This window comes from Pteronotus mesoamericanus, unplaced genomic scaffold, assembly GCF_021234165.1.
Source record: "Pteronotus mesoamericanus isolate MK-2021 breed Mesoamerican mustached bat unplaced genomic scaffold, CSHL_Meso_final contig_214, whole genome shotgun sequence".
Classification (NCBI taxonomy): Eukaryota; Metazoa; Chordata; class Mammalia; order Chiroptera; family Mormoopidae; genus Pteronotus; species Pteronotus mesoamericanus.
This window is the reverse complement of record NW_026555089.1, coordinates 1,379,890-1,446,979: the sequence shown is the minus strand read 5'-3', so window position 1 is coordinate 1,446,979 and position 67,090 is coordinate 1,379,890. Positions and strand designations below refer to the sequence as shown.

At 65.5% G+C, this 67,090-nt stretch overlaps 2 protein-coding genes across 2 annotated transcripts; both read left to right on the top strand.

The window, feature by feature from the left end:
- Positions 1–16,367: 16,367 nt before the first annotated feature.
- Positions 16,368–39,584, top strand: OSBPL5 (oxysterol binding protein like 5). The gene is made up of 22 exons (XM_054570753.1): positions 16,368–16,427; positions 17,319–17,475; positions 19,323–19,405; positions 21,926–22,006; positions 22,264–22,365; positions 23,742–23,945; positions 24,725–24,809; positions 26,069–26,240; positions 26,574–26,769; positions 28,560–28,744; positions 29,224–29,305; positions 30,525–30,623; positions 30,864–30,960; positions 31,939–32,037; positions 33,786–33,883; positions 34,381–34,470; positions 34,553–34,689; positions 35,132–35,317; positions 35,601–35,727; positions 36,136–36,274; positions 36,896–36,998; positions 38,454–39,584. The coding sequence occupies exons 2-22, from the start codon at positions 17,340–17,342 to the stop codon at positions 38,590–38,592; spliced, it is 2,640 nt and encodes an 879-aa protein (XP_054426728.1). The 5' UTR covers positions 16,368–16,427; positions 17,319–17,339; the 3' UTR covers positions 38,593–39,584.
- An 11,513-nt stretch (positions 39,585–51,097) lies between these two features.
- LOC129068452 (tumor necrosis factor receptor superfamily member 1A-like) lies at positions 51,098–65,397 on the top strand. The gene is made up of 11 exons (XM_054570674.1): positions 51,098–51,180; positions 54,603–54,684; positions 55,736–55,843; positions 57,214–57,328; positions 58,500–58,576; positions 60,187–60,306; positions 60,637–60,675; positions 61,346–61,371; positions 62,238–62,528; positions 63,850–63,892; positions 64,616–65,397. The coding sequence occupies exons 1-11, from the start codon at positions 51,142–51,144 to the stop codon at positions 64,921–64,923; spliced, it is 1,248 nt and encodes a 415-aa protein (XP_054426649.1). The 5' UTR covers positions 51,098–51,141; the 3' UTR covers positions 64,924–65,397.
- The last annotated feature ends 1,693 nt before the right edge of the window (positions 65,398–67,090 follow it).

Here is a 67,090-nt window from a genome sequence, read left to right as displayed (position 1 = left end):
AGGAGAGCCCCAGGTCCCCACCGGCGGGGCCTGGCCTGAGCTGGGTGCCGAGGGGGCTGACACAGGCCCCCAGGGCCCTGGGACAGAGCTGGTGGGGGCGGAAGAGGCCGGGCCAGCGTCCGAGGGGGTGATGGTGCTGGGGTCCCCGTGGACCGCGAGGCCTGGCCCACGAAGGCAGCTCAGGGATCTTAGCCCTGGGCGCTGGGACCCGCTGTCTCCGCTTCCCGGTCTGTGATTCCCACGCAGCCGTCCCGTGAGAAGTCACGGGCTGGTCTCTGACACGTGCGTTGGGGGAGCAGGTTGGTGATGCCAACAGAGCCCCTCCTGGGTTAGGAACCAGAGGCACACAGTAGGGCCTCAGGGATGCTGGGGAGCAGAGGGCACCCGGGACTTGCATGAAAGCCCGAACATGAGCCACACATGCAATGGGGGCTCCCGCACCTCGGCTCTGGGACCGAGACTCCAGGCCGGGCCTGGCCGACCCCGACTCTCGGCCTGAGGCTGGGGCTCTGCAGAAGGCTCAGTGCCCAGCCCCTGAAGGCACACATCCCGTTTCATATGGAAAACAGTTCTCACTAATTTTCAAAAGTGTGAGGGTGACTGGACATCTGTGTGTGCCCCCCACTGCCCCATCTCTCTGGCTCCCCCACCAGACCTAGCCCCGCCTGCGCGCCTGCCACCAGCAGCTGCGGGTCCCCTCGCCCTGACTTCCTGGGGACTCAGGACCCCAAAGTGGGCCGCCCTCCTACGGGAGCCCAGCAGAAGCCCCTGGCACCTTGTGGGGCCGCGTGCCGCCTCGTGGCATCCTTGACCCCGCCGTCCTCGAGCAGAGGGGAGAGCGGCCCACTTCGAAGGGGGCCAGCCGGGCCGGGCCTCCACCCCAGGCGCCTGCCCAGGAGCACAGCCCGTGCCCAGGCCTGAGGCCGGGCAACCGCTGGCACCCCCGCGGCCAGCTTAGTTTCCAACACAGATTCCGCTGGGCAGGGGTGCCCGGCCGCACGGCCAACGCATGGCCTGCAGGCGGACCTTTGGCTGCCGCCGGCCAGCTGCGGGCTGGGCCAGTTTTTCCTTCCGCTGACCAGAGGGGAGCGAGTCCCTCCGTCCCGGGCCAGGGGGCGCACGCTCTGCTCCTGACTCTCGGCTGCAAAGGGTGGAGCCACCCACCCTGGCCTGGCCCGCACCTATCTGCCTTCGCACATGCGGTTCCCTTGCCTGCAATGCCCTTCCTCTGGGGCGGTGGGGCGCGCCGCTGACTCGGTAGCACGCAGCGGTGTGCAGGGAGCGTCGGTCCCTGGGGAGCTCCGTCCTGGCTTGGCACCCGCTCTGTGCAGCCTGTCTCTTTGGGGTGACCTCGCATGAACCCGCCTCAGCCCTCTGTGCGCCTTCCCTTGTGGGTGGGGTCTCCTGCCACTGACCCCTCCTCGTCTTCCCCACTTGCTGGGGACGTGCCGCTGGTCTGTCCTGGCCAGTCATGAGCCGCCGCCGCAGCTGCTGGGTTGGTTGGAGTGCTCCGTGTATGCAGCAGGCGCTTGCCGGGGCCCCTGAGCACATGCCCTGGCCTGGAAACAGGGCCCTGTCAAAGGCCCTGCTGACTTCTGGGGGGTCCCACGCAGAGCATGTCTAACCCCATGGGCACCACGCGGCGGTGGTTAGACCGTGGGCTCAGTAGTCTGCAGACCAGACGGGAGTCCCCTGCCCCCAACTCCAACACCTCGCTAGCCAAGGGGCCCTGGGCAGGTCCCTTAGGCTCCAGGCCTCAGTTTTCTAACCTGGGAAATGGGCCCTCGCCGGGCCGGCCCAGGGCGCGTGCTGGAGCCCCCTGGCCCGTGGCCTGGGTGAGGCTCTGCCAGGCCGCTGGGCTCTTGGAGCGGGGAGGGGCCGTCTCTTTATCACTAACGAAGCTTTATCAATGATGAGTGGCTGTGGGAGGTTGAACACAGGCAGCACACAGAGGACTGGAGCCAGTCCCGCTGCCTCGGGTCCTAAAGGCCTGGCTGCGCCCGCCCAGCGCTCCAGCCCCGCCTCCCACCCCACCCGGGCCCGCCAGCCCTGGGAACACCCAGCCAGCCTTCCCAGGCGTGTCTGTGTGGTTTTACTATATATGGACGGAGCCACAAACAAACACAGGCTCCTCGGCTTCGTTAGGGGTTAGGGACGGGACGGGGCTGCCGATGGCCTTCCTGTTGCTTCTCGCGTCTGTCGTTTCGGAGCTGCCGAGATGTCCCAGCCACTTGCCACTGTTTTTGAGCCATGCGGTTCTGCGTGCCTATTCCTCATGCGTGGCCCTTGCTTTATGTAAATAAGTCACGGTTTTACGTCCCTTCTCCTGTAGGGACATTCGGGCTGTTTCTCTTTCATCCCCGGAGCACGTTTGTGCCCAGGAACTGCTCTGGGGCGTCGGCCCGGAGTGGGGTGCTGGGGTCCAGGGCGCACAGCGACAGGGCCAGCGGCTGCCGTTGACACCTGGCACACACAGGGCGGGGGAGTTGGCCTTTCCCTGAGCAAATAGGGAAAAAGGACACACAGCAAATCCGGAGCTTAAACGGCAAAGCTTCATGCACAGGGGTTTCTTTCCAGGACGCGGGTCCAGGGTGGCGGGCAGGGCCGAGCCCCCAGGCCAGGCGCTCTCTGGGGCCAAAGCGCGCGCCCGCGGCAAGGGCCCTCACTTTCCCGGCCTCAGGCCGTCTGTCCTCCGGGAGGGTCTCAGCTGCCCCCTGCCCCCCAGGGAGAGATCTCAGGGCTGCAGGGTCCCCAAGGGCCTTTTAGGGACCCGCACACCCTGTGAATCACGAAGGGAACGTGCACACAACATGGGGCTACAGTTGGTAACACTGTATCATGTCGTTGGAATGCACTAGGAGGCAGGCCAGTAAGAGCAAAAAGGGGGCCGGGAGGTGACGGGGTCTTAGTTACCCAGACAGGGCGGCGCCCTTCCACGGGGCTGTGCGCCCAATCCTCGCCTTGCACCCACCTCAGCTCCCCTACAGTGGCCTTGTCAAGCACACCCCGATCAGCCCGAGACAAGGTCGGCCGCACCGAGGTGGCGGGGGCCCCGGGCCGGCTCTGCTGCCGCTTCCGCAGCCTCCGCCGGCAGCTATTGCTTGGCCTAAACGTTCCGTTTTTCTGGTACGATGGCTCTAGTAGCGCTTGGTTGTCTTTAACTTCACTCGAAACATTTTTGTTAGATTGGATTGTGACAGCTTCCTATCAGCGTGCATTTAAAAAAAAAAAAATCAACGTTGGTGAATGGATAGCCATTTTAATATTGAAGATGGGAGAAAATACACAACCTTTTCGCGTATTATGCTTTGTTATTCCAAGAAAGGTAACAACGCAACTGAAATGCCAAAAAAAAGGTGTGTGCAGCGTACGGAGAAGGAGTCAGGCATGGTTAGCGAAGCTTCATCCTGGAGATTCCTCATGGATGATGCTCCCCCGTCAGGGAGGGGAGTTAAAGTTGATAGTGATCAAATTAATTGAGAACGATCAATGTTATACCACATGAGAGAGAGCCGACATACTCGGAATACCCAAATCAATAAAGCTATCGGCGAAAATGAAAAATGTTTGATTGGATGTGGCAGCGTTTCTATCTCTCATGGAAAAAGCCATACAGATGTTTTGGCCAACTCAGCAGTCACAACGCAGAGGACCCGGGTTGAAAACACACACTGCCCCTCGGCCAGGGACAGGCCCAGGGCCCCAGGCAGGACGCGAGCCCCTGTGCTGGCCGTCTGTCCTGGCAGAGGGACCGCGCCCCCGCTCCTCCGAGTGGGACCAGGGAGATGTCCCCTTCTGCCAAGTGCACTCAGGGCCACCCCGCCTATCTTGGGGAGGCCGGCTTGCGTGGGTGCACCTGTCAGCGGCTGTGACACAGTCCCTCCGGCAGCCGCTTCAACCACAGACCCTCACGGTCCCCGTTCTGGAGGCTGGAGTCTGAGATGCAGGCGTCACAGGGCTGGCTCCCCCGAGGCCTCTCTCCTGGGCCTGCAGACGGCCGTCCCCTCCCCGTGTCCCCACCTGGCCCCTCTGTGTGTGTCTGTGTCTGATCTCCTTATAAGGACACCAGTCACGTTGGATGAAGGCCCAGCCAGGTGCACGGACTGGCTCAGCCAGCGTTTCCTACGCCAGGACCTGGGGTGGAGGCGGGAGGCCCCCCCAGCCGGGCTTCCCGGGGCTTCTGCCGCCGGGCCCTGCTGCTCCCGGCCCCCGCGCCTAGGGCCACCCCGTCCCAGCGCAGCGCCCAGGCCCAGGCCTGCTTCCCTGTCACCGCTGGGCTCGGTCCGGTTTAGCGAGTGGCCCCTCCGCAGTGGCTCCTTGGAGACCTCCAGGCTGGCGGACAGAACGGACGCCCCCCAGGTGCTGTTGGCCCCCTGCCCCCAGCCCTCTCTGCCCCGGCAGCTGCGTGCAGACCCTCCCTGCCTGCCCCCAGCTCCAGAATGCCGGCGGGGGGCTTCTCCAGGGGTCCCGGCCCCTCCCGGTCTGCAGACCCGTGGGTGCCCACTGTGGGGCGGCTTGGGGCACGGGCGGACGTCCGCCTCGTGTCCTGTCCCTGGTTGAGGGGCGGCGGAGGAGGTGTTTCATCTACGCGGGTTGCACTGTAGGGAGAGGCAGGCCCCAGGCTACCAGGCCGCCTGATGTATATGTGGGTTTGTACACCGAGCCTCCACTATCCCGCGCACCCCTGAGAACTCGAACTGCAGCAAAAATGGGGGTTCAGACTTCACCCATGCAAAGCGGACATCTGTCCCTCACGCTCGGCGCGGCCCACAGGGTCCCGCGGGAGCGCCCCCTTTCGGGCCCCGCAGCCCCGCCGGGGCCCCCGCCGCTCCAGGCTGCCGTCCCCCGGAGTCGAAACCGCGGTCTCACCGATGATGGGATGGAGGCACACAGGCAAGTGACTGTCCTCCTGCCCAGCTTGTTATTTTTAAACTGTGTCTACTTTTCTGTTTATTTTTAAATCTCGAAAGCACAAGGAGCACGCTGTTTATCCCGGGTGTGCCTGTCTCCCCGACGCGGCCATTCGCCGCTTCCTGGCCCGGCCTGGAGCCTCAAGCCACTGGCCTGGCCCCCGCCGGCCTGCCGGGGGGGAGCAACCCTGCGGGGCACGTGGCCCTGGGGATGGCCCAGCAGGGCCGCGTACCCCGCGAAGCACCAGACCCCTGAGGACTTGACCGCGTTCTGCAGAAATCTTTCTAAAGGGCATTACACGCAGGATGCCTGCCAACCTTAAGTATCAATGATAAATAATTTAACCTTTTTCCTGGGGACTTGGGCCATTACAATTAATTTTCATAATGATTAACATTTTAGTAAGGTTTTACTAAAATGACTTATTTCCTTGACATAAAATGAGGCATAAAATGACTTATTTTCTTGGGTCCGTAAAGCAGCCAGGCCCTGGCCCGGTGGCTCAGCGGGTTAGAGTGTCGTCCTGTTCTGCCCGGGCTGCAGGTTCCGCCCGCCGTCTGGGCGCAGGCAGGAAGCAACCGGTGAGTGCGCAAGCGAGCGGGACACCAAATCGCACACGCGCTCTCTGCAACCAAGGAACAGCATTTAAAAACAGCCTCATGCAGTAAGGTCTGCGTCACCCCGTCACAGATGGGGACCCTGAGGCCCAGCGAGGTGACATAACCTGCCTGAGGCCACCCACCAGCACGCGACAGGGCTCGCCACTGCCCTCGCGTGCCGCCCCCCACCCCCCCGCGACGCTGCACTGACATGCCCTGGAGGGACGCTGCCCTCGTGGGGCTGTGTGTCCTGGTACTAAGACCTCATTCCGTAAACGTCTTGTGGACGGCGGGTCAGTCATTCCTCTCTCAAAAAAAAAAAAAAGTGTTTCTGCTCCTGGCCCACGTTCATTTAGAAACCAGGTGGAGGAGCCGGTCAGAAATGCGCGCAAACCGAGCGTGAGCCGGTGCAGAGGCACACCCCGCTCTGGCGGGCGGGCGCGGGTGGGCGCGGGCGGAGGTGTCGCAGGTGCCTGGCTCCACTGCGTCAGGGCTCTGTCCTTCCTGGCTCCTGGCCGTGGGCTGCGTTGTCGTGCGGAAGCCCATGGACGTCCTCGCGGGCCGAGCGTTGCCCTCCCGGTGCCCGGCTCGTCCCAAAGCCCCTCCCAGGGGTGACCCTCCAAGAAAAGGGAGGGAAGGTGCAGGATGCAAAGTAAGAGACCTGAAGGCGCCGAAGGGCCGTGGGCAGGACTCAGGCGGGGCCCTGGGGCACAGTGCGGAAGGTGAGGATCAAGAGAGAGGGTTCGGGGCGTTCGGGGTCCTTGGGGACTGGGACGCAGCCTGGATGGGCCTCTGGGGTGGCCGCTCGGCTTCTGACCTGGGGGCTGGTAATGGAGCGTTTTTCTAGAAAAGCTCAGGAAGCCAGGGATCTGTGTGGTCTTCTGCGCTTACATTTTACTTTTTGGTAAAAGAAGTTTTGGGACCCCCGGAGGGGGAACCGTAACAGCCAAGGCCTGAGGAGGGAGCGGGGGCTCCTGGCCGGGATGGGGCTGCCTCAGAGCGGCTTCCCTTGCACACAGATGGCCTTGGCGGTTTCGCTGCGTCCAGCGCCACCTCTCCGTTATTCTAAAACAGGGTTCCTTAAATCCACGCACTTATTTTTACTTCAGCAAATTTACCTGTAAGAGAAACTTGACGCTGTTGCTACAGTTAGAAAACCATCGCCACTGGTAACAAATAGCAGGTAACTATGAAACTGTGCCCAGGGAGCAGGCAACGAGGAATAAACTGTAGCAAAGGACTTGTGCCCCAGGCTGCTGCACCTCCGGGGGGAATAGAGACGAGGCTCAGAGGCGGGGCCAGAGATGCCCCGGCCTCTCCTGCTGGGAGTCTGAGTGTTTTTATTTATTTGTGAGAGAGAGGAAGGCCCTGATTTGGTGTTCCGCTTATTTAAGCACTTATTGCTTGCCTCTTGTGTGCCCTGACCAGAGATGCCTTGGTGTATCAGGATGACGTTCTGACCAACTGAGCTCCGCGGCCAGGGCTGGAAAGAGAATTTAAAAGAGAGGCCAATGGTGGCCCAAGCCACCCTGTCACCCAGCATCGTCTGGCTGAGCCCAGGTGTCGGGGAGCGTGGGGGATGGGCACATTTCCTGCGTGGCTCCTGAGGCCCAGCGGGCGGCTTCAGCGGCCGGCTCCAGGGGCTCGGCCAGCGGCCCGTCTCTAGGAGCGGCTGGAGTGGGACAGAGAACTGGCCTCTCAGAGACTGGGAGGTGACCGCAGTGACAGGGACACTCGGGGCCCAGGACAGTGTTACCTGGAGACCCCGCCCCAGGGGACGGGCTGGCATCTGCTGAGTCGCGGGCTGTTCTCTGAGGAGCGGCCCGTTTTCTCTGCTGATTTGTGCTGGGACATGAGCTCAGCTGCTCCCCCCCACGCCCCCACGCCTGGCTCCGTGGAGACAGGGCAGGGGACAGATCTGGAGGCACCCGCCCCCAGGCAGGGTCACGGCTCCGCCCTTGGCCTCGGCTTCCTCCCGGGCTGCGGGCTGCGAGGCTGCTCTGACCCCCGAGGACGGAACCTGGGGAGACGACAGCCAGATTGCATCATGCGTGTTTACCTGGGAGCTAAGAGCCCTCTTTAAACGGAGCGTCTGGGGAACGGGAGAGGGCGAAGCTCCGTCTCTGCCCCGGGCCTCGGGGCTCGGGCTCCTGAGGGCTCCTCGGCACTGCCTGGGGCGGCAGCCGTTCCCGGCCAGCACGCCCCCCCGCCCGCAGCCCCGAGGCCTCGCCCTGCCAGCCCCGGCGCGGCTGGGCCAGCACCTGGCGCTCAGGCACCCTCGGCGGTGCCCGGCGACCAGCTGGCCCCGTGCCCACGCCTCCAGGCGCCCGGCCAGGGCAGTGACTGCCGGTTGACACGTCAGCAAAAGGTGGGTGGTTTTGATGATCAAAGAGGAGGAAAGAGGGGCAGTGGGCGCGCTCACCTCACGGGAAGCACCACCTGGTGCCGAGCGGGGGGCGTGGGCCCCGCAGCCCTGACCCTCTTGTTGACGGGGCTGCCTCCTGGGAGGTCAGGCGGGGGGTGGGGGGCAAACGCAGGGCCTGGGCGGGGCCACCATGCGCACCCACCGAGCGGGGAAAATGCCTCCCGCTGTTTGACCACAAGCTGTCCCCAAGGTCTGTGAGGGCGCTGCGCTTGAGGACCGCATGGCTGACCAAGGGCGGGTGGGAGGCACCCATGACGGCCGTGGGGAGGGGACATCAAGGGCTGCCGTCACGGTGACTGCCGGCTGCAGCCTCGCCTGCGTCCCATTGTGTCCCCTTCTGCGGCGCCCGGCAGGGCAGGACACAGGAAGAGGTGGTGTCTGAGGCGGTGGCCGGCCACCCGGGGCCCCCGCTCCACCCTCTGCGGCGCGGGGCGTGGGGCCTCCCCCGGCCTGCGCTGTCGACCTGCAGGGGCTGCTGTGAGGTGGACGCTCCGGGACGGCCGGGACGGCCCCGTCGCAGGCCGTGGGACGCAGGCCTGGCGGGCTCCACATGCAGCGGCGGCGGAGTGGGGGTCCGGCGTCGGGAGGCTGCGGCCCACTGGGGTCAGGCCACGGGGACCCCAGGCCCTGCTCCGCGTCCTTCCCTGTGAACCTGGGGTCTGAGTCGCTCACACCTGCAGCCTCCCCCATCTCGCGCCGTCCTCTAGCTCCTGGCTGGTGGCCACCTCACCCGTCCCCAGGGGCACCTCGCCTGCCCGCGGCCTCTTAAACTCCGAGCCTTCTTTGGGCAGACGGGACTCGCGGGTGAGCCCGGCCCCGCTTTAAGGCTTCTGTGAAATTCTCCCTTTGAGACGCAGGAGGAAGCGCCAAGCGGCTCCTTTCCCTCTCTGTGTCACGGAAAATGTCCCACGTACACGAAAGCAGCGAGGATGGTGGCACCGAGGCCCCTCGACACCCTGCTGCCCTCAAAGCCCAGCCGCCAGGGCTGCGTCTCATCTCCTTGGACGCTGGTTTAAAATAGACCCCTGTGCTCGCCTCGCCCCCTCATTTGTCCTCCTTTGTCACCTGCCTGTGGAACTGCTGGCAGGGAGGCGTCCGGAGGAGAGAGCGCAGTGTCCCCTCCAGGTCTGTGCAGGGCCCCGGGGCAGGTCCACGTGACCGCCCACTCCGTGGCCGATGTACAGGCACTGGAGGGCAGAAGGCAGTGGGGAAGGTTCTGGAAGGTCACATCCAGACACCCCTGTGACATTGCGGAGCTCCTGGCGGGATAGAGCCCACCCTCCCAGAGGCCCCTGGGGGTCTCCGGGTGCTGTCGCCTCCCTGCCCGCGTCCCGTCCCTCATCTGTTCTTGGCCACTCGGGCCTGCTCACGGGCAGGGTGGGGGTGAGAGGCTGTCCCCTACCCTGCGGTCCCTGAGCACCTACGGTGTGCCCGCCCCAGCGCTCACCCCCGGGGAGCATTCGTTAGCACCTGCTGTTTGTTGACTGCTGGCTGGCCACGGAGGGCTTCTCCTAGCCCCTCGGGCCACCTGTCCCCTGGAGGACCACCTTGTCCTTGTGTCCGGGCCCGGGAATGAGCCCCTTTCATGCCTGGGGGGCACAGCGCCCCCCTCTTCACTGATTTCGCCCTGGGGATGGCTCTGCGGGGCATCTTCCGACAGCAATGGGACACCCAGTCATTGCAGGGACTCGGACGGGACCGAGAAGGCGCCAGGCTGCGCGCGCGGGCTCACACCGAGACGGGCGAGGGTCATCAAGGCCCCGTGGCCGCCCTGTGTCATGGCCGCACCTGGTTGGCACTCAGCCCCTCCGAGCGGCCGCGCCCTGTGCACGGTCGCCGTCACGTTCCGCCCACACCTACCTGCCGATGGGGACCTTCTCTCCTGTAAATGACATTGCACAGCATGTTGTCTCCCGTGGACCCCTTCACACACATACAGATTCCATGGGATTTTATTCCCTGGCAGGAAACTTCCAGAAATCGGGCCACTGGCTGAAAGGATGGGCACGCCAGACGGTTTGGTTGACGTTCACAAACTGCCCCCCTCCCTTCGTGCCCCCGCAGGCCCTGCTTCCCGGCTGGGCCACCGCAGGGCTGAGCGCCGACAGGATGTCCGCCGGCTGGGCTGACCCGAGCGCCCAGGGAGCGGCCAGAAAGCGGGGCGCGCCCCCGACCGGCCGGCCTCGGCGGGGGCCGCCTGCCTGGGCAGCGCGGCGTCGGGTCAGGCCGACCTGCCGACGGGAGCCTTGTCCCCCCCGCGCCAGGCCCTTTGGGGGCGGAGTGTAAGACACATCTGCCAGGCTCCCCTGGGTCCCTCAAGGCCCTTTGGAGTCCCGGCTCCCGGGCAGGCGGCCTGAGGCTCATCCCCAAAGCCGATACCCGTGCCCAGTGCCCTGGGGCCTGGGTGAATCAAGTGGCTGGTCACCTGCGCCTGTCGGCAGTGGCTTGAAAGTCACCTTTCCTGGGATCCCTTGTTCTTTCTTCCACCTTGGAGCTGAGCACGTCTGTCTCCCTGGGTTTGCCTTCACTGGCCCTGCTCCAGTCAGAGAGCACAGCCTGAAGGGGGCGACATGTTGTCTTGGGACTCGGGCCCCTCCCACACACCAATGACCCAGGCGTCTGACCCCATAGGGGGCCCAGGAGCCCCTGGGAAGCTCCCCTGGGCCCCCCTTGGCCCAAGGCTGGGACGAGCTGTCCCTTGAAACAGAGGGAAGATGGTAAGACTGATAAGGGTGGCCCTGGCTGGTGCGGCTCAGTTGGAGAGAGTGCCATCCTATAAACTGAAAGGTTACGGGTTCGATTCCCAGTCAGGGCACATGCCTAGGTCGCGCGTTCAGCCCCCAGTCGGGGTATAGATAATCGATGCTTCTCTCTCCCCTCGATGTTTCTCCCCCCTCTCCCTCCCTCCCTTCTCTCTGAAATCAAGGACATGCCCTTGGGGGAGGGTTTTTAAAAAGGCAGGCCACTCGGGGTGCCGGGGGGGAGCGCCTAGGGGCAGGCCGCGTTTCCTGGGAGTCCCCGAAGGCGGGCGCGGACAACGGGCGTCGGGCTGTCGGGCCTGCTGGGACCCAGGGCCAGCCTCCCAGCCGTCCCGTGTCTCCCGCTACCTTTGGTGTCATTTTTAGCTGCCGCCTGCTGCTCACGCGGCGCCCGCTGGTGCTTCCTACCTGCAACCTGTCACTTCCTAGTGTGACCGGCACGTCAGGGAGCTTGGAGGACGAGCCCGCTCTCCTCCCCGTCCCCTGACGGCTCGGGGGGACCCTCTCCACAGCTCCGTGACACCACCAGGCACCTCACGGGTGGCAGGCGGCTGCCTCAGCCTCTGTAAAATGGGTTAAGAGTCCGGGGGTCCAGGCCGCGGCGCTGACCACTGTGGTTATGATTCATGAAAACGTGAAAAGTCGTGGAAACTCGACTTCCTTGGTAAGAAACAGCACCTGTCACCTAAAGTCCCTGCTGCTGGCCGTGTACGCGTGGTTTGCTATCGGCTGTGTCGGTCCTTCATTCCTTCTCCTGGCCGAGCGGTATCCCCGTGTGGACACGCAGCCATCGACAGCCGAGGGACGTGGGCTGCTGTGTGCACAGGTTTTCGCTTCTCTTGGGTGTGTTTTTGTCTCTCGTTTCTTTTTTGGTCTCTTGGGGCCCCTCGACATGGCCCCCAAGTCTCCTGGGGCAGGCTGATGTCACACTGACGCTTTCTCGGCAGGAGGCTGGGCGCCCTCGTGTGTGGCGTGGCACGGGCCTGTGGGTCCGCCACGCAGAAGGGCCGCGGCTGGCGCTGGGGGCCTCCGGGCTTGGCCACCGCAGCCAGGGGCCCGGCGCCTCCGGGGCCTCCCGCCGCGGCAGGACGTGCGCGGCGCTGGGCGCAGTGCCGGGCGCGCCCTGCCCGACTGGCAGGGCTGCTTTCTCTGCCAGATGCAGGGCTTCTGCCGGGCCGGTCTCCCCGCGAAGCTCTGGGGAGGGGCCGGCGGGGGCGGGGGCTGCGGGCCGCCCGCAGCCTGACACGGGTCACGGCCAGCGGTCCCAGAGGGGCCCAGAAGGTGGGCTCCTGCTCACGGCCCAGCGTGGCCCGCCCAGCCAGTCTCCGGTGAAGGAGGCCTCGGCTGGGACCGGCGCCAGCGGCCCTCGCCTGGTGGGGGCGTGACCTGCGGGGCCGCCCTGCGGCAGGGACAGGCGCTCGCTGGTCGGGCTGCCGGAGCCCCCGTGGGAGAGCTGGGCGAGGAGGTGTCTGGGCAACGCGAGCACCCTGTGCGGGTGCCCTGGGCACGTCAAGGGCTCCAGAACAGAAGCCGGCCAGCGGCGTGGAGGCCGAGCACTTTTTCCTGAAGGGGACATGGGGTCCGCCTGGGGGCCCGAGGCCACCGTCCTGTTTTCAGAGGGTACGTGAGGCCCCGCGCTGGGCTGGGAGTGGGGCAGCGTCCCTGGCCCCCTGGCTGGGCTCCTGACTCCCTCCCCCCGCCGCCCCACACTCCTGCCCGGCCACGGTTTTCATCCAAACAGCAAACCCCCTCTGCGCTGGGGACGGCCGCTGGGTCTGCGTGGGACGCGGTGGGTCAGCCCCGCGGGAGGGGCCCCCCCGGTGCAGCCACCTGGCCTGGGCTCCCCGGCCCGGGGACGGGAGGGGCTGGTCGCAGAGGAAGCGGGCGTGGGCGGTGCCCGGGCCTGCCGCCTGTGGCACGGAGCCTGCCGTTGGCCCAGAGTGGGTCAGGAGGCCAGGCGGGCGGGTGCCAGGGGCCGGCCCTGGCCCACAACCACATGACCTGGCTGAGTCAGCCAGAGAACCTCGAGGTGTGGCCGTCACTGTCCCCTGCACCCGGCAAGCCACTTCCTGCTCCCCTCCCCAGGGTTCTGCCACTCGGCTGCTGTGTCTGGGAAATGTCTCTCTGGGGAGGCCCGACCCCCCCTCCCGACTCTGGCCCGCTGCCCTTTCTCTCTGTCCCTGCCATCGGCCGTCTCCTCGGGGCAGGGGGCACTGGGGGCCTGGAGCCGCGCCGCCTCCAGGGGACCCGGCCTTGGCTTGAGCCACGAGAACTCAGGCTGGTCTCTTCCCCTCTTGGGGCCTTGGTTTCTGCATCTGTGAAGCAGGGTGACGAGCTCCGCTCCCCTCGCCTGTCCAGTGTCACAGGGTCGCGGCAGATGGGGAGGAACTCACTGAAGGGCCTGGGGCACCGGGGGTCCGTCAGCACCGGGCGCTGGACAAGCCCCACCCAGGTCCCCCGTCCGGACCGCAGCCACATCAGGATGCCCCGGCGCGCGCAGGGGGCTGCTCCCGCGGGGGCAGCCTGTCCAGGAGCAGCGGCCTGGCGCATTCCCGGGCCCTCATGTTGGCGTCCGTTCCCCCGGGCAGGGGATGGCCTCGCGGGGTGGCCCTGGAGACCTGGCTGGTTTTCTCTGTCCTCGTGGTCACTGGCCTTAGGACCTGAGCAAGTGTCTGGAACGCAAAAGAGACCCCCACGTTCAAGGGCTCCGTGCGGTATTGACATGTGGCTGCTGTCCCGCCCTGGGCTGCGCCCGCCCCTCCAGGCGCTGAGCAGCCGGGCTTAGGCCGCCTCGTGCCGCAGCTCCCCTGTGACTCCGGAGCAGTTCCCCCGGCCCCAGTCCGTGCTGAGTCCGCCCGATCCAGGCGGACGTGTGCGTGGGGGTGCGAGGCAGCGGTGGCCAGACCGCGTGTGCCTGCATCAGCTCCCACCAGGTGTCACGATGGTGGCCCGAGCCGCACCGCCGCTGCCTGGGAACAGGTACTCACCGTCTCTGCGTCACCGCTGGGCCCGCCTGTCACACTGGGCACCTGTGGGCAGGGGGCTGGGCACACACTTTGTTCCCTGTCTCGGCCTCGGCAGGGGCCCTCCTCAAACCCTGCCACCCCCCTGAGCCAACCCCCGCGCACAAAGAGGGACGCAGAGCCAGGCGTGGCTAGCTGAGACCCCACAGCCAGCGGAGGCAGGGCTGGCCGCTTCCTCCAACGCCGCCTGGTCCCCAGACCTCCACGGGACGGCGACGACAGGAGGCATGTGGTCGGAATTGTGCCCCATCCCGCCCTGCAGGTGGGAGGTGACCCCTTCCGAGCCTCAGCCGGGCCCGGAGAGCTGAGGCTTGGAGACCTCCGGCCCCAGAGTGCGTCGCCTGTGCAGCCGCGGCCTAACGCACAGTGACCTTTCCTTACAAGGATCCCATTATTCTGGTCCAAAGGTGGGCGTTTGGTGGCAGGAGGGGGCAGCTCAGCAGACAGCTTCCCGCGGGGGACTGCAGAGTGCCCCTGGCAAAGGGGTTGGCCTGGGCTGCTTTCCCAGCCATGCCCTTGGCCCGTCGGCCTTGTCACTGGATCAGAGAGCTTGTCACCGCCAGGTGCTGAGCCAGGTGCTCGAACTCAGGGACTGGGGGCTGGCTGGGCGGGGGCAGGGCCTGACCTGCACCGCCTGCTCTGAGCCAGCACCGCGTGGACCCACCACTCGCCGAGATTGGGGTGCTCAGCTCACAGGGCGAGAGGCACCCAGAGCCGACTCTCTCCCGTGCTCTCCCCATGTCCCCCTTCGACATTCAGGTGGCCGCTGGCCCGGCCAGGGCTCTGTTTCCTCGTCCCCCAAGGACCGGCCCCTGCGGGACTGGGCGGCAGCGGTCACCTGGCCCTCCCAGCCTCCGGCCTCCCCGGGGCCGCCAACCGTCCGATCCCCCTGCCCCCTGCCAGGGAGTACCAGCCAGGCCACCTTCCTCGGCGGCACGGGGCACCCGGCATGGGGGTGGCAGGCGGCCACACAGGAACCTCGCCAGGGTTGTGGGGGAAATCCGCCCCCAGCCCGGCCCCGGCGACCTGTCCGAGGGCCCTCCCTGACCCACAGACAAGGGGGAAGGGAGCCCGGGCCTTTGCTCTGGCGCCCTGGGCCACCGACACCTGCTGCTCGCCCTGCTCCCTGGGCCGGAGACGCAGGGGACAGACAGACAGGCGGGCACGGCTGCCTTTCCCAGAACGCACCTCCTGTGGGGGAAGAGCCAACATAGAATTAATGAATGTAAAAGACGCGGGGAATTCACACCGTGTGAGAGACAAGGGGCGGCAACCCCCAGGGAGGTGACATTTAAGCTCAGCGTGGAATTGGGGAATCTGAGACAGGCCCAGCCGCTGGGGATGTGGGCGGGGGCGTGGGGGGCGGAGGGCGCCCAGGGGTGGAGAGCCGACACCCGCAGCGCCCGGGCAGGCCTGTGCTCTCGAGCAGCGAGGAGCCACCTGGGCAGATGTGGCCTGGGTTTACCTTGGCCAGAAAGGTAAATGACCAGGAAGTGCCCTGCCTTGGCCCCTGAGATGACCCAGCCGGTGGGCGTCGGCAGCCCGACAGCAGCCGGGGGTGGGCACCGGGGCCCAGGGACGCGTGTCTCGGGAGAGCTGTGCGGACGCCGAAGCCCCCGAGGGAGAGGTGCCGCCCTCCCTGTCTGAGCCGACGGCTGGCAGGGGCCCGGGTCTGGGGGTGACGGGACACAGCGGGGGCGCTCTCCAGACTCACCAGCGTTGTGTTCAGGTTGGTCGGTGTCCCTTCCACGCCGTCAGTCCAGTCATTCGAAAGTCACTTCTGATGTGTCTGCGGGGCAAATAAGAAGGAAGCGGGGAGGGAGAGGCAAGCAGGCTGCTGGGGGTGCGGGGCCTGGCTGGAAAGAATCCTGGAAGGAGCGGCGGTGATGGTCGATGGTGGACGGACGGACAGAGGCGGGCGGGAGGGTCAGCGGGTGTGGGGTGGGTGGGTGGGTGGTGGATAGAGACACGGTGGGTGGGTGGGTGGGCGCATGGATTATAGGTGGGTGGAGGATGGGTGGGTGGGCGGGAAGGTGGGTGGTGGGCAGGGAGGTGGGTGGGTGGACAGAAGAGTGGGTGGCCTGGAGGGTGGGCAGACGAGTGGGTGGGTGGTTTTGTAGTCAGTCCAGCTCGGCTCAAGCGCGGACATTGCCAATCCGCTGTGTGACCTTGGGCCGACATCCTAGTTCCCCCACCTGTAAAATGCAAAGAGAACAAGCCTGGTGGCCGGACAGCGGTTCGGAAGAGAGGGGGCTGCCCGCCCGGCTGCAGCCTTGGAGCCCCACCCCCTGACCCTGGGCCGTGCGCACAGAGGGGTTTGAGGGCTGCCGGAGGGCCCCGCCCCAGACGCCCCGTGCCACCCTGCCCGCCCCTGAAGCCCCGCCCGGGTCGCCCACCCACCCTGTCCCAGCAGGAAAGGCCCTGTGAGCCCGAGCCCCGCCCGGGAAGGCCCAGGGCCCTGGGAGAAAGTGGGGCCATTGTCCTGGGCTTGGCAGGAGGCCACTGGCCCACCCAGGGAGGTGGCAGGCCGCAGCCCTGGGCCTGAGCAGAGAGCGTGAGTGGGCCTTTCTGGAGCGTGTACTTGGGAGCGGACAGACCACAGGACTGGGGGGCCAGAGTCCCTGTTCCTCCAACACCTATGGGCCACAACCACAGGGCAGGGTCTTCCGCTTCCGGAGCCACGGTTTTCTCATCTGTACAACGGGCAGAGGTCAGAGGGGACGGTACTGTCAACTGTCTCCTGCCAGCCCCAGCCGTGCAGGGCGGGGGCGGGTAGCGCTGTTTGTTATAGGGGCTGTTGGGGGGGGTGAGGGGGGCGGGGAGGGCGAACTGCTCCTACCCGAGGGGACCCGTGAGCCGCCCGCAAGCCCTGGCAGGCGGGAGGACTGTGCCGTGGCCGCTGTCCTGTGGGCCAGGAAGGGGGCGCTGCGTCGGGGCGGGGGCCGGGTGGCAAAGGGAAGCCCACGCAGCAGTGGGAGCCTCGGGCGCACCTGGTGCGAAGCGCGCCTGTGCCGTCTCTGTGTTCAGTGCCCAGGCATCACGGATCCGAGCCGGCGGGGGTGCCGTGGCTGGAGGAGGCGGAGGGCGGGGCGGGTCTCCCGGGTGGGCCCGCACCTGCCAGCGCCCCCTCGCCGTCTGGGTCCCCCGGCTTGCCTGCCTGTGTCCCCTCCCTCTGGGCTGTCTCCCTGCGTGTGTCCACTTGGAGCTCCATCAACAGGGAAGGGGAAATCCGATGGCCCAGTTTGGGTCAGGGGCCACCGCAGGGCCGCGAGGCTGGGGCCGGGGCCCCAGGAGGCAACGGGGAGCTCAGGCCGGGGTCGGGGTCTCCCGTGACAGGCCGTGCTGAGACTCGGCTGCTGCGGCCCTCCCTCGCTGGCCCGGGCAGGTCTGAGCTGGGCCGCGTGGCCTCCCGGGCCGGCCGCCCCTGCTGAGCCGCAGGTCCCCCTCAGACGTCCGGAGGGGGTACCTGGTGTAAGACGGGGCGGCCCCTGCGCTCAGCCTGACTTGCGGGGGTGGGAGGTGGTCGCACGCCCGCCAATCGGCCCCCAGCGCTGCCCCTGGTCTCCTGGCAAGGGTGACCCCGTGCTCTGCTTCCTCTCAGAAGCCCCCCAGCGCCGGCGCCATGAAGGAGGAGGCCTTCCTGCGCCGCCGCTTCTCCCTGTGCCCGCCTTCCTCCACCCCACAGAAAGCCGACCCCCGCAGACTGGCGCGGAACCTGCTGCTCGGCGGAGAGAGTGAGCTGTTCCCTCTCGGCCCAGGTCAGTGCCCACCGGCTCCACAGCCCCCCTGCGTGACCGCAGCAGGCCCCTCCCCGCTCCGGCCGGTGGAGGGCCGCAGCCTTGCTCACCCAGCCCCTCGGCGCCGAGGGCGGAGCGCCATGGCCCGCCGGCCAGGTGAGGCCCAGGCGGCCTTGGGGGTGGAGGAGGGGCCCGCAGTCCAGGCCGGGGGGCAGCTCGGCACCCTCAGCGGCCCCATGCAGGGGTGCCGGACAGGCGGCCTAAGTCCCCGCCCCAGCTCTCCGGGCCGGGAGAGGGGGATGCTGGGCCGGCAGCGGGACCTCTCTGGCCTCAGACTCCTCATCTGTAAAATGGGGGTGATATCAGCGCCTGCGAGGCTCGAACAAGTCCCGGGCCCCAGGAGGGGACGGCCAGACCAGGGTGCTCTTGTACAGCTTGTGGGCAAAGCACCCAGCACACAGGACACGGGCCCCCCCCACCCCCCTTATTCTCCAAAGGCCGCCCCATCGGAGTGGGGCAGTGCCCTCTGCCGGGGAGCCCAGCCCTTCCTTCCCGGTGCCCCGTGGGGGTGGGGGGAGGGGCCGCCCCTGCCCCAGGAGACCTCCTGCCTCCCCCAGCCTGCCCGCCGCTCCCCCCGCCCGCTTTGGGGGGAGGCGGGGGGAGGAGCCCCTCCCAGCCACGGGAGCCGCCCTGCCTCTGGGGAGGCGTATCCGGCCCACAGGCTCTCAGGACTCGAGGGGCTTCTGGGGCCTGTCCCATCCAGGGTCTCATCAAGCACATGGGGAAACTGAGACCGTGGGGGGAGGATGGCCCCGTGGAAGTGCACGGCAGGTGGGGGGTGCGGGGCGCCTGAGGAAGTAAAGCCCACCTTTATTCTCTGTCGCCAGGCCCTCACAGGACGGGTGGGGGAGGGGACGGTTCCTCAGGCTTGGGGGGAGCGGGCGTCCCTGCCCCTAAAGGGGCTCTGAGGGCCCCAGCCCCTCCCCGCCCAGCACGCAGCAGCCCACGGGGAGGCCACAGGCAGGAAAGGGCGCCTTGGAGGCGGAGACCGTCCCTGCCTCGCCCAGCGGGGGCTTTGGGTCGGGGTGTGGGAGGCGGTGTGTTCTGGGGCCCTTCCCCCTCAGTGAGCCTGGGGCTTGCAGGACAGCGTCACTTCCTCAGGTCCCCGTGCCGGGGGTCCCCAGCCCCCCAGCCCCATCCCAGACTTCCCCGGGTGGGCTCTCTGGCCGGCGCAGGTCCTCGCTGCCCACCAGGGTGGCTCCACCCCCAGGGTTCCCACCTCCTGTCCCTGCTCCACGGCCGGGACTTCCTCCTGCCCGTAAACCTTTGCTCTGGGAACCGGCTTTGTGACAAATGGGGGGCGGAAGGGCAGCTGACAAGTCAGGCTCCTGCCCTCCTCCTCAGCCCCTCTGGGGAGGGCGCAGCACCTGCAGGGTGCGTGTGGGGACCCTGTCCCCGTCCCCCTCCGGGAGTCCAGCCCCCAGGGGCCATGGAGTTCGGGAAGGGGATTCAGGGCGCAGGAGGAGGCCGGGCACAGTCCTGGGGGGCCCCTGAACCCGCAGGGGCCTCCCCGCTGGACGCCGCGTTCGTGACCTTACACACCCGCGAAGGGCAGGCTGCAGGAGCCCGAGGCGTGCGTCTCCTCCCTGCGGGTTGCAGAGGCTGGGCCAGAGCTCTGGGTCCCTCCCAGCGTTAACGGTGACACAGTGACACACTAGCTGGCGTTGATTAGATCTCTGAGGCAGTGTCCTGCAGCAGCCACCGCCTCCGACCGGCTTCCTGCCCCACCCAGGACGCCCGCCGCGCGAGGGCAGCCAGCGGAGCGGCCGGGCGCCCGCCGTGCACCTCACGCCAGAGCTCTCTTACAGGGAAGGACATGGAGCCCAACAGCCCGTCGCTGCCACGGGATGACGGGCCCCCGACCCCTGGCTCCGCCACCAAGTTGCCACCGGTAAGAGCCTGGCCACAGAGGATCCCAGGGCCGAGAGCCCGCCTAGGGGACCCCAGGAAGTGGCCGGACGGGGGGCGGGCAGGGGCGCCAGCAAGCAGGCCATTCCCAGCCCATCGCGAGGGGCCCGCTCAGAGTCCCAGGCTCCCAGTCCCGGAAAGGCCGCCACCAGCACGCAGCTCCGCCTCCTTGTTCTGTGACAGCCACCTGCTTGGGGTAACGCAGGGTGGGCGGGTTGGCAGGGGGCCGGGGAGAGGTGCGGGCTGCCAGGTGGCATTCGGGGACAGAAAGTCAGGATAAAAGGAGCCCCTTGTCCTAGTGAAACCCACGGCAACGTGAGCCTTTCCTCCCTCAGCCCGGCCTGCGCAGCTCCCTCCGCCAGGGCCGCCCCTGCCGGGGACGGGGACGCAGGGCTCTGGAGGAGTGCACGCGCACGCTCACACACTCCTGCGCACACGCACACACTCGCGCACGCTCGCACTCACACCCAGGCCGGCCCCTCTCGGCTCACGCCCAGCCGCGGCCTTCGGTCCGCGCCGGGTCTGGGCCGGGGGCCGGGCCTCACGCCCTGGCAGCACGGGGCGGCTCTGGGCCTGGCGACGGGGCCGGGGCAGCCCAGGCGGAGGCCAGGCTCCCCTGCCGCGGCCCCCGGCGACCCCCTGTGACCTAGGGCGACGGCCTGGTTCCCCTGGGGCCTGTGTCCACGAGCTGCAAGTCGGGGCTCGTGGTGGTTCTGATGGGCTGTCCCTGTGTCCACCTCCGGGGAGCAGCCACCCGAGCTTTGGTGGGTGGCCCCCCCCAGCCTGCATTTCCCACCCCCGGCCCCCGGCTGCCGGCTGGAGGGCGAACAGCGGGAGCACCTGCACTTGTGTGTGAGCGGGTATGTGCGCGTGAGTGTGAGTGTGTGCATGTGTGAGATGTGGTGTGAGTGTGAGGGTATATATGTTCGTATGCGTGTATGTGTCTATGTATGTGTATCTGTGTATATGTAAGTATATGTGGCTGTGTATACAGGCATGTGTGTATGCGCATGCATACATATATGTGTGTTGTGGGATTTTAAGTAATTTTTGAAATTTTTAATTTCGGTAAAATAGCGGTAACATAAAGCTCCCCACTTTAACGATGCCTGAGGCGCAGCTCAGTGCCATGAAATACCCCCGCAGTATCGCGCAGCCGTCACCGCCGTCACCTCCGGAACTTTCCTCCTTCCCCAACGGACGCTCTGTCCCCACTGAACACTCGCTCCCCCGCCCCCAGCCCCCCGGACCCACTGTCCCACTTTTGTCTATGAGTCTGACCCCCTGACCCCTCCAGGGCCTCCTGTGAGGGGGTCGCGCAGGCCCTGTCCTTCGCGTCTGGCTTCTGCGCTCAGCTCAGCGTCCTCGAGGACCGGCCACGTGGGGGCGGGGGTAGGAGGCCCTTCCTTGTCCAGGCTGAGTGACAGTCCCCGGTGTGGAGGCACCACGTTTTGTGTGTCCGTTTATCTGTCAAGGGACACTGGGCTTATTTATTTTTTAAGATACAAGTTTACTGCATCAAAACACCAACATGGTTATGTCCTCCTACGACCCAATAAAACAGACCACAGAAACGCTCACCTTCTCCACACTTCAGGCTCCACACATTCGGCCAATAGGTCTCTTCTGAGCGTCTTCTCTGTGCAGGCCCCGCCACCGCTGGGGTGCTGGGGATGGGGTGCTGGGGATGGGGTCCCGGGCCGGACAAAGTCCCTGCTGCCCCGCCTCCGTGCCCTGGCGGGGGCGACAGGCGCCGGGCACAGCCTGTGAGCCTGCAGCGCCTCCTGGGACTGCTTGGCTGGGACAAGATGCAAACTCTCACACATGTGTCTGTATACGTATAAGTATAAATGTACATGCGCGTGTACATATACATGTGCATATATCGGTATAATACATATTTTAATGAGGTAAAACAAATACATTTAACCACTGTAAGTGCCCCACTCTGGCATTCAGTGCGCTCACAGTGCGCTCACACTGCTGTGCAACCGCCGCCTCTGTCTAGTTCCAGAACATTCTCATCACCCCACACGGAAACCCGCTCCCGCCAGCAGCCACTCCCCACTCTCCCTTCCCCCCGCTCCTGGCAGCCCCGGGGCCACGTCCCATCCCCACGCCCTGCCAGCTCTGGGCACTCACGTGGCAGGCGCCACAGCAAGTGGTCCCCTGCGTCGGCCTCTCTCAGGGAGCATAGGGTTTTGGCGCCACCCGGGTTGCGGCGTGTCAGCGCCGCGTCCCTCCCCTGGGCTGAGGACATGCCCGCGTGTGGGCGCACCGTGGCGGCCTGCCCGGTCATCCGTGGGCGCGCACTGGAGCTGCCTCCGCTTCTCCGCTCCTGTGGGCCATGCTGCCAGGAGTGTGCGCGCACACGTATTTGTTGGGGTCCCTGCTCTCGACCCCTTGGAAGTGCGGGTACAGGGGACACATGTGTGGCTCTGAGCCCCCTGCAGCCCCAGGCCCCACACTCATGTCCCTTCTCCCCCTCGGGGGTCTCCTGCAGGCGGACTACAGGCTGTGCAATGGGTCCAACAAGGAATGTGTGTCCCCAGTGGCCAAGGTCACCAAGAAGGAAACTCTCAAGGTGAGCCCGGGCCTGGGGAGGGGCCCAGGTGTCCTTTGCGGAGTAGTGGGCACCTTGGCCAGCGAGGCCACCACCCCCTAGCTTACCAAAGGGAGGGGGACAGGCGGCGCCCCGGCCACCCCCATATCCTCCCCTGCCTCTCCTCTCCCTGCCCCGCTGGACCGTGGAGGCCCCACGACGGAGGCGCTGGTGGCAGGAGGAGCCACGAGGTGGGCCAGGGCCTTCCCCCTTGACATGTCCGCTGGTGCCCCACGCAGGTGCAGAAGGAAAACTACCGGCAGGAGAAGAAGCGCGCCACGAAGCAGCTGCTCAGCGCCCTGACGGACCCCCGCGTGGTCATCATGGCCGACAGCCTGAAGGTAGGCACGACGGACACGCGTGTTGTCCCAGTGTCCGCACAGGTCACTCGGGAGGCCTCCCCAAGGGGTCGTGCAAAGTCGCCAGCCACTCAGCAGACCGGTTAGCATATTTGTTGCTGTCACTCTGGGTCCCTGTCCTGGGGCCACCCTAACAAATGACCACAAGCTGGGGGCTTCAAACCAGAGAAATGTATTCTCTCCCAGGCCCGAAGGCTGAAGTCCAAACCTAAGGTGCCGGTGGGGCCGTGCTCCCCAGATTCCGGGGGAGGGTGCTGCCTGCCTGCCCTGGCTCCTGGGCCCCCAGGCCCTGGGCTCGGGGCCGCTCCTTCCACCACTGCCCCCGTCTTCACAGGTCTCTCCCCTGCCTCTGGGTCCCAGTCTCTCCTAGGGATGAGTCACTGGGTCAGAGCCCAGCCTCCTCCCACGCGGCCAATCTGCAAAGACCCCGTGTCCCCTGGGAAGGGGGTGAGGCCCTGCTGGAGGGGGGCCTGGGGTGCCCGTGCAGCCCTCCGCTGTGGCACAGAGGCGCGGGGTGAAACGTGGGCTTTGTGGGAAAGGACCGGGGTTGGGGTCGGAGGCCTGCGTTCAGACCTCACGGAGGCCGCGGGTGATTCGCTCAACCGCCAGCCTGGGCATCCCCTCCTTACGTGAGGGGCGGGCGGCTGTGAAGAGCAAACCAGGCACGTATAAGAGGAGCCTGGTCGTGTGCAGAGCCCTGGGCTGATATGGCCCCCTTTTATGTGTTTCTGCAAATCTATGGGTAAAAAAATTAGGTGCAAAAGTGAATGTGTTTAGAATGAGAAAAGAAATGACAAATACCAGAATTTAGAAAGCTGACAATGAGAGCCGTCACAGCTCATTGCTGCGGGAGGGCCTTGAACCTGAGCTTGGACTTGAATCTGGAGCTGCATGAACTCCAGTGAACCGGTCCTGGCTGCACTTCTTTGGATCCACTCTAACCTACGAGCCTCTTTGCAAAATGAGAAGAGACCACTGCCTGCAGCCCAGAGCCCCGCCCCCCGCCCTTGGCAAAAATAAGCGAAAAGAAGCTCTGGAAGCCCACTCGGCCATCTCGGCATTGGTCCAGGTCTTTCATTATTTTGTCTACGGCCAGAGGGTCTTTTTGATTTTCCAAAAATCCAGGGAACTCCTTTTCCATGAGTACTCTCAGGTCCTCCTTTGTTAAGTAGCCTTTATTCCCAGCAAATTTGTGAAATGTGAACATCATGGTTTCCATGGCGTGTTCCATTTGAGATGGCATTTTGGTGAGGTCTTAGCCGGAGGCGCGGCAGGATCACAAGCTGCCCCCCCCCAAGCCGCCCAGACACCCCAGGGCGCCGGCCTCGTGGGCACTGACACCCCTGCCCCTCACGCAGATCCGAGGGACCCTGAAGAGCTGGACCAAACTGTGGTGCGTGCTGAAGCCGGGGGTCCTGCTCATCTACAAGACACCCAAGGTGGGCCAGTGGGTGGGCACGGTCCTCCTGCACTGCTGCGAGCTCATCGAGCGGCCCTCCAAGAAGGACGGCTTCTGCTTCAAGCTCTTCCACCCACTCGACCAGTCCGTCTGGGCCGTGAAGGTACCGCTGGGGGTGCCGGTGGGGAGCCGTGCGGGAGACAGGCCCTGCTGGGTGGTCGGGAGGCTCGTCTGGGGGTCTCAGAGTGGGCTGTCCGTTCCGAAGGGGCCCCTCCTGCCTGCCTGGGGCCGGGGTGGGGGGGCGGAGTTGGCCGGGCGATCCGCTGTGGTCCCTGTTCCGCCGGGCGGGGCTCCGGGCCCAGGGGCACCCTGGAGTCAACATCCCACCTGTGGGGGCGCAGGAGTGGGGCCCTGCGAGTGGCAGGCTGCTCGCAGCCCAGACCTCAGCCCCCGTCCCTGGGCCCGCCCAGCGCAGGACCTGCTGCCGTCAGGCCCCCGGGCCAGATCCCGAAGGCTCAGGGGATCTGAGCTCAGGGGAAGCTGGGTTTCAGAGAGGGATCAAGCAGATGTTCTAGTATAAGCGTGTCCCAAATAGTGCACGGCATACGCGCAGGCTTTTAAAAAAGGTAATTACTATTTTTCTGAGGTTCTAATTTAGTGGGGCACCCTGGATGTGCACATCCTCACTCTGGCCACCCTGAATGGGGGGCTCGGGGCCGGAAGCCGAAGATGGGCCGCCAGCTAGGGCGGGGGTGCAGAGAGCTCCCCGCCCCCGGCTCTCCTCTCTTGCCGCCCGCTGGGTGTGCGTGGCCGGTGTCTGACGACGCCTGGGGACCCTGAGGCCCCACGTGTGCCTGTGTGTGTCCGAGCGGTTGCATCACCTGTGTTTCCGCCTGTCCCTGGGTGTCCCTGGGGGTGACGTTGGGTGTCTTGCCTCTCCAGGGCCCCAAAGGAGAGAGTGTGGGCTCCATCACACAGCCCCTCCCCAGCAGCTACCTGATCTTCAGGGCCGCCTCTGAGTCTGATGGTGAGTCCCCGCCTGCTCTGCGTGTCTCCCCAGTGACCCCGCCTGAAGCAGCACCCCCATCCCCGCCAGGAGGCAGCCTGCCATCCCGGGACAAGCCTGGCGCCAGGCAGGCCTGCCACTCACTAGTACCCACCTCTTTGGGCCTCAGTCTCCCCTTGGGCAGAACGTGAATAATAGCACCTGTCTCCCCGGTGGTTACGAGGATTTGATAACCTCATATAAAGCAGCCAGGTGACAGTTACCGAGCCCCAACCACGTGCCAGGCACCGTTGAACCCACAGATTCCACTGTCGCCATCATCCACCTTTGACCCAGGAGGCGAGGGGGGAAATCCCAGCAAGAAAGTGGGGGAGCGTGGACTGGAGTCCCAATTTCCTCCTCCCTAATGCATCGTGCGTTGTTGGAGCGCCCCCCAGCGGCTGCTCTGAGTAAAGCGGCTGCCACCCACCCCCTGCCCCACACCCCATTTCCCCACCTCGAACCAGCCTTAAGGGCTAGCCCCTCCTTGGGGAATGGGGTGAAGGCCTCCCACCCAACCAAGGGTCCTGGGCAGGCCGGCCCAGCGCGCAGGGCAGCCTGGCCTGACCACTGGGCTCCGGCCTTCTGGCTGGGAGCCCTGGGCCGGCGACAGACCTGCTGGTGCCACGGCGCCCCCTGGTGGTCGGACGCCGCATCCACGCGCCCGCGTGAGAAGTCCACCCTCCTTTCCCAGCCGCCTCTCTGCACCAGGCCCCCGCACGTGCCTGGGGATCGACAGGGAAGCCATGCTTGAGGGGCGGGGGGGAGGCAAGGGGACGAGTAGTGAGCCCTCACACAAGGGGGATCGCTGTTGACAGGGAGGGGCGAGGGCAAAGGCAGCGTCCCTGGGGGATGGGCTGGTGTAAGGGGTGGTCGGTTCCCAGGCTTGCAGGTCGGCAATCCCTGAAGGGCAAGGGCAAGGGGGAGCTTCCTGGTGGGGAGACAAGGGTGCTCTTTGGTGAGCACAGGCGGAGGCAGAGGATGAGGCCCCCAGGTAGAGGTGCAGAGGGTAGGGCTTCTTGGTATGGGGCGAGGGCGCCCTCTAGGGCAGGGGACAGGCGTCCAGGTCCCTAGGGAGCCGGGACTCCCCCAGGCAATGACGGAGTGGGGGCGAGGACGCTCTCTGGGACAGGGATGGGCGTCCAGGTGGATGGGACTGGGCTCCTGGTAGGGTGAGGGGCCCGGGCGGAAGCTGGGCTTGGGGACTCCCCGGCCGGTGGCTCACACAGCGCCCCCTCCAGGCCGCTGCTGGCTGGACGCCCTGGAGCTGGCACTGCGCTGCTCCAGCCTCCTGCGACTCAGCACGTGCAAGCAGGGTGGCGACCGGGAGCCTGGGTCCTCACCGGACGCGTCGCCCTCCTCGCTCTGTGGGCTGCCCGCCTCGGCCGCCATGCAGGACCAGGACCTGTTCCCGTGAGTGGGGGCGCGGCGAGCGGCCTGGGCCCCTCTTGGGAGCCCTGGCTCCTGCCTGCTGGCTCTCACTGGCGTGGTCTCACGGGCGTCCTCATGTGGGGAGGCGGACGACAGCCGCGAGTGCCGCCGGGCACCCATGCCTCCTTTTCTGCACAGTGGGCCTGGGAGCCTCAGCTTCCCCATCTGTGCACGAGGCGAACAGTGTCGATGCCAGTGGCCCAGAGGGTTAGACCCAGTGTGGGGCGCCTGGGTGGGGGTGCCCGGGGCGGGGGGAGCCCAGAGGTGCGGGCGCTGGGCCTCGCCTGTGACCAGGCGCCCACGGGTGCCTTCCAGACTGAACGGGTCCTGCCTGGAGAACGACGCTTTCTCAGACAAGTCAGAGAGGGAGGCTGCGGAGGAGTCGGACAGCGAGACCCAGGACCACAGCCGGAAGACCAATGACAGCGGCAGTGACCAGGTGGAGGCCCCGGGGGGCCCAGGGCCTCGAGGGACCACCTATGTGGAGCAGGCCCAGGAGGAGCTGTGGGAGGTGAGACCCCGCCAGCCTGTGACCCCTGCCACCCTGCACCTTGCCCCACCCCCGGAAGCAGCCCTGGCCACGCCTGGTGTCCTCTCAAGGAGAGTTTACAGGGCCCACAGGGCTAGGGGAACGAGATGCGGGGGAGCCCGCCGAGGGCCACGGCGGTTCGGGCGGAGGGTGGGGTAAGGCCACGGCGGGGGGCGGGGGCGAGGGCCTGCGGGGCCCAAGTGGGGCCTAGGGACCGAGGCGGAAGCTGGGCGCAAGGGAGGAGCTGCCGTTCGCAGAAAGCCTAGGCGCTAAGGTCTATGGACCCGTAACAGTGAGAAGTGGGGCTTCAGGACGCATCCGCAGGTGGCGGCAGGTCCCAGGCAGACTGAGCACCAGTGCTCTGGAGAAAGAGTTGCGGGGGGGACGTCATGGGGAGACGCCAGTCTGGACCTTCGGGCATGGAGCCCGGGCACCCACCCCCGTCCTCAGGGGCCGAGCACAGGCCCCAGGAGGAGCCCAAGGAGGTGGGAGGGGACCAGGGCACAGGGGCAGCTGTGCGGAGAGGCGGAGCAGGAGAGGACCCCCGCCCCGCCGCCCCTGCCCCCAGGTGGTGGTGATGTCAGCAGGGCATTCTGGGTGGAGCAGAGAGGGTGGGGCTGATGGGGGGCGGGGGGTGCAGGAGTCTCAGCGGTGGCGGCTGCCCCGTGAGCCCCGAAAGTGGCCAGGGACCCAAAGCCTCTGGGTGTCGGGCGTGGACCCTCGTCCAGGGCCTCCCCGTCCCCTAGGTGCCAGGGGTGCTGTTCAGTCGAGAGCCCCCAGGCCTCGGCCACAACTGCGCACAAGCAGAGAGGCGCAGCGGCTTGTCTGAGGCGGTGCAGCGGGGTGGTGGCGCACCCTGTTTGCGGCTGCCCTGGCGGTGGTTGCCATCCGGGCAAGGAACGTGGGCGGCCCTGAGTCAGATCTTCTTGCGCAAGTCGCCTGCTTCCTCTGTAAAGCAGGATGACCGGGGCAGGGGACGGGGTGCCTTGGGAGGTCTTGGAAGAAGGAAGGGTCACACCCGCAGCCTCGGGCCTCCTGGGGGCTCAGGGGAGCACCGCCAGGGCAGCCGCCCCCCGGCCGGCGCGGGAGCCCGGAGGCCCAGCAGCGATGGCGGGGAGACCGCGAGGGCGCAGGCAGCGACAAGGCCTTGGTGTTGGCCGGGGTGGCGCGGTCAGCTGAGGCTCCCTGTCCCGTGAGCAGCCCTTGGGGGTGGCCCCGCCTCAGCGACCCATCCCGAGGTCCCCGCGCCCGCGCCCACTTGAGGCTCTGCTGGGGGGTGTGGAGTGGGGGCAGCATCTCAGGGAAGACAGGAGGGCCGCCGCAGCCCCCACCTCTAGCCGTGTGACCCTGGACGAGGAAAGGCCCCTTTCTAAAGGAAGCGCAAGCTGGAAGCACCTGTGTCTCCCCTGTCCCTGAGTCACCCAGCAGTCAGGAAGGTTAAGTGGGCCAGAGAGGGGGTCTTCCTCTGCAGGTGACACTTCTTGCCACAGGCGTAGGGTTGCGCCAAGTCCCCAGATGGCTTCCAGCAGTCAGGATTGGGGAGGCTCCACCCCGGACTCAGAGAGTGGGCGGCGGGCCCAGGCGGGCCAGGCTGGAGGGGCAGGGGCCGTGGGCAAGGACGGGAGGTGGCTGGCGTGGGTGGGCTCGGGCCTGCCAGGGGGAGACGCTGCTGAAAAGGGCAGGGGTCGGGGGCCAGGCCAGGGCTGCAGCCGCCCCTCCTGCTCCCTGGGCAGCGGCGCGCTGGGGCCTGACCGCTGCCCTTCTGCCCGCAGCTGGGCGAGGCGTCCCAGGTGGAGACGGTGTCGGAGGAGAACAGGAGCCTGGTGTGGGTGCTGCTGAAGCAGCTGCGGCCCGGCATGGACCTGTCCCGCGTGGTGCTGCCCACCTTTGTCCTGGAGCCCCGCTCCTTCCTCAACAAACTGTCCGACTACTACTACCACGCGGACCTGCTCTCCCGGTGAGCGGGCACGCTCCGCGTGCGCCCGGGCAGCCCCAGGGCCCCCGCCCCCTGCCCTGTGACTCTGGCTGCTCCATCTGGGTTTCTGGAGGATCCTTCCAGCCAAGGGCCCGAGGCTGAGCTCAGTCCACTGTCCCTGCTGGCTCCGCCTCCGAGGGGACCCCGTCTCCCAGAGCAGCCCTGGGAGGAGCCGGTGGGGAAGGAGGGCAGGGGCAGCCCCAGGCCTGGGCAGGGCAGGAGCCATCGGGGCCGAGCGCCTCTGGGGCCGTCCCCGCGCCCTCCGGGCACCCCGAGCCCTCTGCCCCCTGCTGGCGCCCCAGCAGGGCCGCAGACCGCAGAGGAGCAGAGGGCCTGCCCGGAGCCCAGGCCGAAGGAGCTGGGTGAGGGCGGGGGCCAGGGGGGCAGGGAGGAGGGGGCCGGGGCCCAGGTCTGGAGTGAGGGAGCGCCCTGTCTGTCTGTCCACCCGCCCGCCCGTGCAGGGCCGCGCTGGAGGGGGACGCCTACAGCCGCATGAAGCTGGTGCTGCGGTGGTACCTGTCCGGCTTCTACAAGAAGCCCAAGGTGAGGATGGGGGCGCGAGCAGGGCCGCGGCCCCGAGAGGCGTCCCCTGGCCCCCACCCATGTCCCCGGGCCGTCCCCTACCTCGCAGGGCCGGGCAGGGCCCTGGCCAGCCCCACAGTGGCCCCAGGCCCTCGGGGGAGGTTCAGGCACCGACTCCTTACAGAGCCCCCACCCTCGCGGGGCCCCCGAGGGTGCACCCCACCCTCAAGGAGTCAGCTGCCCACTCCATGGGGCACTGAAGGGGCTTCCAAGCCTGGACCTTGAGGTACCCCTGGGACCCACGGTTTTCAGCCCTGGAGCCCCTCCTGAGAGCCCCACGTCCAGGCTCAGCTGAGTACTGGGCGGCTCCTTCTACAATGACGGGGGGCCCGCGTCCCCGACTGGGACCCCAGCCCCACCACAGAGCCCTGGGCTGCGCGGGGACACAAGCTTGAAGCACAAGCCTGGCTCCACAATTCATTGTGCAGATGGGGAAACGGATGCTGGGGGAGGGCAGGGGACAGCCCCGGAGTGACGCAGCAGGCTGGGCGCGGAGCCAGGTCGCCTGGCTCTGCCTGGGGGCTCCCCAGAGCCGGGCCCCACAGCCCGCAGCAGCACATGGGCAGAGGGGGAGCTCCAGGAGGGCTTCCTGGAGGAGGAGGCCCCGCCTGTAAGGCTGTCTAGGGCAGGACAGTGGGGCGGCACAGGGTCAGTTCAGGGGTGGACCTGGGAAGCCCGGCAGAGGAGGGACTGATGGCAGGCGGCGCAGAGTGTCCGCGACCGCGGAAGAGACAGAGGGGAGGCGCGAAGGGCGCAGCCCGGCTTCTTCCCATCAGACCGGGGCGTCTGAGCCGGACCACCGGGAGACCCGGGAGCAGGGCCCCCCAGCCCGGGAAAGGCTCCCTCTGCAGTGGGGGTGACCTTGGGCTGTTTGGGGAGCAGAGAGGTGCCGGCGAAGGGAGGGGGTGGGGGGGCATGGCCAGGGGACTAGAAGCCACTGGCTCCACCCAGCGTCCTGGGAGAGGATGACCTGATGGTCAAGGTCTCAGGTCCCCTCACAACAGAGAAGTGGACAGGACACTTCGTAGGCTGTCTTCCCCCACAACCTAAACCATAGGGCCCCCAGAGCAGCAGAGGTGCTGCCTCCCGAAGCTGCAGGCAGAGACCTGGGTCCACCCGCGCCCAGCGAGGCTGACCTCCTGCAGTTCCTCACGCGGGGCTCTCTGTCGGTCGCCTGCAGGGGATCAAGAAGCCCTACAACCCGATCCTGGGGGAGACCTTCCGCTGCAGCTGGTTCCACCCCGAGACCAACAGCCTCACCTTCTACGTGGCAGAGCAGGCAAGGGCCCGGCGGGCAGCGCTGGGCTGGGGCGGGGGACTGGGCCCCCCATTTCCCCAGGGCACGCAGGGCTGATGCAGGGTGCCCGTCTGCTCGGGGCCCCAGGACTCAGGCCCGGCTTCCCTGGGAACCGCAGCGAGGGCTCTGCATGCAGGAGGGAAGGGAGCAAGGAAGCCAGCTCTCGCCGACACGGGGCTGCCCGCTGCTGGGGCCACTCCAGAGCCACCTCTGTGCCCACAGGTGTCTCACCACCCGCCCGTGTCCGCCTTCCACGTCAGCAACCGGAAAGACGGCTTCTGCATCAGCGGCAGCGTCACCGCCAAGTCCCGGTTCTACGGTGAGGGGCTCCCCTGGGCCCGAGCCTGGGGATTTGGGGGAGGATTGGGCTCCCCGATTCCGTGGTCCCCACGACCTCACGTGGCGGTGGCTGCGTGTGTGCCCCTCCCACCTCTCTGACCCAGGGACCACGTGGGCAGGAAGGTGCTCGGAGCCTGGAGTTGGGCAGAGCCCCGGCGGCCCGTCTGCATCCGTCTTGCAGGGGCGCTGGGGGTCCCGGGAAAGCACCTGTGTGCGCGGCGCCATCCGCCGCTGAGCAGTCCGTTCGCCACCGCCAGCCACGGGCGCTGTCTGTTTGGGTTGATTAAAGTGAAACCAAACTCCCGGTGCAGCTCCTCTCCTCAGCTGCGGCGGCCGCCCCGCGAGGGCTGAGGCCGCATGTGGCTGGTGGCCCCCGTGGCCGACGGCGCCCAGCAGGAGGCTTCTGTCTTCCCGGAGAGCGCTGTCGGGCCGTGTCGCCCTAGAGCCTGGCGCTGCGGGCGCTCAGAGACCGTTGGATCCCACTTTTCAGTCGGTCGCCCCCTCCTCCCCGTCCTTGCGGGGCCGGTCACACCTCTGTGGCCTGGCGGTCTGCGCAGGAGGCTCGGCTTCTGCCACCCTCCCACCCCGCGCCCCGCCACTGTGGCCGCGCCCCTCAGCCCACAGTCCCCCGCACCGGGGTTGGGGGGAGCCGCCTAAATCCGAGCCGGGGCCCAGGCCAGTGAGAGAGGCTCACAACCGCCCCCACCAGACACCTCTGTCTCAGTGACAGGATAAACGTCAGGTGCAGCACCCCCTCAGGACCCAGGACGCCTGTGACCTGGTGGGGCTTTTACAGAAGCCGAGGCTCAGACAGGCTCAGGGACCCGGCTCCAGGCCCACGGGGCGGGGGGGTCTCCTCCCGTCTGTTGGCAGGACTCTCCGAGCCGGTGACTTAGGGGGTGGGGCTCCAGGTGCCAAGGGCCCTGCTCCACTCACCACCCCACGCCTGTCCCTGCAGGGAACTCGCTGTCAGCGCTGCTGGACGGCAAGGCCACGCTCACCTTCCTGAACCGGGCGGAGGATTACACCCTCACCGTGCCCTACGCCCACTGCAAAGGTCAGCGCCTGCAGGCCCAGGCTCACGGAACCCCTGGCCAGAGGCTTCTCAAAGGGCGAGGGTGTTGGGGACGGCGGCAGTGGGCGGGGCGCCTTCCACGCCCACGCAGAACTCCACGAGCTGGAGACTCCCGCGTCTCTGGGGCTCACGCACAGCCTGAGTATACAAAACTGTAAATATAAATACATCTTCTAAGTCCCTAGAACTTCTGGTTCCCACCAGCCCCTGCTGTCAATCATAGAGGGAACCTTATCCCCTCCCCCACATCCACCTCCATAATATTTTGGGTTTTTTTTTTAACCTCAACATAAAAGAAAAAAAATAGAGGCCACAGTCTGCACAGAAGACCTTTTCTTTTTCTTTGCTCTGCTTTTTAAATCTTCACCTGAGGATGTGTTTATTGATTTTAGACAGAGGAAGGGAAAGAGAGAGAAACATCGCTGTCAGAGACGCACACCAAGCCTTTGCCGCCTGTATGTGCCCCGACCGGGGATTGAACCCATAACCTTCTGGTGTAGGGGACGACGATCTAACCTGGCTGGGGCTAGATCTGTGTCTCGAGAGTGGCTTTGTCATTGTTTCCAGAGCTTTCCAGGGAGCTGAACATAGAAAGTTTTACTTTTAGATTGAGATAGTTGCTTCTCGGCCCGTGGGCGAAGATCCGTGACGACCGAGATCGGCCGGGAGGTCACCGGCGCCCTCCCTTCCGCAGGGCTCTGTCTGCCCGTCGAGCTGGCCTCTGAGCCGTGTCTGTCCCCACACCACTGCCGGCCCCACAGTGACGCTTTGTCTTCCCCGACATCACTCACTCAGATGCCGGCCTGACCCTGGCACCCGCAGGGCGGTGGCAGAGAGGGCGCGTGGCTTGATCTCTGCAGTTGTCCCTGTCCCCAGTGTGTCCCTCTGGGACGTGGGAGGCCCTCCAAACTGTTTCCTCCGTGGTTGTGTCTCCCAGGGGACAGTGGCTTTGGGCCTTTTCTCTCATTTCACGTCTGATTTCTAGGAACTTGCCTCATTCCAAAGTCAAAACTGTAAACAGCTGTACAGTGAAAGACGTCTCTGTCTCTCTCAGACCCCCACCCCACACCACCCCGTAGCCCTCACTCTGGGTCAGTGTGCCCCGAAGACCCCCCCAGGCAGCACAGAGCCCCCCCACCCCCACCCCCACCCCCACCGGCGTCTCCATCCTGTGCAGAGGGATGTGCCATCTTTGCAGCCCTTTGCTGACTCGCTTGTGTTTACCTTCTGGGAAAGAGACATTTTCCGCGCACATTGTTGTGATTAGAGGGGCGGCGCCTCCCTTCTGTAGTTAGAAGGCAGCTCTGTGTGGCCAGGAAAAGGAGGTTTGTTCCTTCCTTCGTTGATTCAATCACACGTGCGTTAGTTAAATCGTAGTCACCAGCTGAGCTCACCCTGGGCACAGCTGTGGGCAGGGGCCACGTGTGCCCCCGGGAGCCTCCATGGGGCAGAACCTGCAGCATCAAATGCAAGTGGCCCAGCAACGGCGGGACGGTCTGCTGGAGGCCTGAGTAGCGGTGGCAGACACCCCGTTCCCGGGGCAGCGGGACCGAGGAGCCAAGCTCCGTCCCGGCTCCGCTCCCGCACGGGGCGCCCATCCCTGAGGCCCCGCCTGGCCGCTCCCGCCCTCTGCCCTCTCCCTCCGCCCTCCGGGGGTCACACAGCCCGCAGGCCCCCCACGGGGCCAGGACCCGGCCTGGGCGCTGACCCTGACGCCGGCTGCGTTCCAGGAATCCTGTACGGCACCATGACCATGGAGCTGGGCGGCAGCGTGACCATCGAGTGCAAGAAGAACAACTTCCGAGCTGAGCTGGAGTTCAAGCTCAAGGTAGCGCTGGCCACAGCGCCCCCAGCCACTCGGAGGCCCTTGGGGCCGTGGGGCCGGAACTGGGGAGGAGCGAGGCCTCGGGGACCCACCCCCGCGCCCTTTGGGCCCATATGCGGTTTCCTCAGCGCGGGCCCCTGGGGGGGCGGCCCCTGCCACCCTGGCAGTGCAGTCGGGACCCACAGAGGGAGGGGGGTGCCCGCAGCCACATGGAGCCAGGACAGGCCCGTGGCACGGCTGGGAGGCCTGGCGGGGCCCCCGCGTCCTGGAGCTCGGCTGAGGCCCTGGGCCAGAGTAGTGGCCTCTGGTTGGGGTCCCGTCCCAGATGGCCTCCCCAGCACTGGGGGGTCAGAGCCTGCGCCACGTCAGGGTGCCTGCTCCCCGTCCCCCAAGGATGGGCCTCTGGCTGGAGCCTCCTTCCCGCAGCTCAGCAAGGGGCGCACGGGCCGCATACAGGCCGCCACGCTCACAGGTGTCCATCTCGGGCGTGTCCCCTTCAGCCTTTCTTTGGGGGCAGCACGAGCATCAACCAGATCTCAGGGAGGATCATGTCGGGAGAGGAGGTCCTGGCTCAGCTCTCCGGACACTGGGTGAGAGGCCGCCCTTGGGTCCCCCGGGGCCCCGGACGGCCGTGGTCCCACACCGCTGACCCCGCCTGGCTGCCTGCGGCAGGACCGGGAAGTGTTCATCCAGGAGGAGGGGCGGGGAGGCGCGGAGCTCTTCTGGAACCCGAGCGCGGAGGTGCGCGGGCGGAGGCTGCGGAGGCGCACGGTGCTCCTCGAGGAGCAGGCGGAGCTGGAGTCGGAGAGGTGAGGCCATCCAGCACCGAGGGGCCCGGAGGTCCCCGTGGGGCATGGCCAGGCCTGGGCAGGGCTTTGGGGCTGTGGGCAAGTCCCCAGGACTCCCTGGCAGGGAGGGAGGACCTCAGAGTGGACCCCGGTGGCAGCTGAGATGTGCTGCAGGACGAGTGGCAGCTGGAGGGAGAGGGAGTGAGGACTGGGGCCTGTCCTTGCCAGCAGGTGACCAGCAGCCCACAGGAAGGGCCCTGCTGGCAAGAGGTGTGAGCTCGGCATAGGAAAGAACCATCTCGTGTTGAATAAACAGCATCCCGGGAGACACAGGCCCCCTGAGAGGCAGTGAGCTCCCTGTCCCTGGGGGCAATCAAGGGGAGGTTCCTCTAAGCCTCCCCTCCAATGCTGAGGGGGCGTGGCTGCCCAAGTCCCCCAGCTCAGAGCAGGTGCCTGTCCGTAGGCTCTGGCAGCACGTCACCAGGGCCATCAGGGACGGTGACCAGCACAGGGCCACGCAGGAGAAGTTTTTACTGGAGGAGGCGCAGCGGCAGCGGGCCCGTGAGCACCAGCAGAGCCTCACACCCTGGACGCCCCGGCTGTTCCACCTGGACCCCGCCACCCAGGAGTGGCGCTACCGCTTCGAGAAGTGAGTGCCGGCAGCTGGCGCCCCGGGGCCTGTGTTGGGCTGGACCAGCAGACGGCCCGGCCCGCGCGGGCCCTGGGCCTGAGAAACACGGGGGAGGTCCTACTCCCCAACTCCCCGCGAGGAGCAAGTGATGGGGGTGGCGGTCACAGGGGGGCTGCTCTGGCTGGCCCTTCGTGCGGACCCTGCACACGGTGCGGTCACCCTTGGCGGGGCTCTGGCTGGCATGGTGCCCCTTCCCCCGAGGCTCACTGCCCCCACCCAGGGACATTTTCTGGGCCTCCAGCCACAGCCCCTGGGACCCCCTGAGGGACGTCGCACAGTTTGAACAAGACGGCGTGCTGCACACCCTGCGGCGGGAGATCCTGACCGGCCAGAGCCGTGCGGTGGGCAGTCCAGGGCCTGGGCACCAGGTCAGTCCCCAGGGCCCCTGCCGAGGTCCCCAGCAGTGGGAGGGGCAGTCGGGCTGCAGGCAGCCCTCCTCCTCTCTGTCCCCTGCCCCGCCTCCCCCTGCGTGGGACCCTGGACACCTGGATGTGCAGGACACCCCATGTGCAGGGCTCTGCGCCCATGGACGGGGCCTAGCGCCCCGCTCCCCGAGCCGCCCTCCGTGGCGTTAGCGCACGATCCCATTCATCAGACGGGGAAACAGGCTCGGGGAGCCAGGGACGGCCCGGCGGCGGCGGCGGCGCAAGCCTTTGCTCAGATGCCCGGGCCTCCAAGGGCAGCAGCCAGAAGGCGAGCAGCCCCAGGGCGCTGTGCTCTCCGGGGAAGCCTGGCTGTGGGTGGGCCCCCGGCCCAACTCCTCTGCTTCTCAGCAGGGGCCTGGCCCAGAGCGGCGGCTTCGCAAGGCCAGCGACCAGCCCTCTGGCCACAGCCAGGTCACCGAGAGCAGCGGATCCACGCCCGAGTCCTGCCCAGAGCTCTCGGAGGAGGACGGCGATGGAGACTTTGTCCCTGGTGAGCGCTCCTGAGCAGCCCTTCTGTGGGTGGGAAGGCCGGGGTACCACCCTCCCCCGAGCGGCCAAGGGGCCGAGTGGCCGAGTCCCAGGAGGGAGCCGACCTGGCCGTCCTCCCAGGGGCCCGCCAGGGACCACGCGGAGCCCAGGGCGCATGGGAGCTGTGGGGGGGGGCCAGGCACCCCAACTCTGCGCTCAAAGGGGAGGGCACCTCCCTTGCCTGGCGGGGGGGCTGTTGGCTGCGCGGGACCCCTCTGTCTGTGGCACCCTGGCCCCACCCTACCCCCCGCCCCGTTACCCTCACAGGCCGAGTGTCTGCCATCTCGGCCCCCACGTCTGTGGTGATGGGCCACACTTGGCCACTCCTGTCTCCCAACGCTTATTAGAGCTCAGCCGAGCCTGGGGTCCCTCCTGAGACGCCGCTGGGCGTCTCCCCCGTCTCTCAGCACCATTAGCTTTGTCCCGAAGGGTCCCATGAGGCGGGGCGGGGCCTTGAGCTGGGCATGACCCGTGGGACCCCCATGCTGGCTTGCCGATGTCCCAGCTCCCCCTCCATTCGGCCCTCCCCTCCCCTCCCGTGTCCCCTTGTCCCTGGCCCTGCGACTGGCGGCCGCCCTCCCAGGCAGCGAGAGCCCCTGCCGGCGGTGCGGCAAAGAGGCCCGGCGGCTGCAGGCCGTGCACGAGGCCACCCTGTCCCTCCGGGAGGCGCAGCAGGAGCTGCACAGGTAGGCCCCCCGGGGCCCTGATCACGAGCGGCTGTGAGCTGCTGCCCTCGGGGTGTGGGGGCCGCGAGGGCCTAGGCCGGCCGCCGGGCCGTGCCCCCTGCCGGGGCAGGCGGCCAGCAGGCAGTCCCGTGGGAGCGGTGGAGCTGGATGCGGGATGGACGCGAGCTGGGCAGAGCAAGGAGGCCAGAGGAGGATGAGGTGGCCGTGGGCTGGGAGAAGTCCCTGGCCGATCGGAGCAGTGGCCCCGGGTCATGGTGGCGTGGAGCCAGGCCGGAGCCGAGGCGGCGCTGCCAGCTGCAGCTGCCCCCTAGTGCCACCTCGGGCCCCTCGAGGTTCACTGTTGTGTCCCCAGTGGCCCTCACAGCGGACGCGCAGGTGGGAGGGGGGAGCGAGGCGTGCTCAGGCACCATGGTGGGCCCTTCGGTGAGCAGGCTCCCCAGAGGCAGGGCAGAGCCACAGCCTGCAGCTCCGCTCTGAGGCCGGGCTCCTGGCTCCGCCCAGGCTCACTGGCTGTGGGATCTCGGGGCCACCCATGCCTGTTTCCCCCGTATCCCCGGGCTGGGATGAAGATGGCGCAGGGGGCTGAACTCTGCCTGGCGCCCAGCTCCTGGCCGCCCCTGGAACCCGGGACCGAGCAGCGGAACGGCTCAAAGCCCAGCCCTCCGCTGGGACGCTCCCATGCTTCGCCCACAGGAGCCCGGCCGCGCTGCAGTGCCAGCTCGCTCCTCGGGGACTGTGGGGGCACCAAGAGGAGGGAGGCTGTCCCCTCGGAAGAGTGCCACCTGCAGGGTCAGGGAGGGCTTCCTGGAGGAAGATGTAGGTGGCCAGGGAAGAGCTGGAAGAGGGAGAGCAGAAGCCACTCCTGAGAGCGGTGGGACCCCAGGAGGGCCCCCGCTGGGAGAAGGGGCGACCCCACGAGCTAGGCAGGCTGTGAGGGTCCCGGGGCCACATAACGGTGCCACGGGCGAGCAGCTTAAACCGCAGACCCTCACGACCCCCGTCCTGGAAGCTGGAGTCTGAGATCAGGCATCCCAGGGCTGGCTCCTCCTGAGGCCTCTCTCCCGGTGGGTAGATGGTGGTCCTTCTGTGCGTGTCTGTACCCTGATCTCTTCTCATAAGGACACCAGTCACATGGGGTTAGGACCCACCCTAGTGACCTCGTTTTACCTTCATCGCCTCTTTAAAGGTTCTTTCTCCAAATACTGCCCCATTCTGAGATGCTGGGGGTCAGGGCTCCAAACTATGACTTTGGGGGCTCGAAGGAAGGGGGCGCAACTCACCAGCAGAGCTGGGGGGTGCTCGGCCCCGCAGCCCTGACCCCGCTCCCTGGAATGGGTGCCCGGGAGCCCAGGGCCGCCGCTGTGCACGGGGCGCCCCCCACCCCGATCACGCCCCCCTCACTCCGCCGTCCTGGCCTGGCCGGCCTGGCTGAGCCACTCCGTCCTCTCCTGTCAGGCAGCTTGTGGCCCTGCTGAGCTCCACGGCGAGGGCCAGGCGGGCAGTGGCCCCTGGCCCCCTGCAGAGCCCGCGCTCCTGGTGCCTGCTCTGTGCGCTCCTGGCCTGCCAGCTGCTCCTGAACCTCATCCTCACGTGAGCGCCCCTGGGGGGGCGGTGCAGCCACCTCCTGCGGGACTCAGCCTGCTCCTGCCCCACCTCCAAGGCACCCAGCACTTTAAACCGGCCCCAGGGAGGCAGAGGGGCGCCACGAGCTCAGCCCCTGTGGACAGAGGGGCCCCGGGGACAGGAGGGTGGCAGGAGGGACCTGGGGCTGCCCAGCTCCTCCTGGGGAGGCGCTGGCCTCTCTGAAGGGCCCTCACCCCGCTCTGGCCTTAATGCTCAAGCCAAATGCCACTTTGTCTTGCGACACACGCCCAGGTCATCTGGCCTCTCTCTCCCAGCCCAGCACCTACCTGCCATGAGGGGTGGACGCAGGCAGGGAGGAGGTGGCCCCCAGCGTTGGACGTCTGCTCCCCAGCCGGGTATAGGGGAGCGGGGAGCAAGCCAAGGAGTCCCCAGGGCTGCCTTGGTTCAGACCCACAAGCTGTCGCTCCCGAGACCCTGCCCCTGTCGCTCTGGCATGGCCTAGAGCAGGGAGCTGGGATGGCCTTGAGGGGGTTCCTGGAATCCTGCGGCCCACCTGCTGGGAAGGAGCCCAGTTAGAAGGAAGGAACCCGCCCTACCTCCAGCAGCCCAGCCCTGTCCTAGGGGAGGGGCGCCTGTGTTCACCGCTGTGTGGGCGCTGGGCCTTCCTGGGCCGCTTGCCAGCTTGTGAGGGGTGAAACGCACACTCACTCGGGCACACCTGGGGACGCCTTCCCCGGGCCCGGGCTGGTCCCCTCGTTCCTGCACCCCCACCCCCCAGCCACACACTTGCTAAATAAATGCGAAAGCGACACCTTGGGCAGGCGGCAGTGTCTGGATTCTGCTCCTGTGTCCAGGGCCACATGTGCGCGTGTGCACGTGTGCGAGCACCTGCGCGCGCCGGTGCCCACCGAGCCTGACCGCTGCGGTGGCCGGGCCCTCTGAGCTGCCTGCCTCATCCTCCGGTTTTGTATCCATGTCTTGTCCCTCCTTCCCCAGTTGGGGACATGTCTATGCTCCGTTCCCTGAAATAAAGGAACACACCCGTTGGGTGTTGCCCTCTTGGGGGCATTCTGGAAATGGGAGTCGTCTTCCTGGGCAGAGGCCCCACCCAGCAGGGGGCCGTCCGGGCGTGGGGGCCCTGGGGAGGGTGCGCTGCAGTTTGCAGGGAGCAGTGAGAAGCCGGTCCAGGACGTAGGGGTCCCATAAACTGTTCGACAAGCCAGTTGAGGACATGGAGTCACTTGGCCTGGGTGGCCTCTCGCTCATTTGGCCTGGGCCCTTCCCCCCGCGACGGCCCCCTCCCCGCCCTGCTGCCCCCAGCCCGGCCCTGGCTTTGGTTCCTCTGGGACCACTGTTCCCAGTACTCTAGTCACTAGGGCGGAGTGGGTGGCCTGCCTTCGCTGGGACACCTCAGGGTGCCCAGGGCGCCCGTGAAGGAGGGCAGGGGCCGCTGACCACAGACCCCACAGACCACTGCAGAGGGGGCCGTGGCCCTGCACTCACAGCTCAGGAAAGAGGAGCGACCAGCCGGAAAGGGGCGGGCAGGGCACGGCAGGGCGCCTGGGGTCCCCCGCCGTCCAGGCCTCTCCACCGGGGCCCCCACGGCCCGGGACAGGAGGGGCTGGGACGGGGCCCAGCCGGATCAGGCGCGGCAGCCGTACGCAGCCCGCCCTGAGCCCCAGAGGGCAGCGGCCCTGCCGGGGCGTGTGCGCCCTCGCCCTCGGGGGGCAGTTTCTGCGGGGCGGTGCGGGGCGGGCTGCTCTGGACAGCAAGCCGGGCCCTTCCAGAGCCGGAGTGGTCCTCCCCGCCCCCCACGCGGCTGACTCAGGAGCTCCCCCTCCCCTGTCCTGCAGCCTGGGGTCCTCTGCACAATTCTTTCTGTCCTTTGTGTGCAGGGCACTATCGTCACTCCACAGGTCGGGAAGGTGGGGTGGGCCCGGCCCAGAGAGGCGGCGTCCAGGGCCTCAGCGCAGCCCTTGGAGCCGGCTTCTGGGGGCACCACAGGTGCCGGGGGTGATGCTCCAGAACGACGCGGGGTCCGGGGCTGGGCCTCCCACCCTGCCCCCCACGGATGCTCTGGGTAAGTGTGAGGCTGAATGGCTGGACACTGTGTGGAGAACTCCTTCCCAGTCCGGGGACCAGCAGCAGGAAATGTGTGGTTCTGGGGGACACAGTTATTTCAATGACCTTTGTCAGCTTGAGGAGCCAAAGCATCACTATTTTCCTGCTCAGTTTGGACTCCCAAGCAGCTGCGGTTCCCGCCTTCTCCCAGGCTGGGGGCCGGGGAGGGGGTCATTGGGGGAATGCTGGGAGAGTAAGGGGGTACAGCTCCCCTGTGGCTGTGCCTGGGCTGTGGCTTGTCACTCCCATGAAGGGAGGTCTACTTGCCCTGGAAGGTCCTGGAAGAACCGTTGCCTCCTCGAGCCCTCACCGCCCCCCACATTCCCCATCGTTCCTCCCCAGAGGCTTCAAGGCCTTTTGCGCTGAGGGGGAGGGAGGGACAGCGGCGGGGTTTGGAGTGGTCCCCGGGGGGCCTATGTCTCTGGGGTCAGCGGCTGGAGGCGCTGTGCTTGGCCAGGGCCGGAGGGGGCGGGGGCACGAGTCCCTTCCTTTGCCGGCACCGCGGGGCAAGTGCAGAGACCGGGCGCCTGGGAGCCCACGCGGGGCCCTGAGGGTGGAAGTGGGGACATGTGCCCGTCCTCCAGCCCCTGGCAGAGACGGTGAAACTCTGGGGCTGCGGAGGCCGGAGCTCTTGCTTGGAGGGCGGCCGAGACCGAAGCTCAGCCAGAGGCTCCGCTGCCGTGCCGGCCTGCTCAGAAGTGGCTGTTGGGGAAACCGTGTCCGCGCAGACGCCACGACCCGCGCCTGGGCCGCTCTGAGCTCGCGCGGCCAGTGGGAGCCTTGCTAGGCGCGCTGGGTGAGCCAGGCGCGCGGCGGGGGCTCTGGGGAGGGAAGACCCCGAGGCGGAGGGGGCTGAGCGCGGGCGCCAGCAGTCCCAGCACCCAGGGTGGTCGGGGCTGAGCGGGGGATGGAGGGGAGGGAACGGAACGGGGACCCGCAGGGACCGAGCGCTGCTCCGGTCCCCGAGCCGGGGTCCCCGTGCGGAGCCTCAGGAAACGGGATGAGAATGGATACAAGATTCTCCGTGTGTATCCGCGTTAGGTTCCTAAGTTCTGGAACTTTAAACAATTTTATTAAATCTGAGTATTCGCTCAGAAGAGCTAAGTCAGGGTGTCTGTGAAAATAGTTTGCGGAGAAAGCTGTGACATGGACACTGTGTCAGCGGTGTTGTCTGCGATTCTGTTTGCTTTTCAGTGATGTTTATTTAATATTCAAAGTAAACATTTCGCTTTCCGCGGCTTACAAAAACTGACTTCCACTTGAAGTCTTTAAAGCGCTAGAAAGAACTTGCCTTTATTTTATAAAGATTTTATTTTTATTTGAGAAGAGGGGAGGCAGGAGAAAGAGGCCTTTAAAACGCGGCCTCTTTCACAACTGTCCCTCCAGCCTGCCGGCCCCTTTTCCATCCCGGAGTCTTCCTCTCCTCCCGCCTGGGCTCCGCCGCGAGAGGGGCGGTCCGCTCAGGAGCGCGGTGCCAGCCAATCCGAGGCTACGCCGGACACCGCTCCGCGGCCATTGGACGAGCCTGCACGAACCAGCTGTAGGGGCGCCTCCCAGGAAAAGCCGGGACGTGGGGGTAAAGGGATTTGCCGCGGACGCTGCGCCGACCTCGGCGCGCCCGTGAGTCCCGGCGCGCCATGGGCTTGCCCTGTGCCGTCCTGCCGATGTCACTGCTGCTGTCGCTGCTTCTGCTGCTGCTGGGGCCGCAGGTGGGTACGGCGGGGGCTCCGGGGAGGGCGGACCCCTACAGCGGGGCGGGGACCGCCCGGGGCTGGACAGCGTCTGGGACGTCGTGCGAGCACTGCCGCTGGGAGGGAGACGGGCCACGGTCCGCCTCGCGGGCACCCGAGCGCCGAGTTCGAGCGGCTCAGGGCGGGAATTCCCCCAGCGTAGGGCGGCTGTCACGCGGCGGCCGGCAGGTTGCTGTCTCCTTTCCTCTCCCTCCCCACCCCGCTCCCCACTCCCCTCCCCCACCCCTCCCCCATCTCTCCCACCCCTTCCTCGCCCCACCCCTCGCCCCTCCCCCCTCCCCCCACCCCTCTCCTTTTCTCTTCCCCTCCCTTCTCTCCACTCTCCTGCCTTTTCTTCTCCCCTCTCCCTTTGCCTCACTTCTTCCCTCCTCCCCATTCTTCTCCTCTCCTTCCCCCCCATCCTCCCCCTCCCCCGTCTTCACTTCTCTCATCTCCCTTCCCTTCTCCTCTGTCCTCTTCCCACTTCTATCTGCACGTCTCTCCTCCCCCCTCCTCCTCCCCAACTCCCGTGCCCTCCCCGCCCCCTCGCCCATCTGCCCCATCCCCGCCCCTCCTTCCTCGGTCGCACCTTTTCCTCTCTTCCACACCCCACTCTCCTCACCTCCCTGCCCTCTCTCCCCTCTCCTTTACTTCGGCAAAAAATGTGGTACGGTGAGATCTGTATGTGAAGAGGAAAAAAGAAAATAAAAGTGGATGTGAAACAATAAATGAAATAGAAAGGCGTAAGCATGGAGGCGACAGCCCAGGAAGAAGGCCTCGGTCCTGTGTCCCTGCTAGGCCCCCCAGATGTGTCCTTGCTGATGTTCCTATCACTGTCACTGAGCTCCTCTTGCTTGTGAAACCTGTGCGTTGTAACCCCTTCCACCCCAGGGGACGGAAGGAGGAGGAGGACAGCCCCTGCCTGTTCCGGTGGCCGCTGGGACTCACGGAGCTGTGACCCGTGGGAAGCTGAGAGAACTGCCCTGTGCCGCACAGGGGACAGAACGGGCGGGCTCCCCATGAACTGGTCCTTGTCCTTCTCCAGGTGCTCGTGACCGCCCCCACGAACCGGATGTCCCAGCAGAGCCAGGAGCTCCCCGGCCTCATGAGCACATGCGGGCCGGGCAAGTACAGGTCCTCCGGCCACTGCTGCCAGCTCTGCCCTGCGGGTGAGCCCGGGCCGCGACTGGGGCTGGACCGCAGGATCCACGCGCATCAGGTCGTGGGCAGGGACCCTCCCCGACAGTGGAGGGGAGGCTGGCCAGCGAGCACCTGCGAGGGGGCACGTGGCCCCCGGGTCACCATCTAGAAGCAGGCACCATCTGCGCTCCGCGAGGGTGACAGGAACCGTCCTGGCCCAGTGGGGTGCTCCTGGTGCCTGAACAGATCACGTGTCCCGTGTGGGTGGGAACGGGGTGGTGCTCTGGCCAAGGCTGAGCCTGGGCCTCAAGCCCAGGCCCAGGCTCAGGCAGCGTCGGAGCTGCAGGGGGCGGCTGGTGGTGTCCGCTGGCTGGGGAGGCAGAGCGCCGGCCAGGGTCCTCTGCACTTCCTGACCCCGGACAAGAGGCGCATCCTGGGGCCTCGGTGTCTGCGGGGGCGGGGGGGGGCGCGGGTCCCTGTGGTGCCCACGGCACAGCGGTCAGAGGAGCGGGCGCTGGGCGGGACTGGAGTTCAGGGAGGCGGGATCCCAGGGGGTCTGTGCTTCGTCATTTCCAAGAAGGTGTCACATCCAGAGGTCACTTTGATCCCGAACTCCAGACAGAAGGATTTTTCTGTTCTCACAGGGGCGGCTGACCCCAGGGGCAGGGTGGGCAGGCGGCACCGTGGGGACGCCAGGCGGGCCCGCAGGGGTCTGGTTGCAGTGCCCTCCTCTTCTGTAGGTGAGTATGTCCATGAACCCTGCCGCCGCCCCCACCCCCGGGGACAGTGCCGGAAGTGTGAGGGAGGGACGTTCACCGCCTTCCCCAACGGCCTGGAGTCCTGCCTGGTGTGCAGCGCCTGCTCAGAGGGTGAGTCTCCGCCCGGGCGCCTTCCCTGGCCGTGGCCCCTGCAGCCGCTGGACCCCGCTGCAGTCCCTCCCGTCGGGCCTCAGTGCTCGGCCGCGAGGACACCCACCGTTCTGCCGAGAGATGTTAGGAGAAAACGGCGCCTGGGGCGAGGGAGGGAGGTCGCAGTCGCGCCGGGCAGAGCTGACCGTCCGTCCGTCGGCGCACACATTCCCCACGTGGTGTGACAGCAAGAAAGAACCCCGGGGCCCCGCTCAGGTTCGGAGTCGTCAGCGCCATGTTTCCGTTCGAATCATCGTATTCTCACGGGAAGTGAGTCCGTTCAATCTAGAAAACTTTAAAAACACAGGTGCCCCCACAGAGGTAATAAGTAAGAAGGTCAGTGTCAGCCCTCAGGGAATCAGGAATCACTCCTTGTTAATTACCACACTTTTCGAGCTTTGAGAAGTTGAAAGAAGAGGGGACAGCGAGGGTGAAACAGTGTGCAGTGTTGGACCGTGTGCGTGTGTGCGAGGCCGTGTGCGCGCGCGCGCACGGGGGTGTGACCCACCTCCAAGTCAGCTACAGATGTCATGGCGTTTTGCCCCAAAACCCCGGCACCCACACTTCCTACTAAGACAGCAGGCTGTGTCACCCACCCGGGAAAGCCGCCACCGGTTCCCTAACCTCCAATCCAGGCTTGGACGGACTGCTGCCCAGTTTTCCTTTAAAAACGCGCCCCCCCCTTCCGTCTGCAGAGAGCGGAGTGGAGACTCTGCCCACCCACCCCGCCGTCCCGGCTCCCCCAGGTTTGACGGAGGCTGGGCTCTTCCGTCACGCAGAATCAGAGGATGGTGACCTCAGCCGCGGGGTCCACTGGATGTGACACCTGAATCCTCAGTGTTCCTGTTGGCACTGAATTCCATAAACACGCTTTACAAGCGGCCAACCCAATAGGAAACACACGCTTAGTTTTTTGTAGCCACAAAGGCAGACACGCAGTCTCAGTGAAGACGACAGGCCAGTTAGTTTTTTTGAAAAGGGACACCCCCCGTGGGGGCTTTTGAGACTAGGCTTCAAAATGTGTCCCTGGGACCCCATTTCTGCATCAGCACCCAGCTCGCGGCATTCGCCCTGGGGAGACAGGTGCGCAAAGAAGCGGCTGCAGTGTCAGGAGCAGGTTTACAACTACCCGCGGGACCAGCCCAGGGCTCCCGCTGCGGTGGCTGAGGTCCGTCCTGGGCCGCACTGTCTGCCCCGGGCCCCACGCAGGTGCCCGTGTGCGCATGAGGACCGGGAGCGCCGCCTGGACTTGACGCAGTCTTTCCTGAACCGCAGACCAAGACATGGTGGCGGAGTGCACTCCCACCAGCAACCGGATATGCCAGTGCCACAGAGGCCAGTTCTACAAAGCGCCCGGCCACAATGAACTCTGCACACGGTGTAGCACGTAGGTGATTCCACGCAGGCGCCGTGGGTGTGGGTCAGAGGCGGCTTCTGTGGGGTGGTTCTTTAGGAGCCAGGGGCCAGGTGAGGACAGGTGAGCTGCAGCCCAGAGACTGGCCAGCCTCTGGCCGAACAGGTCTCCTCTCTCTTACCTACCCCCCAGGTTCAGAGGTTTGCACCTATTTTCAGATGTTCCCATTTGCACAAATTCTAGTTCGCACAGAAATTTTTTTCTTCCTAGAGTTGCCGATGGCCTCCCGGGCTCTGCCACACACCTCGCGGTCCCCAAGCCTCACCTTCCCGAACTGCCCCTCGGCCTCGTGTGCCTCAGTGTCTTGGGGCTTGTGTCCCTCCCTGGGTCCCCAGCTGATGTACCCTCTCAAACTCTGCTCCCCGCAGCCAGACAGGGCTCCACCCACCGCCTCCCCGTGCCTGGGTCCCTCCTCTGCTTTGCTGGAGTGGATCCAGATGTCACGTTCTGGGAACAGGCATCAGCCGGTTGTTGGCTGTTACAAAAACGATTCTGTTCTCTCGACTGCTGGCCTCTGTGCGCACAGAACTCTGGGGGCGTCTCTCCAGTGTGCTCTGTCACCCAGGTGGCTGACCGGCTGTCAGGCACCTCACTGCAGGGGCACGATGGTGTCTGGCGACCCAGGACGTGTATGTCCGGTCTCTCCGAGGTTGCAGTCAACCCACAGAAAGCAAAGGGACAGGCCGGGCGGGATGTCGGTGCCTGAAGTGCCGTCTAACCTGGAGGTGTCTGCAGGGTTTCTCACTCTGTGACTGTGGACTTCGAGGTCTAAGGATGAGCCATGTGCTCCCCGGGAAGCAGGCGGGGAACCTGGCGATGGTGGAGGCGTGGGGCTGGTGACTGAGAGACCTGGACAGGTGTCATCCTTCCGTGAGGGGATGGGAGCTGTGAGCACCCACCCAAGGTGTTCAGCAAGTGAGTCACGCATCCTGGGTGTAAACAAATGTGCCCAGGACGCGTCAGGCCGAATGAGAAGCCCCCGACCCGGCAGCGAATAGAAAGGGCAGCTGCCTCCCTGAGCCTCTGTTCAACGCAGGGCAGACTCCTCCTCCGTCAGCTCGCGGGCCCACACGCAAGGCCATGGATGTTCATCGGGGAGGAAACAGATCAATTGTCCTAGTAGGACCGGGGCACCAGCTTGGGCGAGAGCTGGGGGCTCTGTGTGACCCAGGGACCCTCGTGGGGCCTCCGATCACAGCACACACTTTTGCTCCCCAAAGTGGGTTGGGGAAGCGCCCCACGGAGGCACTTTCTGTTGGTGACAATGTGGCCCCGGTGCCGGGGGCTGGGCCAGCGTGGAAGCAGGAACAGTGAAGGTGTCTCTCCCCACCGCCCAGGTGCCCCAAAGGGAGCAGTGTCCTGCAGCAGTGCAACTCCACGGCAGACACCGTGTGCGGCCCGCCCGCTGCAGGTGAGGGTCGCTGTCGATGCGGGGGGTGTGCGCGGAGGTGAAACCTGCGTGGCCCGAGGTGACCATTCACAGAGAGCCGTGCAGTTCCCACACGTTCACACCGCCCGTGGCCCAGCGCGGCTCCCCTCGGCCCCCAGCGACCCTGGAGTTAACTTTCTGTGACAGGCGTCCCTATTCAGGACGTGCCACAGACAGGGAACTGAATGGCATGCGGCCTAGCGTGTCCACCAGGCCCCGGGCGGCTGCGGGACATGCTGGGGCTTCGCTGCTCTGTGGCTAAGCAACGCTTGGGCACGTGTGCTGACTCTACTGCATTTGTTGACCTGCTAATGGACTTCGGGGAAATTTATAAACAAACCCCTGAGCCCAGACTGCTCTGTGACAAGGACAGTTTTTCCACATAGGGTGTTGGGGACACTGGATGTCCCCATGCCCAGAAGGAGTCAGACCCTCACCTTACACCAGACACAGAAATTAGCTCACAGTGGACCAAGACCTAACTGTAAGGTCTAAAAACCGTAAAACTGGAGGGGAACAGGGGACGTCTCGTGACATTGGTCTGTGCTTAGGTTCCACAGGAAACAAAATCAGGGCTCTGGTCTCCGTGTCTGACTTACGCGCGGAGCTCATGTCCCCCGGTCCGTCCGCCTTCTTACAGTGGCAGGAATCCTGTCTGTGGGTGGCAGGGTTCCAGTGTGTCGTGTGCCTGCACGCACACAACCTCCGTCCGTCCGTCCGTCCGTCCGTCCCACTGAGGTGGTTTCCGTGCCAGGGCCCGGTGAGCGGTGCCGCCGTGGATGCGGGGCGCAGGCCGCCTCTCCCGAGGGCTTTCCCAAGGGCACTTGCGGGTCTGTCTGTACTCGGTCTTGTGGCTGCGGAGGAAAAATACGTCGGCTTTTGACCTTACCAAGACCCTTTTAATTTTTCCCAATTTCAGAGAGCAGAAGCCGGGTCGTTCCGTTAGGCAGTTTAATCGTGGTGTGTCTGGGCATCATTTATCTCGTAACCAAGAAACCAGGAGACGGAGGGTCGCAGCCCACACACGGTGGGCTCCCTAACGGTGTGAGCGTCGAGTTAGAGCCATTGAACGGGGGTGAGTGACACCTGGGCTGGGGGCAGGGGGGCCGAGTCGGGGCAGGGCCATGCTTTTGCTGGGCCCCTCCTGGTCCTCCCCGCTGAGGCTCCTCCCCGCCACGGAGTGGCCAGAAGGGAGAACAGCCTGGAAGCCATCACAGTGCTGTCTCCGCAGAGCCCCTGCCCCTGAGGCGGAGGCACGGGCCTGGCTAGATTTGGGGTCCCTAAGGCGTGAATGGGGTGCGAGCTCCGTCTCCTAGCGGACCTGGGCCGGCACATGGTGTCGGGCGGGTCCATGGGGAGGAGCCGGGGGCTGCTGTGCTGGAGGGCGCTGGGTGTTCTCGGAGCACAGAGACACAGGCCCATTGGAAGTTTCTGAAAGTTGTAGAACCGAAAACCTGGGGGTGGCAGGGGGTGGGGCGGGGAGCAAGCCCACCGGGCCCCTCCCTGCAGCTTCCCTGGCAGGATCCCTGGCCGGGGGGGGGGGGGGGGGGGTGCCATGGCTTCCCAAGCCAGCCCCTCACAGAGAGGAGTCTCCTGGCAACCTCCTCGGGACCACTGTCTGTCATCTGTCTCCACAGGATCCCCGGACCCAGGAGGAACCCTGGTGAGTGCCATCCTGGGGTGCGGGCAGCTCCTGTCTTGCCCCAGCACCTGCAGGTCCTGACCCCGCCTCCCACCCGAGGTCAGGCCCACCCCAAGTGGGGAGGTGGTCGCACCAGCTTCAGGAGCCCCTCACTGCCTGTCAGGCAAACTCTAGCCCAGGGCCCTGAACTGGGGAAGCCTCAGGCTCTGGAGGACTGTTCACCACGGGGAAACTGAGGCACCCACCAGGCCTCCCAGGGCCTTGACAGAGGGCAGCCAAGCTGGCAGTGAGGGCAGAGCTGAGGCCAGAGTCAGCCCACCGAACGTGGGCCCCTGGGCCCCTGTCCTCCGGGTCCTCACCTGAGAACTGAGCGGGGGACCCTCCAGGCCCCACGACTGGAGGCCTCAGCCTGAACAGTGACCTTTTCATTTGCAGATCGACACCGATGTGCCACAGAAACATGACCCATCAGTCGCCTCTCCCGCACCCCCAGCGGGGGGACGTGGCCTGCAACCCAGCATGTGCCCTCACAGGGAATCAGACCTGTCATAATGGGGCACATCCAGGGTCCCCCTAAAGCGCGTTTGTGAGGGGGTCCAGGAATGGGAGTGTCCAAGAAAAATACTTTCCCCCCACCCCAGGGCGGGCCGCCATGGGGGATGGGAGCATGGAGCAGGGCCATGGAGTCATTTTGCTTGTCCGTACAGGACAGCTACATTCCTCTTGCAGAGAGGGTTATTTTGCATATCGCCAAGGTTAATCAAGAAGGTTTAAAAGACTCAATACAGGCTAACTGGGGGAGGGAAGAGGAGAGACAGGAGCCTGCAGGAGAGACAGTGGGACGCAGACTCTGGGGAACAGTGTGAAGACCACGCGGGAAGAAGGAGGGGAGAAAGGACTCCTGCTCGTGGGCCAGGAGAAGGTGCCACATGGTTATGGATTAAGAGCCGGAGATCGCGGTGACGCAGTGGCTGGTGCTGAGAGTCGCGAGAGGCCTGCCCAGCCGAGCCCTGGACTCTGTCCTTTTTCTTCTGGAGGACGGTGCCCCCGACTGGGCAAAGGGGGGAAGGCAGGACTGTGTGTGTGCTGATGATTCTTTTAGAGGGCTTTTGAGATGAGTGACATTTAGCTATTCATCAAACCTGTATAACTTTTGAATAAATAGTTCCTTTCCTTTTCACCAAACTGCCATTCAGAGCCATAATTCCAAGGGGCCTCGGGGAAGGGGGGTAGTTTTCCGTCATAGCATCTGGGCGCCCCCCCGCCCCCCCCCCCCACACGTGTTTATTTGTTCGGTAACACTGACCTTTCATTTGCCAAAAGACAATGCACTGAGCCAAACCAGCCTGGACAGATGGGAATAAATGAACATTATATTGGGGAAAAAAGATGAGTCCATGGAGGACAAGGGCGGGCTCTAGTCCAGTGTGGCTGCTGCTGTTAGGACGAGGAAATTTGGACACAGGGACGTGCAAGGAGGCGCTCAGTGAGACCGCTGCACCCCAAGGAAGGCCACGGCGCTAGGCAGCCCCAGGAGCTGAGCAGGGGCTTGCACGTGTCCCTCCAGGGCCCCAGGTCTCGGACTCACGCACCCAGGACTGCGAGGCCGTCAGCGTCTGTTCAAGCTGCCAGGGTGGCCGCCTCGCCTTCGTCTATGAGTAGTTTCTTAGGGGGCAAGGGGGAAAAAAATCAGGATAAGTGTAACAGCGTTATCAATTAAATATAAGTAAAAATACAATTTTTTCTTTTTATTCTCACCCGAGGACTTTCTTCTCATTGCTTTTAGAAAGGAGGGGAGATAGAAATATCAAAGCGACGGGAGGGGTAGGGCGGCGGGCACCCGCACCGAGCGCGCGCCCTGCCCCGGAGTCCGACCGGTGATACTTTCTCTACCGGCGGCACCTCAACCGGCAGAGCCCCGCTGCCCGGGCAGAGTGCAGTTTCTGGTAGCCGTCCACATCCTCCGCCGTAAACGGAGGGGAACCCTGGCACGTGTTCGCGGCCCGGCGGTGCCTACCAATCCACAATCAACCCCCGCCCCCGCGCGCCGCGGGGCCTCCGGCGCGGGGCCGGAATTGGCTCAGGAAGAGCCCGCCCCCACCCGTGGCGTCAGCTGACGTACGGGCCGCCATTTTTCTTTTGCCATTTTTTTTTTTCTCTTCATTCATTACGGTCATGTTGTGGAGGCCTCGGCTCCTGCTAATCCTGGCCGCGGTGAGTAGGTTTTTGGCCGTGGCGTGGCGCGGAGAGGCCTGGGTGCGACCCCAGGGAGGCCTGCGGGGACTCCGAGCGCGGGCGGGGTGCCGACCGCTACTTTCCGGGGTGCCGGGTCGGAGCTACCAGCCGCCGGGACGAGCGCAGGGCGGGAGGGCTTTAAGGGGGCCTAGCGGTCAAGGGGACTCTGGCCTCAGCTCTGCCCTCACTGCCGGCTTGGCTGCCCTCGGTCAAGGCCCCGGGAGGCCGTTCCTAACCAGCCCGGGCCGATACCCCGGCAGGTGGGCTCCGGCGCTGCGGGCAGGACTTGGGCCGCTGGCGGGGACGCGGGAACTTCCGGGGGAGATTTCCATGGCCAAACCCACACCGGCCGCGGATGGGGCAGACACTTTAATAACTCCCGACTTTTATTTGCTAAAAACCGGCTCAGCCGTTTTCTCACTACCTAGCGTTTGCTTAGAAATGGTTTCGTACAGGTACTAGGTTTCAAGTGTCGCCCTTCTCACAATAATTGATGGATGGGTTTAGTTTTTTTTCTTTAAGAGAGAGGGCGAGCCAGGGAGGAAAAGGACGGCGTGACTCTTACCCCAACCCTGGACCGGGCCCTCAACCCAAACCTGGGCCCTGACCAGAAATCGATCCTGCGCCCTGTTTTATGGTTTGTGACGACTGCGGGTGTGGCTTGTGACGACTGCGCGTGTATTTTGTGACAACTGCGGGTGTGGCTTGTGACGACTGCGCGTGTATTTTGTGACAACTGCGGGTGTGGCTTGTGACGACTGCGCGTGTATTTTGTGACGACTGCGGGTGTGGCTTGTACAGACTGTGGGTGTGGTTTGTAGGACAAAACCCTGCTGCTGGGCAGACCGAGTGCTTTTGAAACCAGCGCACAGATAGGTGTCTCACTCTGACGTTGTGTGGAACTCCCATCGGCCTCCAGTCACGGGAGGTTATGTCTGTTCTCAAAGCCAGACCCGGCTCCGGTGTGGACTCTGACCTTCCAGAGGGGCCGGGGAAGCCTGCCCCCAGCTCGGGCAGCAGCCTCAGCCATGTGGCAGCGGCTCCCAGCTGCCTGTCTGTATGTAGTGAGTCCTGCCTGCGTGGGCCCAGCCCCAGGGCCAACTCAGAGCGAGCTCGGGCCCTGCCCTGCCCTGTGGGCCGCAGCTGCCAGGACAGTGGTCCCTGGTGCCCCATAGCACTGCTGGCAGCTGTCCCCTGCAAGGCCACTTTTCGGAGCTGGAAGGGAGCCTTTTCTTCTCTGACATCTGGGAGGGCCGCCCTGTCTTCAGGGCACTGTGCTCCTTGTCCTGCACCCTGGAGCTTCCGGGCCAGGAGCTCCCCTACTCCTTCCCCTTCTGGGCTCAGCCCACCGCCTGCTGGACAGGGACGCAGGGCACAGGCCTCTGTCCTATGTGTGTCCCCCCCCCACCCCCCGGGCAGCTGCTGGGCCTGGGTTCTCAGGTCCGCCATCCTGAGCCTCTTCACAGCAGGCTGTGGCGGCCGGTGACCCTGCCTGGCCTCCCACGGTCCTTCCACTCCGTGTGGGCGGGCTGGCTGCTGAGGCAGCACGGAGTTCGGGCAGTGGCACGATCTCGGTCGCTAAAGTCCTCAGCTTTCTTCAGGGTCCCCAGGGCTCCACACTTGCCAGGGGCTGTGATTCCCACAGGGGAGCGGTGATGGGTGGGCTAGTGTCTAGGGCCTTTCTAGGGCAGGAGGGGAGGGGCTGGTGGAAGGAGCTGGGGCTGCGGGGCCAGGAGGGAGACCCTGCTGTGTGAGCCCGGGAGGGCGGTGGGTGCCGGGCGAGGTGGGTTGTGGGTGGGTGCCGCAGTCCAGCTGCAGCCGGATCCGGGGGTCCCGAAGGTGGGTAAGGCGTCAGCGATGGGAGACAGACAACTACACGACCCAGAGGCAGTGCAAAGCTCTTCCGCTTTGTTGCCATATATCTTATATATTTTCATTTTTGGCGAGCATCAGACATTTGCGGTCACATATTGTTGTGGGTTGGCCGAGCAGAAGCAATTACTAAGAGCAGACTTTGTACCTAACTTTGTGCTTTTCCTGGTTCTCATAATTCTGTGGTTCATCAGCTAGCCAATCCTCCCTCCCTTCTTCTTTCCTGAATAAGTAGGGACAACATTTTTTACAATATGTCTGTATCTGCCTCCTCAAGCTATTTCTTTGTTCTTTTGTACGTAAGCACTAGGGGGGTCCTGCTCGTGCCAAGCGTTCCATGAAAGGCAAGCTGGCGCAGGGCATATGTACTCCATCTTTATTGACTCTCCTTATGCCTTCCTGGTAAACTCCTGTATAGGGCAGCGGGGGGTCAGGGGTTCTTTTCATGCTGCTAACTCCTTGAAGGGGATACCACAATTTTCCTTTTATCCAGTAGGCTACAAAAGGCAACCCCTGAGCCGTGGGAAGGGGTCTGTATAACTTCTTTTTATTTTCTTTAATGACCTTAGCTACCAGAGGAAGAGACACGGGAGTATAGGCCGGCTCTGTGAGCTCCGCCTGTGGTCGTTCATCTATAAACTGTTTCTCAGGGATATTCGGGGGGAATTTCCTTGCTAACTTAACTAGTGAATTGTTAGCACAATCTGGACACGCAGTTACAGGTGATTCGGGAGTGGTGGTGACTGTGTCTAGTCCTGTGGAAGCTAGAATTACATCCGAGGCTCGCCTGTCGGTTTCATTCTCATGTGTCTTATTTATCTTTCCCAGGTCGATCATATATACGGTGAAAATTATGACTCCTAGTAATATAATTCCCTTACTACCAATTATCCCTATGCCGCGTCCTCTTCCCGGAGGACGCTTTCCTTGAAGCTTCTCTCCCCAAATCCGGACCTGGTTAGACAATATGGCTGGAAGCGGATGCGGCAGGTGGGGAGATGGGCGGCCTTGGTCCTCCGCAAGGCGACGGCTGCAGGAGGGGAATTGGGTGCTCGCATCTGGCGTGAACTTTGCGGGGTCACCACAAGAACTCGACAAACAGGAGAAATGACAGTTTGAAGTGGTGCCGTAGGGTTGTGTGCCTGAAGCCAATATAATTTTATTAACCAATGTCACTCCAATAAGTTCTGTAAAATGAAAATACTTTGATGCAGTGTATTTTAAAAGAAAAATTCGTGCATAAAAAGAAGCATGATAAAAGCCTAGAGACAGTCCAAGTAAAGAGAGAACGCGAACCTGCCGCGGCCTGACCCTGCTCCCCGGGCCCATAACGCCACATTTATAACAGCGGCCGCCGTGGACACGCAAGACCGCGTTCTCCGCGTGGCCCAAGCAAGGCCCATCCGCAGGGGGCGCAGTGCTGGGCAGGTGGCCACCTGCCTCGGCTCACACATGTCCGTGCCCAGGTCCCGGACGTCCGTCGGGAGCAGAGGCCTCTTTGGATAAAGTCAGTCTCCTTCTCGCTGCAGGTGACCATAGCGACCAGTGGGCCCCCATGTGACACTGGCAAGTATGAGTTCCGTGGCCTCTGCTGCGACCTCTGCCTGCCTGGTGAGTGTCAGCTCGTCCTCCCGAGCCTGCGGCCAACCTGTCCCGGGGCAACGCTGGTGGGTGGGCCTCTCCTCGCCAGCTACCCGCCCGACTGCTGTGCCCCACCCTCCTGGCCCTGCACCCTCCTCCGGCTCCCGGTGAACAGAGGGGGGCTGTGCTTCCTTTTGAGGTGGGCGAGGAGCACTCATGGGACTTGGGGGACAGACATGGAGTGTGCGCCCTTGCTGGGCGCGCCCACAGACCCTCCCGCAGGGCCCAGCCCCTGTCAGGCGCTGGTGACGGACTCTGGAGGAGGGGAGGCTCCCGGGGACGCGGCCACTGCTCTCTCCTGCCCAGCGGCTCCACGCAGGCATATTCCTCTCGTGAAGAAGCCTTCAATTAGCCCGTAAAGCAGCCGGAGCCACGGGCCCGCAGGGGGACCTGCTCAGAGGCCCATAGCTCCCACCCCTGTGCACACGCACAGTGTGTGCATGTGATCCGTGGCCCTGCCCTCAAGGCGCTCCCCTTTGAAGGGGCAGCCCGCACCTGCACCTTCACGTCGGACCCTACACCCACCCTCCCATGCACCTCCCCCGAGCCTGAGCCTGAGCCTCCACAGGGCTCCCAGGTCGGGCACTGAGCCCTGCACCCAGACCGCTGTAGATACACCTGAACGCACGTGCACACACCTGAACACGCCATGTTCAGGAATGAAAGAGACATGAAACCCGGTGCGCTCTTAGCACGCGTGCAGAGCGCGTGCTGTCGCGGCCTCAGCAGTCTGCGGGCGGGGCGCGCACCTGCGTGTGGGCGTCCAGGGCTGCCCTGCGCCCCGGCCCGGACGCTGCGGAGCGGCCCTGAGCGGGGGGGTGCAGGCTCAGGGGGCACACTCTGCGCCCTGCTTACCCAAGTGCAGATGCTGGGAAGAGCCAGGGACGGGTCAGGTCCCTAGTCCTGGGACATGTGGAGCCGGGTGTCAGTCCAGAAGTTTCCAAGGACACAGGACACGGGAGGTGAAGTTGTAGCTGGGACGGGTCCTGGCCCCCAGCTCACCTCTGTCCTCCCATCTCAGGCTTCTACGTCAGCAGAGACTGCGTATGCAGCCCGTGTGAGCCCGGCTTCTTCACTGCCCACCACAACCGGGAGACCTCGTGCCTGGCGTGTACCGAGTGCCATGAAGGTGAGAGGCAGCTGGGAGGCACGGGGCCCCTCCGGGGTCTAGGCCCTCCCTGCTCCGCCCCGGTTCCGAGGAGGCCCTCAGGGCCCGTGTCAGGCGAGCAGCGTGACCAGGCGGCCAGGGCGCGCCTCCGCCAGGATGCTACAGGGCTGGGTGAGGGGCCGCCCGGGCCCCCGGGCTCACCGCGGCCGCCTGTGGAAGTGACGCGCAAGGGTTCGCCCCATGCCACTGGGGGGCAGCAGCAGGGCATTTTGGAAAATGTTACTTTGGAAAACAGGCACCGTTTACACCAGCAAAAACAAGAATGGGGTGCTTTGGAATGAATTTAGCAAAGGATGTGCGAAACATTTACTTGAACAAACCATGCTGAAGGTCATCTCCACGTGCAGCGCGTGGAGACAAGATGAGGGAGGAAGACTCGCATCTTCAAGACGACGGTTCCCCACGGAGAGGGTCTGCGGGCTGTGCGTCCGGGGGCACCAGCCAGCCCGTGCTGTGCGCCTCAACACACGCAGCTTTTCCTTTTGAAAATCCCCAACCGGAATTTTATGAGCCTGGATACGCGGACGAGCGTGAAGCCCCAGCTGGCTGCCCCGCAGGCTGGGGTTTTGTACAGACTGTGAAGGGAGCTCAGCCCGCTGTCACACAGGTGTCCGCGGTGTGGCCACGGGATGGAACAGGGAGCCCGGAGACGCCCCACGGCGTCTGGCCCTGTGAGAGCCCCGCGTGGCTGGGACGGGTTGCCCCCTGTCCCCAGAGGAAACTTCCTGTGTTTGCACCTGCACGTGGCGGGTCGTTTTGGTCTCCAGCGGGGGCGGTGGTCCACGTGATTCTTACTTCTAGCTCGCAGACCGTTCATAGTATTTCAGTGGGTTAGATGGGAAGACAAGGCCACTCGGCCGGGCATTTTGAAAACGGTCCCCTCCATAAAAGGGTCTGCCCCAGGGAGGCTCCAGCGCCCAGTGGCGGGCCTCACCGGCCCCTGAGCCCCGCGCGTGCGGAGGGTGTCCTCCTTGTGACCGCAGGGCTCCACCAGCAGGTGGCGGTGCAAGGGCTCCTCTGTGGTCCGTCCTCCGGGGCAGGCTCCCGGCAGGAGCACCCACTGGTGCTGGCTCTTCCTTTGGGGGCAGACGCGCTGAAGGAGTCGTTTGGGGGTGTTGCCCTCCCAGCCCGGATGCAGAGCCACACTCTGGGCACTGCACAGGTGCCCCCGCTGCAGAAACTAAGGTCTGGTGGTTCTCTCATCGCCCCTGAACGTGAGAACGGAGGGCAGCGCAAATCCGATGCCTGCGCCTGGGCGGCCACACGTGGCCAGCGTGGGTGGGGACAGGGCCCCAGCCGTGGTGACTGACCCCCAGCCTTCCTCCCAGCAGACCAAGAGGTTGTGGCTGAGTGCACCCGGGACAGCAACCGGCGATGCCAGTGCAAGACCGGGAGCTTCTACTGCGACTCCCCGAACTGCGTGGAGAAGTGCCACCGCTGCACCAGGTGCGGCCTCGGGCACCGCCTGGGCCTGGGTCCCCCTCCCCTGCCGCTGCCCGGTGCTCAGTGCGTCCTCGGGGCCGGGGCCCACTCTCCGCAGCGGCTGAGGCTGCTGCGGCCGCAGGCAGTCACAGCTGAGTGACAGCGCTGGGTCCCTGAGGGGAAGGGGAAGCAGGGACCTACTGCGGGCAGGTCTCTGGAGCGGAGGCCCCGAGGGAGAACGGGCGAGAGCCGTGAAAAGTTCCGGAGGGAGGGAGCTCTGGGCAGGGAGAAGAGTGAGGACCGTGCCCTGGGACACCGAGTGACCTCTCTCCTCGCCTTGTCCCGGGCTCTGCCGTCACAAAGGCCGGCACTGGCTGGCTTCAAACAGCAACAGAAACGGGTCCTTTTGCAGTTCTGGTGACCGGAAGTCCCCGCTCTCGGTGTCGGCAGGGCCATGCTCGCACAGAGGCTCTGGGGACGATCCCGCCTGCCTGTGCAGCTTTGGGTGGTGGCTGGTGCTCCTTGGCCTGTGGGCTCATTGCTGCGACCTCTCCTTCTGTCTCCGCACCATCTGCCGCGTCTGTCGGTGTCTCTGCTCCGCCTCTCTGGGCGCAGGTGTCCCTCCTGTAACGACGGGGTCGCTGGCGAAGGCCGGCCCTGCTCCGGTATGACCTCGGCCAACCGTAGTTTTATCCACAAAGCCCCCGTTCCTAGATACGGTTTCATTCTGAGGTTCCGGTGGGCGTGGATTTGAGGGGGCTTCTGGGGGTTACCACTGCTTGCAGAAAAGCTCCGTTTTGTGAGACGCAGCGTAGGCTCTTCCTCGCGGCTCAGCTGCATTGACGTGTCTGTCGGCCCTCGCACCTGACAGGTCCAGAGTCAGGGCTGCTTGCAGGCTGGGCGGGTTGGGTCTGGCTTCTCTCGCCTCGCTCGCTGTCCCTGTCTCCATGGGCTTCGTCTTGGGGGGACCCTTCTTGGTAGAGACACAGCTACGGCAGGCCCCGCCCTCAGAGCCACGCATAGCCTCTTTCAATAACAGTTTGTGGGGTGGTGCTCTTCCCCAGACACCTGAGGGTCCCTGGGCTCCACTCGTGGAACTACTGGGGGCTGTGCAGCCTGGGAAGGCCAGCATGGGCAGCCCCGGGGCCGGGGGCCGGGCAGGGCGAGTGACGGGTTCTTTGCCCTTCCCTCCCAGGTGTGACGGCCCCACCCTTCAGCCATGCAATGCAACAAGGGACACCGTTTGCGCCGCCCAGGGCAACCCACGGCCAGGTAAGCGGCCGCCCCCACCCCTCCACTCTGGATGGACAGACAGTGTGAGCGTTCGGGCCCGTGGGCCGTGGGTGTCGGTATCGGCTCTGCCGCCGGAGCGCACCGAGCTGGGGACGGCAGGCGGGCGGCGTGCTTGGCAGGCTGGCAGTGAAGCGGCAGTTACACAGCGGCAATGGGCGGGGTTCCACATGCCGGGCAGCAAGCACGCAGGGCCGGGGCGCACCTGGCTGCTGGACGCCCACTCCCCTGCGTGGGGCACTGCGGGCGTCAGGCTGCGCCTCCCGGGGCGACCTGGCCGCCTGTCGGCACTGCCCTGCCGCACGTTCCCAAGCTTCGCCGTGGGACATGGAGGGCTGGGTCCAGGAGCCTGCGGGCTTCTCCTCCGTCAGTGCACCCTCGTCCCATCTCCTGTCCTCTGTCACATCGTCCCCGCCACCCTGCCAGGTCCCTGCCCTCACGGGCATTGAGGTGTGACGTGGACACTTGTGGTGGGCCCGTGCCGGCGGCGGATGCGATGACCAAGGCCTTTGGGCCCTTGTGTTGAGTCTGCACAAGAGTCACGCCCATTTTTGTATTGGGCTCTGTTTGTATCTGGGGTCATTTCTAATTTCTGATCATGATTTATTAAACACGAGTAATTACGTGTGAATTCAGGACACAGGCCCCTTGTTCTAGAACGCCCCCCCCCCGGTGCCCTTGTACCCAGGGAGCGGGGTGCCGCGATGACAGGCCCTCCGTAGGGACGCTCCCAGTCTCACGCTTTCCTGGTGCGGTCAGCGCTGTGTGGGGCCCGTGAGAAACCGGCGCGCGCCCGAGGCGGCGGCGGCCACATGGTCTCTGCCAGGACTCCCTCGCCCGTCTGACAGCGACCTGGGACTGGTGTTCCGCGCTGCGAGGCGGGGCCCGTGGTCCGAGGGTGCCTTCCACGTGCAGGCGGCGCGGGGCCGGGAGCCGCACTCCCATGTGGGCCGCCGCCACCAGCCTGTCCGGGGCTGCCTGGGCTGCTCTCAGGCTGGGGGTGTCCGCAGAGTTGGCTCATGAGTTTCCATTCAAAATTGTTTCTAAACCACACAAACACTTAAAAGAACGTTTTAACGTCTAAAAAAAACAAACTGCTTAGGGCCTAAACTGAGAGTAAAGAAAAGCCGCTTAGACAATAGTCACACCATGTGGAAGAGCCGGGTGGCCGCGCACCCGAGGTTTGGGTGGTCCTGCGCCACCCCCGTGTCTGTCCCTTGCTCCCTGTTGGCGCTGTAATGTAACCAGCATTAGACCTGGTGCCCTGAGTGCTCCCAACAGGCCTTTGCTGGGGGAGGACGCTGCCCTGTCCCGCGGGCCACGCAGGCCAGGCCGCTGCGGCCAGGACGGGCTGTCCTCGCGGCCTCCGACTTTTCCTCCTTAGGCCTGGGGCCGCAGGATTTTGGCCACTCTTCTGGGGGGACAGTCACCCCCTACAGCCCTCTGAGCCTGGCCCGCCTGCCCTGGGAGAGTGTCGGGGGCCTGGAGAAGGAAGCGCCCCAAATCGCGGGACTGGGCAGCGGCCTTCTGTAGCGTGTCCCTCGGGTGAAGGGGCCTGCTTACCAGGCGCTGGCACCCTCTGCCCCTTCCAGGAGACCCGCCCAGCTATCACGCCAACGGCTCCGATAAGGGGACTGCAGTGGTGGTGTTTGTCAGCGTCGTCATCGTTGTCATCATCATTACTGTCATCGTTATCTACTGTACAAAACGAGGTACGGCAGAGGTAGAGCTATCCTGGCACCACATCAGGAGCTGCAAAACGGGGGCTCCGCCCCCAGCCCCCGGCGGGGTGACTTTTGTTGAAAATACAGCTGCTCCCACATTCTAACTTGCCTGCTGTGTGTCTGGGCGGGTGCTCTGGGCAGGGAGCCGTGCGCCGCGTGCCCGCCCACGCGCAGCGCTGCAGACCAGAGTCCCGGGCCGTGGGCCGAGACGGGACCTCAGCGGTGCCCTCGGCCGGGATCGCGAGTGGGTGTTGCTCCCGCCCGGGGCCCTGGAGCAGGAGGGCGCCCCGCGAACGCTCCCCTCCCCGGTGTTCGCAGGTGTGCCGTTGCCCCACCTGGTGGTCCGTTGGCTGAAACGTAAGTACACTTTCTTTGTTATGCTCTCGAGGCCTTTGCTTCACAGAAATCCTTGTCCAGGGAATGTCAGCTATAATCGCGTGCCACGTGACACAGGGACAGCCTCCGAGAAACGTGTCCTTGGGCGGTTTCTCGTGGAGCAGACATCACGGTGCGTGCGCACCTGGAGGGTGGAGCCTGTTGCCTCCAGCACCTGTAGCCCGCAGGTGACCGATGCCGCCCGAGGGTAAACCGGGCACGTGGGATAGTGACGCAAGCAGCAGGTGTGGTACACGTGTGCCCTGCGCATGCGGCCGTGGCGTGTGTGGCTTGGCTGCGGCTCCCCCACCCCCACACTCTGCTGGAAGAGGGACACCCCCGGCACCGGTGTCGGCGCAGTGCGGGGGATCCCACCTGGCATGCGGCGCTTCCGCTCGCAGAGGGCAGCCCTGCCCGGAGCCGAGTGCTGGTTTCCTTACGGCTGCCATGCGGCAGGTCGGTTTCCACCGCGTCGCTGCCGACGCACAGGCAGTGTGTTGTTGCCCTGTGACGGGACAACGTCACTGGCAGGTGGGCGCGTTTCAGCCCCACCGTGATCTGCGGGGACCGCTGTCCTCCTCGGCCGTCCTTCAGCGGGGCCCCCGCATGCAGTGCCTGACTGTGTTTCCATTTCCTTCTCTTTGATTTTCAGATGAGTCGGGGGACTCGGGCAACCCTGTAAGTACCCCCTTGGCTTTTCCCAGTGGCGTCCTTGGGGCTGGAGGGCAAAGGAGACCCCTCAGGGTGGGGGTGGAGACCGGCCCGTGCCCCCGCCGAGGGCACAGCTTGGCTTTCCGGGCGGCGTCCACGTCCCCTCCGGGCAGCTGGGCATCAGTCTGGGCCCGGATGCCCACTCTGCTGGTCCCGACCGCCGAGTGCAAACAGGGCGCGGAGGCCACGGTGCCTTGTGCGGTTCTCCCGGGGCCGCCAAAATGGCCCCCCAGACACGGGGCCGAGAAGTGCGGGAGCTTCCTGCCTTCGGACCTGCAGCCAGAGTCCGAGTCCAGAGCTCGGAGGGGCCAGCTCCCTCTGAGGTCCTGGGGGTGGGTCCTGCCTCTCCGCTCGCCTGGCCTGCGCCTGGGGCGGCCCCGCAGCCCGTGGTGGCCCCGCAGCCCGTGGTGCTCCTCGGCGCGTGGGCGCGTCAGCCCAGGGTCAGCCTCTCGCCTCCTCCCCGTGGTCTGTCTCCTTCTAAGGACACCCCGCGGTCACTGGGTTTAGGGCCCAGTCTCATCCAGCGCGGCTCCGTCCATCTGCAAGGACCTCATTTCCAACGAGGCCGCGTTCTCGGGTCCCTAGGGTCAGGGTGTGGGTGTATTTTGCTGGTATAACCATTCAGCCATGACCCACCTGTCTTGGGGTCATGACCGCGGGGGCACGGACTTGGTGGCCCAGCAGAACCTATCCCCACAAGGTAGTGTTCTCTCCAACTGCACAGCCCTGGCTGACCTATAAGCTACCTGGGCGTTTTCCTGCTGAAGTGGCTCGGGAAAGGCTGTGCTGCAGGCCCTTGTCATCAAAAAATGGACTTTGTTCTTTACTCACAGGAAAGCACCGAGCCCAGGATAAGTCTGCTGTCCACGCATGCTGAACATGGCCGGCCCACCCCCGGCGTGGACACCGCCCCGCTGCTGGAGCACTGGGGCTCGGCTGAGGCACCTGGGGCCGAGACCTGCCCGGGTCCCTCTGAAGACCCCGAGGGAGGCATCCAACGACAGGTGGTGGTGGACGGAGGGAGCGGGGCCGCCCCAGAGCCGATACTGCAGACCCAGGCTCCCGCGGCCCCCGGGCGCCCGGGCCAGGCCGGGGTGGTGGCCCCCATCAGTGTTCTGGAGCAGGTGCGTGGGGCGTGTGGGCGGGTCCAACGGACAGGGACGCCTGCGCATGTGGAGTGCTCGCAGCGTGCGTGCACGGTGTGTGCAGTGCAGCTGTGCGTTCTCGTAAATCCTTGTCTGAGCTCCTGGGGTGACCGCCACGCAGCTGCACAGACCAGGCAGCTTAAACGACAGGAGGTTACCGTCTCCCCGTCCTGGTGGCCGGGTGTCCAAGATCAAGGGGTCGGCCGGGCGGTGAAGGGGAGTCTGGTCCAGGCCCCACCTGGCTTCTGGGGGTTTCCACCAATCCGTGGGCTCCTGGGCTTGTAGACGCTCTGCCGCGGTCCCTCCCCCAGGTTCCTGGGGCATCCGCCCCGCGTGACTGTCCGTGTCCCCGAGAAAGGGCAGCGGCATCCGCGCGTCAGGGCCTCGTCCTAACGGGTCACATCCACAGCGACCCGGCTGCCAAGTAAGGTCCCCTTCACAGCTGCTGGGACCAGGGCTTCTGCACCTCTGGGGCACACAGTGCAAACTGTGACAGCCCCAGTCCAGCCTGTGCTCCAAGGGGACCGTGACTCCCAGAGGCCACCGAGACCCAGGGTGTGTCCTCTCCGCGGTCTCCCAGCCAGGAGGCGGCTGCCTGGAGGAGGCCCAGCCCACCGGCGCAGGGCTCTCTGAGGCCTCGTGGCCCGAGTGCCCCCGGTGTGCCGGGCGTGGCGTCCGCAGCAGCTGGGGCCAGAAGCCGGGCACCCACCCCGCACGTGGGCCCCGCGGGGCGGAAGTGGGCGCCATGTCCAGCCTGGCCCCGGCGAGCCGGTGTCATCCCCTCCGCCCCCCGTGGGGCATGAGGAGGCGGTGACACCTGGGTAGGACTGGACAGGACGAGCAGGTGTTCCCTGCGGGGCCCGGGGTGGGGGTAGGGTGGCGGCCGTGGGGAAGCAGGGGCAGAGCGTGCGGTGTCTCGGGGGGGGGGGTCCGTCTGCGTCCGGTCCGGTCTCGGCGTCCCTGAACCAGAAAGCTGCTGTTGGTCACCGTGCCCTGTGAGGACTGGCGTCCTCCCCATTAGTGTTGTGCTCAGCCGCGCAGGCCACCCCCAGGTCACGTGCCCCGGGCCCAGGCTGTGTCCTGGCAGAGTGTGGCCCAGAGGGCAGGTGGCCTGTGAGCTCTGCTGCTTCGGAGGGGACGGGCGGGCGCTCCAGGCCCGGCTGCGGGGCGTGGTCTGGAGGCCCGGCTGCCCTGCCGCCGCTCCTCCGGGAACTGGGCGGTGGCCCTGCTTCCCGGGGGTCTCTCAAGGAAGTCACCCAGGTGTCTGCCCTGCAACAATCATATTCCCCTCTCTCCACAGGAATATCAACAGAACTATGTTCTGAAGGACCGGTCCCCCGAAGGTGAGTCCTCCCAGGTCTTCCTTTGTAGTGACTGTGTAGGCGTGAGTGTCTAGGCACGATGTCCTCCCTCCTGGGAAGCGGGACCATGTGCCCACACGGAGCTCAGGGAACTTCCTGTGGACGTCAACGCGCTGACGGCCACCGCTGACATCAGGGAAACAGGCCCTCGTCAAAGACAAGTTTTGTTCACAAAGACTGCACGTTGCTCTGCCCCGTAGTGCGTTTGTAGGTGTGGGCACTAAGGGCGGTGGTGGTAGGAGTGCCCAGGTGACCCCGGCCTGGGGGGTCCCCGTGGGCTGTGACGCCGCCGCCAGCAGGTAAGGGCGAGGCTTTCGTGGAGCACAGCCAGCCTGCCAGGCGCTGCTCCTGCGCCCGTCCCCTCTGCCGGCTCTGTGAGGCCACTGTGTGGCGGATTTGCGGTGAGGCAGTCCGGAGCCGGCTGGGTTACAGACCTCGCCCCGGGCCTCGGGTCCAGCCTCCGCCGGCCCGGCCCCGGTGCCCTCGGCAGCCTGGTCGAGCTGGAGAGGAGGGGCCAGCCTCCGCGGGCCCTGGGCCTCCCACCGTCCGGGACCCGCAGGCCCTTCCGCCGGGCTCCTCGGCTCCGTGTGAATGAGCCGCAGGCCTGGCAGGAGCCTGGCCAGGGCCAGCCAGAAACGGTCCCAGCGGTTGCCTCGCCTGCCTTGCGGAAACAAAGCCAAGCCTCCCTTCTCGATCCTTTTGCAGCCATCTACACGATCTACTGTGTGTTTGGGCAGGAGGTTCCCCAAAGTCACTGGAGGATGTTCATGAGGTTTGTTGGACTGGAGGAAAACGACATCGACATTTGTGAGCAAGAGAACTGGGGAAACGTGGCGGAGCAGCACTACCAGATGCTGCGGCGCTGGCAGAGCAAGCAGGGGCGGGCCGCGTCCCCCTTCCGACTCCTGGCGGCCCTCCGTAAGCTGCAGCTGCATGAGTGTCTAGAAAACGTTATAAACAAGCTGGTTGACGGAGGTATCTTAGGTAGTAAGCACGCGGAGCCCCCAAACTAGAGTCAGCCTCTTGGGCACAGGGTTCAGAAAGAGCAGTGTCCTGGAGTCTAAACTTTCCCAGGGCCCTTCTCATGGGGACCTGCAGGGATCCCAGATGGGACGGAGCCCCTTCCTTGTCTAAGGACGTCCTACAGGAAGCTTCTGATGGGGGAGGTCCGTGCAAGCCACAGGGCTTCTCTGCCAGCTCCCGGAGAGTCCGGCTGCCCCCCAGGGAACTCGGGGTGGGTGGGGCTCTGCGCCTCTTGGGAAGGGACCCGCGGACTGCGTTCCTGGCCGGGGGGCTGGCCGGTCATCTGTCTGCCCCCCTCGCTAACCCCTCGGTCTCCCGGCCATGTGTTCCGCGGGCCTGAAACTGGGTGCACCCTCCCCGGGTGATGTGTAATAACTAAGCCCATGACAGACGGGCGGCAACTCTCAGCCGTCGTTAGATTAGCGGGGGGGAGGGGCTGGTGCACATGGGGACAATTACTGTCCTGTGCCAGCTATAGAAACCTGTTTACGGTTTTTTTAAACACATAACCATGTATACTTTTATAATCTTTTAATTAAGATTTACATCTTGAATAGTGTTTTTACAGATTTGTATAATTTCCATTTTCCTAGTAAAATTTCTGTACGAAATCATGTTTCCTGTCCTTCCTGCTGGTGCCTCCTGAGGGTGCGCTTTCCTTGGAAGGAGAGGCCGCACGGAGGCGCGGGAGCCGAGGGTGCGGTTTGTGGGCGCAGAGGCCGGAGGCTGGTTGGTGGCGTTCCCTGGGGCCACGCTGGATGTGTCAGCGGCTTGCCCTCCCCGGGCTCATCTGCAGGACAGTCCGCTCTGCCTGGAATGCTCGCCCCATCCGTCCCAGATCCCTTCTGAGCCGCCTCGGAACTGGTTGTCCATCCAGGGCGTCCTCTCTGACCACCTGCCTGGGGCTCGTCCCCACACCTTTGGGGTCAGTGCTGACTTCAGCGCGCATGCACGGGATGATGACCTGTCCTCGCTGCTCGTCTCTCCGCCACGAGACTGCGACTTCGGCCCCTCGCGCCGTGGGGGGCCTCTTGGCGGGGCCATCCTCCCCAGCACCGACAGTGGTCCAGGCCCCCGGCCGCTGCCAAGTAAAGACCGACTCCCCGCGTGCCGCGGGCCTGCGGTGTCCATCCCGAGGCCGTTGCCTAGCGACCAGGCTGTGCCCGAGGGCCAGCCAGGCACGGGGTGGGACTTTTGGGCAGGCAGTTGCTCAGACCCTGCAACACAGTCTCTGCCGGTGCGGGGTCTCCGAGTGCCAGGGTGACGGGGTTTTCCGCGGCGCAGGACGAGTGCGTGCGGCGGGGCGCGCGGGGGTGACCGCAGCCCGGGGGGGTCCTCGGGCGGGATAGGAGGTGACCTCGGTCTCGAGGGGCGGGCCCCTGGGCCAGGCGGGCCTGCAACTCGGGGGCCTCTCCTGCCTACGGGGCGGAGGGGAGACCGCGGGACCCCCGCGGGCTGGGCCTGAGGTCATGACATCCTCTGGGGAGTGGCCCCTGGCGCGAGCCCCGCAAGGCCACTCCCTGGCCAGCATCAGTCCGCCATTGGGTTGTGCCAGGGTCCTCTTGCGCCCGAAACCCGAGGTGGCCTTGCGTGTCCCCAGCCGTGCCTTGTCCGGCCGCCCCGGCCAGACTTCGGGGACAGGCCGCGCCCGAGGGGTGCTGGGGTTCCCGCCGGGCCGGGCAGCATCCCGCGGGTGGGCGGAGGGCGTCCCGAGTTGGCACTTAGGAAAATGGAGCTGGGAAGCGCCAGGTACGCGACACACATGACAAGGCTTGGGGTTTTATGACGGCTTCACCGCGGCCGGCAAGCGGCGTTATGACCCCTTTTATTGGCCCGGAGGTTCTGTGGGCAGCTCCGGCCCTTCCGGCCGAGTCCCTGGCGTCCGTGGGGTAGCCGCGGGCGTCCGCAGGCTGGCCCCCCAAGACCCCGGGTGCAGTGCTGGCAGGAGCAGAGCGTCACCGGTTCCTGGCGGTTGGGTGCGCACCTTCTTCAGGGCGAACGCTGCGTGTGGGTTTTGGTCCCTTGGGCGGCGGAAAGGAGATGCCAATTCTTCTGAGACCCCCGGCGGCCGCCGGCAGTTCCTTGGCCCCTGTGGTCCCCCTGCTCCCGACGGCGCGCTGGGTGGGTCTCCAGGTGGGGAGCTCGCTGCCGCGGGAG

Excerpts from the sequence above, each read along its gene's own strand:
- LOC129068452 (XM_054570674.1), top strand. The coding sequence starts at position 51,142 with ATGTTGTGGAGGCCTCGGCTCCTGCTAATCCTGGCCGCG. Across the intron at positions 54,685-55,735 it reads CTGCGACCTCTGCCTGCCTG|GCTTCTACGTCAGCAGAGAC; the intron begins GTGAGTGTCAGC and ends CTCCCATCTCAG. Across the intron at positions 60,676-61,345 it reads GGTGGTCCGTTGGCTGAAAC|ATGAGTCGGGGGACTCGGGC; the intron begins GTAAGTACACTT and ends TTTGATTTTCAG.
- OSBPL5 (XM_054570753.1), top strand. The coding sequence starts at position 17,340 with ATGAAGGAGGAGGCCTTCCTGCGCCGCCGCTTCTCCCTGTGCCCGCCT. Across the intron at positions 22,007-22,263 it reads CCAAGAAGGAAACTCTCAAG|GTGCAGAAGGAAAACTACCG; the intron begins GTGAGCCCGGGC and ends TGCCCCACGCAG. Across the intron at positions 34,690-35,131 it reads GCGGAGCTGGAGTCGGAGAG|GCTCTGGCAGCACGTCACCA; the intron begins GTGAGGCCATCC and ends GCCTGTCCGTAG.